Below are 70,616 nucleotides of genomic sequence, written 5' to 3'. Positions count from 1 at the left end.
CAAAAGAAAATTAATATTAGAAAATACATTACCGATACATGGTAATACGAAAGAAAATTAGCATTGCAAAACGTATCACCTTTTTGCGAGTATATAGATAGATAGATAGGTAGAAAAGAACGCAATACAAAAGAAAATTAACTCTAGCACTGTAAAATATGTTATCGATATAACGTGATACAAAATTTCTTTTTATCGAATATATATTCTATGATAGATACAAACAAAACGTATCATCTTCTTTTTGCGAATATATAGATAGATAGATAGATAGATACTACTACAAAAGAATGCAATACAAAAGAAAATTAACTCTAGCACTGTAAAATATATTATCGATATAACGTGATACAAAAATTTCTCTCCTCTTTTTATCGAGTATATACTCTACGATAGATAGATAGATACTTTACAAAAAAAAATTAGCATTGCAAAATGTACCTTCTTTTTTTCGAGTTGTATACGATAGATACTTCAGAAAAGAACGCAATACAAAAGAAAATTAACTCTAGCACTGTAAAATGTATTATCAATATAACGTAATAGCAAATTTTCCCTCTTTTTTTTATCAACTATATATACTACGATAAATAGATATTTTACAAAAGAAAATTAGCATTGCAAAATGTATTACCTTCTTTTTATCGAATATATATTCTATGATAGATACTTCACGAAAGGAAAAAAAGAAAATTAGTTATACTGCAAAATGTACTACTTTCTTTTTTTCGAATTATATATATTCTATGATAGATATTTTAAAAAAAAAAAATTAGCAAAACGTATTACCTCCTTTTTATCGAATATATATTCTACGATAGATATTTTACAAAAGGAAACGTATTATCTTCTTTTTGTCAAGTTATATTCTATTTCTACGATAAATACTTTCCAAAAGAAAATTAGCACTGCAAAATGTACTACTTTCTTTTTTTTTGAGTTATATATATTCTACGATAGATACTTTACAGAAGAAAATTAGCAAAACGCATTATCTTCTTTTTATCGAATATATATTCTACTATAGATACTTTACAGAAAAAAATTAGCACTGCAAAATATATTACTTACTTTTTTTCGATTTATATTCTACGATAGTTATATTCTACGATAATTTACAAAAGAAAATTAGCACTGCAAAATGTATTATTTTCTTTTTTCGAGTTATATTCTACGATAGATAATTTACAAAAGAAAATTAACAAAACGTATTCTTTTTGTCGAGTATATATCCTACGATAGATACTTTCCAAAAGAACCTAAAATAAAATTAACCCTGCAAAATATATATATATATATATATATATATAAATGTATTCTTTTTATCGAGTATATATCCCACGATAGATATTTCACAAAAGAATGCAATACAAAATTAACTAGAAAATTAACTCTAGCATTATAAAATATATTATCGATATAGCATAATAACAAATTTTCCCCTCTTTTTATCGAATATATATTTTACAATAGATAAGCAAAACGTATTACTTCTTTTTGTTAAGTATATATCTTAAGGTAAATACTTTCCAAAAGAACCTAAAAGAAAATTAGCCCTGCAAAATATATATATATATATACATATAAAACTTTGTCTTTCCAAAAAAATTTCCATAAAAAATATATATATATATACTAAATATATAAATATATATTAATATATACTATATACTATAATATATACTATATAAAATTTTGTCTTTCCAAAAAATTTCCATAAAATATATATATATACATATAAAACTTTGTCTTTCCAAAAACTTTTCATAAAATATATATATATATATATATATATATATATACTAAATATATAAATATATATTAATATATACTATATACTATAATATATACTATATAAAATTTTGTCTTTCCAAAAAATTTCCATAAAATATATATATATACATATAAAACTTTGTCTTTCCAAACAATTTCCATAAAATATATATATATATATACTAAATATATAAATATATACTAATATATACTATATAAATATATACTATATAAAATTTTGTCTTTCCAAAAAATTTCCATAAAAAATATATATATATATATATATATAAAACTTTGTCTTTCCAAAAAAATTTCCATAAAAAATATATATATATACTAAATATATAAATATATATTAATATATATACTATATAATACTATAATACTAATATAATACTATATACTATAATATATAATATATAATATATAATACTATATACTATAATATATACTATATAAAATTTTGTCTTTCCAAAAAATTTCCATAAAATATATATATATACATATAAAACTTTGTCTTTCCAAAAAAATTCCATAAAATATATATATATATATATACTAAATATATAAATATATATTAATATATACTATATAATTATATACTATATAAAATTTTGTCTTTCCAAAAAATTTCCATAAAATATATATATATATATATATACATATAAAACTTTGTCTTTCCAAAAAACTTTCCATAAAATATATATATATATATATATACATATAAAATTTTGTTTTTCCAAAAAATTTCCATAAAATATATATATATACAAACTTTGTCTTTCCAAAAAACTTTCCATAAAATATATATATATATATATATATATATATATATACATATAAAACTTTGTTTTTTCAAAAAAACTTTCCACAAAAAAAAAAAGAAACTTAAACAATGAATCAGAAAATTCCTCCGCTCCTTTCCGAACCCGAAAATCGAAATCGAATCTATATATCGAAATTTCACTCTCGAGAGCGTCCGCACGCTCGTCGCTCCACACTTCAGATCCTTCTTCTCCCTTCTCCTTCCCCCTCCCTCCCTCTCCCTCTCCCTCTCAAGCGCGCATTATCCGCTCGTGGCCGGTTGGCGCACCGCGTGTTCACAAGGAACGCACGCACCCCTGGAGGAGAAGGGCGGGAAGGGCGCGCGTGGATCAGCCGGCCTAGATGAAGCGGAGCCGGGCCGAGATAAAACACAGTGTGTAAACGGGCGACCGGTCGGTCGGATATTTGGTTACAGGGAGGCGGCGGCACGTGCGCCGGAGCTGCGGGCCAGGTGGTGGAGCTCGTGCCGCTGTTGAGGGGACAGCGGCGGGGGTGGGAGGCTGCGCGGCGGGCGGAGGGGCGGGCGAGGGCAGGAGGAAGAGGAAGGGAGGATGCGAGGAGGCGGGAGGGGGGGCGAGCGCGGCCGAGGAGGTTAGTCGCTCGCCGGTGGCGGATGGCGACGAGGCCTGCCGCGGCGACAGCGCCACCATCGACTGCCGCCACCGCCGTCCTCACCTCCACCGCGCGCACCACCGTCGCATGCACGCCCACCGTCAACAACACCGGGAACAACAGGGATCGCCGGATCGATGGGAGGAGGAGGAGGAGGAGGAGCGGAGGGACGAGGCGGGTAGCGGGAGCGAGGAGCGGCAGCTCGTCGCCGACGAGGAAGCCGTCGCCTCCCCCCCTCGCCGCCGGGAGATCCATCGCCACCATTGCCACCGCTTGCGCCACCACTGCTACCACCACCACCATCACAACAACAACAACAACAACAACAACAATCATCGTCGCCGCCGTCGCCAACACCACCATCTTCGCCACCATCACCGTTGCCGCCACCACCACCACCACCACCACCACTACCACCACCATCACCACCATCACCACCACCACCATCACCATCCCCATCTCCACCACCGGCCCCGGGACGACAGACCCCCCTGCGAACGGGACCAGCGGTGCGTGGACCGAGCACTGGCCCCTGCGCCCAGGGACGAGCGCAATAAAGCCGATGCCACCGACGAAAAATACCCTGCCACCGTCACTGCCATGACGAGGGGATGCAGGATCCCGCCCTACCTCGCCACGCTACTCATCCTGTCTTACACTCTCTTCGGTATAGCAGGTTAGTGTTCTTATTCTTGTAAAAGTTTATTGTTTATTTTGTGATTTTATCAACCTTCGATTCGAATTCGAATTTCTATCTTCGACGTTCTTTGCTCGAATTCTCGAGGGCGATTGATCAATTTTAAAATTAATCTTATCCTTCCCCTTTCTCCGTTTAAGTAACGTTTCGACGCACAGGTATTTAAAAAACGGAGGGGAGAGGGGGGGAGGGAGGGATCATCTGGCGTGGTCGGCTGGCCGGTTGCAAAAATTATAACAGGTGACAGATAGCGGGGCGGATGCAACGTGCGGCGCGAGCAAGCTCGTGGCAGCTCCAGGTGAACGCCACGCTGGATATTTCCCGAATTTGTTCCGTGGTATTTGACTCGAGTTCCCCGCGTTCCTTTCAAACCCGATTCATTGGGCAACGAAAATGCGAAAACCGTGGAGAATCCGTTTTTACCTTACCAAATTGAGAAGATCGATACCTTTAATAATTTCTAAGAAGTTTGATTTTAATTTCACTTTCGTGTTCGATTAATTACACCCTGATTACGATGTAGAACGAGTGAAGAAGACTGGGCCAAGAATTGACCCATATCCCCACAACTTATCTAATTTTCCTTGTTATTATTCAACGGTCCGATCAACTCCTCGACCCAAGATCTAATTCTCCTTCATCCGATTAATGTTATCGCGTTAACCCGAGTCAACCGAGGGTGAAAAAAAAACGGCCAAACGTGTCACGTTAAAAAAGAGAGAAAGAACCGTTGCCTCTTTTGATCACGAATTAATAGCATTGGAGTCAAAAACGTCAGAAAAGACGAAGACGAAGACGGGATGGGATAAGAGCGGTTTTTAAAGCGGTTCGAAGAAGGGGGAGAGCGAGAGAGAGCGAGAGAGAGAGAGAGAGAGGATGTACAGGCACGAGCACTTAGGCAAGCCCTAAAATACGGGGCCGCCCTTTGTGTTTGCCAAACCTGGAAGCCTTTGGAATTTCTAAAGCGTCCATTCGACAATTCACCTCTCCCTTGTACCTTGGTAATGGGATAAACGATGCTTGGCCTTTGGTCGTTACACAACTTAATCGAGCCCCGAGCTTTTATCGATCCGCCATAGTGATAGCGGGACAATGGATCCTTTCACAATTCCACGAGTTTTCTTCCACCGGTGAATTTCACTTTGGGGGCCAACGTCCAAATATTTGACCGAAGTGGAAGTGCAAGCAATTTTATTTTTCGATTCTTTCGAAACTTTTATGTATATATATATGACGAAGGAAAAAAGATTTTTTTTAATTTTTTCTTTCACAGTTTTTTACACATATGTATACAAGGAGATTTAAAAAGAAATAATAGATATAAATAAGTTGGCCACGATTATAAAAAAGATGATTATTTTTTAAAATTAAATCGAAGAGCGTAAAGTAATTTTAAGAAATGATTTCTGTTGACAGACGCCTGTTCATCGCGGTCGACGCCGAAACCGCGGCCACCGACGCCGACGCCTCGACCGAATATCACATTCCACATGTACACGTGTCCACCGGATTACGCCGAGTACTACTGCTTGAACGGTGCCACGTGTTTCACTGTCAAAATCGTCGATTCCCTCCTTTACAATTGTTTGTAAGTATAAGTAGCGAGATAATTCTTTCTTTCGCTCCTTTTTCCTTAAACCCTTGCGCCCAGGAAGACGAGAGGAGACTCTTGGCACTCTTGGAAGACGATAGGTGTGCAAGGTATCAGGTGTTTCGCGATACCGGGTTAGTTTATATCACGTTCCTTCAGCTGTATTTACTGTTACCTTTGCTGAATCGAGTTTGAGATATAATTTATCCGTCATCTGTATTGTATTCCAAAATACTCGCTTGAAACGAGTAATAAAATGTAAGAGAAATGATAAACGCAAGATTTTTCTCACTAATTACCAATGGATGATGGATACGCGTGCCTTTTTTTTTTTTCCTTTCCGCGATAGAATCCGCTGCATAACAAAATACCTTTCACTATCAAATCTGCTATTAACCTTTCGTACATTCTACAACATTCCTCGAGACCTTTTCGAGAAAGAATCACACGCGATTTTCACTTCGAAATGTAGTCATGATCGAAGATCACGCGCGCTCATGAGAATGTATCGAGGTTTACACGGTATAAATTTCATGCGGTAAATATCGTTATGCGTATCGTAATTATTTTTATTTTCTATTTGCTTACCTAGTTTGAGGGAAAGAAAAAAAAAAAAAAAAAGAAAGAAAAAAAATAACGACTTTTCATAAAGTCACGCCAATGTAGCGATACAAGTCTATCGCGGTTAAGAAGGAAAAAAATTCAAGGAATTCAAAGAAAGAACGGCAAATTCGAACTTCCGTAGCCTCGTTACATTTTCTCCGGAACACCTCTTAACATATTTTCACCGATAATCATCGATCGTCAACCCCTGTAATCAACCTTTACTCCTTCTCGAGTACCTCTTCTCTACCTACCTGTTCCGAGATTACTCACGTTCGAACCAATTGCACGACCGTAGAGAATGATTTACGACCGTGTAACGCCACTGTCCATTTATTTCCACTTCTCCTCGATTATCCTGCCCCAACCTATTTTCCACGAACGTTTTGCCTTTTCACGGATAACATGGAAATTCACTTTACCAACGCTCGATCAAGATTTCGTCGGCTTATCGATCGATTCGCAAACACGACTCGCCCCACGTGCATAAAAACACAATGTTTCGTACACGAATTTCGTGATCGTTTAGAGAGGACGTGGAACGATATATAGGTTTCCAAGAGGAAGCGAAACTATCTCACGGTGGAAAGGATTGCGACACGGCCGTATCACGCGTGGAATTTCAGCTTTGGAAGACGCTTTGGAATATTACGTAATGAGACACACCCTCGGTAAATAGCAATCGCGTGTGATCGACGAAAATACTCGATTATATCGTTCCCGCGATCGTTCTTCGCTCATTCGATCTTTTCATTTCGGTCCAAAAGTAATAAGTACAGAATTATTTCGTTTAATTTAAAATTATTTTTCTTACATTTTCATCGTAAAATGTATATATATATATATTAAAAGAAGGATTTATTACATTTTTTTATAGACGTCAGGAAATGGGCTCGAACGTGGAAAGTTAACGAGATTTTCTTTAATTACTTTATTACGACGTTTAAATATAATAATAGAAAAAAATAATTGAAAAAGTTTGTTCAAGATCATCTTAATGATCTTTTAGAAATAATAAAAGAAAATTAGTTTACGCTAGACTAAACGCGATTGTTGTTGGCTTTAAGAGTTTTTTTTCAAGGTCATTGGAGTCTAATTACAATTTTATATTCCTTTACGTTTTTCCCGTTACACGTAACACAATTAAATCGAAATTCTAATTTATTTACCACAGACAAACACGATGTACATGTATATACACATAAATTTACGCGTACACTTTTACTTTTACACCTGCATTTTACACACCGAGCCAATTTCGAGCCAATTTTCCGTCAAATTTTCCGTTTTCCTCGAAACGAATTCCAGAACGAATTTTCCCAGAATCTCGAAATATTCCTCTGACGAATGCCCGACCACGTTGTACACCGTGAATGAAAGGTGTTCCCTGTGAACATTACACGGGAGCCGACTTTTTTCTCCACTCACGCACACTTTCCACGGTTGAGAATCGCGTTGACATTGGAACTGGAACAATCGAAATGAATTCGAGGCGAGAAAAAGGATCGTCTATCCTTTCGCCACGCTAATCCTAGGTTACGTGCCGATGACACGTACCTAGGAAATTCCTACGAGAATCCCATGGAAAACCAACTCTGGAGATGGATTGTACGAAAATCTACCTTCCTTTATTTCCTTTTATTGCAACGGTGATCATGAACCGACACGTTCCTTCGACACGATCTCTACGCTCTCTACGGTAAGGAGGTTAGGTTAGGTTAAGGCAAGTCTCCATAGTAACCGCGGTAGATTTGAATCGGTTATCGTTCCTTCGACAGATGCGACTCCTAATTGAAAAAAGAAAACGAAGCGAACGGATAGATTTGAAATAAATTTCGGAAAATTATGTTGATAATATATTCCAAAATCGATCATTAAAAATTTCATTCGATATTACGAAACGAAAATAATCACACGATGATTCATAAATCGCAATCATCTTACAAATCATTCGTGTTAATTGTCGATATGTCGGTAACTTTTCGTTCTTTTTTTATTATCTCCATCGCAATTGAATTACCAAATTGATACAAATCGGGAATTAAAAATTACACGATCTCCGGTACAAGGATACAATAATTCCAGTTTCGAAACGAGTTATAAATATTATTACACGCACATTTTTCATAAAACGCGAAACCGTGAAACGATACATCAATTCGTACCCACCCGTCAAACCCGCCATTCTTTATTACACCTCGGATATATCGCCGATTAATTCATCGGTCGTCGTGCAACCGACCGAAAACGAGACGAGAGAACGGACGAATCTCGTTCCCTCCTCTTGCGTGCTACTTTTTCCTCGTTCGCGCTCCTATAATTTCCGCGGAACGGGCGGAGAAAATTCCTGCGGTGGAAAGTGGTGGATAATAAAACATTTCCACTTTCTTGCGTTGTGTGCGGGCCCGTCACGTGGTGGAACGCGGAGGAGGATGACATTTCCTAACAAGATCACTGACCCAACTATCGCTTCCCATAAGTATCCTTACATTTTTTCTTCCTTTTTTTTTTCGAACTCGAGTTCACGAATTAATCCAAATAAATTCGACAGATTCGAAAGAAAATTTGAAAAAATTATTACGCTGTTTAGCGATACTCATCGCTACATCGAATGATCGTGGCGCAACGATTTTTTTACACCGTGGCTTACTTTCTGCGCGCGCAGTTTATCGATTTAATCAAAAGGCCTTCGAGCAGATTTCCCAAGCGATCCGCGCGTTTAATTATAACCGATGTCGAGGATGAAAAGAGATTCGCTCCCGTAAATCTCGTTTTTGACCGTCGTAAATAAAAAAAAGTTACGCAAAATCACAATCGATCGATTTATAACCTGTAAAAAATAAAGTATCACCCTTTGTCATCTGAACGATATTATTATTATTATTATTATTACGATTTGAAAACCGCGTTGGAAATTAAAAGGTGTGTCTACGATATTTTATTCGATCTATAATTTTTCCTCTATCCATTGTTGAAAACTGTCGCCTCGACGTCGATCGATGATAGATACCTTCCGGAACGATTTGCCGGTATCTCGAGCTGAAAATACGGCAAAAAAGAGTTAACGTTTCGTTGCGTGGGAGTAACGGAAGCGTGTTGCTCAAGTGCTCGCGGTACCGCGAAGGAAAAAAGAATTGAGCGGCTCTTGCTGAAACGAGAGCTTGCTGCGCTTATTATACAAAAGTTCGAATCTTTCTTTTATTTATTTATTTTGCATGCATTGAATTTTATTGATTTTTAAATTTTAACAAAAAAAGTATGAATGTAACATCTCGACGATATTTTTCGAAAAAAAAAATATATAATTTATGTTACAATTATAATATCGTTCAATTTTGAAATTTTAGATATGGCAACAGTGTATTATTCGTGCGGATCGTTATCACCGAGCGAACAATCGAGCGTGTCGATCTCGTTAATTCGGCGACCACGGGTTTCAATTAATCTGTGAAATCTTTCCTTTCTTCAATCTCGGCCGTGATTTCGGTTAATTAATTCCGTTCCAAGGGCGAATCATCATCAGTTCACGGAGGAATACCGTTCGATCAAATCGACCGTGAGAATCTTTTTAATTATTAGAATCGATGATACGTTTCAAATCTACGATCTATCTTTCGTTTTTATCTCTCTTATTATTTTCCCTGTAATTTTTCCTTCCCCCTATCTCTCTCTCTTTTTTTTTTTTTTTTTTTTTTGATAATAATTAAGCGTACTAATTGGGTGGCCGTGGAACGATCGCGTATCCATCTGATTAATGCCCGATACTAAAAGCGTTTCGTGCCTAAAGAGTAGGTTTTATAGCTTCCTGGATTTCTTGCCGCGTTTTACGGAAGTGCCACGTTCGAACAATAAAGCCCCGCCATATGCATTCCACTACACGCTTCTATCCGGTTGATACACCTGCGCATTGTACACTCTTTAATTTAACGCACGAGCTTTCGATAAAATTCGTTAAAAGCGATACGTCGATGTCCATTATCCAACTGACGTATCCATTCGTAAACGTCTATCCGATGCACTGTCTAAAATATACTAGTATAATAGTATAGTGTGTACCCGTATAACATATACTATACTGTACAACAAATTCATCGATCGATTCATCCAACGTTTATCCCAATATACGTTCGTTACCACCATTGTATATACCCGCTATCGCAATTAATAAATTCAATTAAATTCACCCAACATATCTGTTATACCATCACCTATATGAACACCTTATACGTGCCTTCTAATGGAACACTTTTGTTTGCAGATGCGCCAACGGTTATATCGGGCAGAGATGCGAGTTTAAGGATTTAGATGGTTCCTATTTACGTAAGTATCCAATTCTTCATTCTCTCATTGTATTCCCGCACGCTCGTCGTCCGTATCGTCTTATTCCATTCTAGAAGCCTCGTTTCTATATAGCGTGTATAGGCGGTGTCTATACACCCATTAAATGTCGAGTGTGTATAACGCGCTCGGTTACAATGTGAATTCGAAACGAACCTTCTCCTGTCTCTCTTTCTCTTTCTCTCTTTCTTTCTTTCTTTCTCTCTCTTTCTTCCCCCTCCTTTCTTCCTTTTAACGTCCATTTTCTTGAAACGCGTGCGCGAGCGGAGCGGTAAGCATAAGCGAAGGGGCAACGAGGTTGCTGCTTGTGTGGTTAAGAAAGTGACAATAAGTTTTTCTTTTTTCGTTACAGCATCCCGGCAACGTGTAATGTTGGAGACGGCAAGCATCGCCGGCGGTGCCACGATAGCAGTATTCCTGGTCGTTATCATTTGCATAGCGGCTTACATCCACTGTAAGCGAAAGCAAAAGGAATTGCGGTCGAGGTGTGTAATCTGGAAAAATTATACGATCTATCGAAATATAAACTCGAAAGTATAATTGGTTGTATAATTGTGGGTGAAAAGTGATTTGTTGTGTGTCATTTTCGCGCTCGAAGAAACGCGATTATTTTCTTTTTTATTTGGTTTTAGACAGAAATTCGAAAGGAAGGATTCAATATGACAAAATTTATTAGAATTTATTTTAATTCTTTAATGTTAATGTTAATGTTAGTATCAGAAGTTAAATAATTCTATCTTAGAATTAAGTTAATTAGGTTAGGAAAAATAAATGGATGATGCCGATAGAAGTTGACCAATTCTATCTTGAATTAGGTTAGGAAAAATAAATGGACGATGTCGATAATACTTTCATCGTTAACGATTTTCATTCAAGTGCAAATGATATTGTATATTAGTCGGAACAAATGGACGGAATTTCACATTCGTTATTTCTATGCCAACAGTAACTGCGTCGACACGGTGGATGGTCCTGGCCGAGATCCGGAGTTGAGGCCGTTTAGCAACCGTAGCCGCTCCCTCATGATCTTCATGACCAAGAATCCCAACAGCTCGGTAAATGAAATATATCAATATATTCTAATCGCACCGAAAAATCTGAAGAATCATCTTGTCCAAAAATGTACTTTGATGATAATAATGGCCGTGTCACTCAAAGTACCCAACAATCTCTCATTTCCTAATCTCTGTTTTAATAAAACAATGCATACAAAGAAACATATGGGGAGAATGATCTTTAATAACATCTCTTTTCTCAAATTCTCTCTCACCGTTCTAAATAAATTTTTAGAAAGATTTGTGGGAAGCGTCACAGTGACCACAGATCTTTGGTGCATCTGTATAAATTTCAAACCTTGAGTAAGCTTAAATACTATTGTCCTGTGAGAAGGACATAATATATTAGTATATAGTATATACTAATATAGTATAGTATATAGTATAGTATTTAAGGAAATAGAAATAGAAGTAGTTAGTAGTATTTATTGTTCTTGATAACAATAATAATCGTGCAATTTCTTCACAGGCGGCTATAGAGCAAACGAGAATGCCCGGATGGAACTGCCCTGAAGCGGAGTCAATGAGAATGGCGTCGATCAGCGAAGGGAAGCGTTCCAATCAATGATAAAAAAGGATGATCCCGGTAGGTGTGTGCCTGATAATTCCACGACACGGGCCCGTACGAGGCGTCCACCTCGCGTGTGGAAGCGTTGTGGAGCATCAGCGAAACCGACGGAAGGGAAAAGAAATCAGCTTTTCTTCACCTTCAAACCTCTGCTATCTGTCTCCGTCCATGGACCAATTCTCGCGATTAGGCGAGCGTTAGAGAGGAAATGCAGGCAGAGAAAGAAAAGGAGGGGAAAGAATTTTTCTCTTTCTTATTTACACGAGCCTTTGTCACGTCGACGTTTCATTTTCCCCGCATGAATTTATCCGTTTCTGCCGAGAGAAGGAAAAGAAGGAGGAAAGGGGAGGAAAAGGAGAGAGAAAGAGAGAAGAAGAAGAAGAGAAAGAAAAGGAGGAGGAGGAGGAGGAGGACCTCTTCTCCTCCTCCTCCTCCTCCTCCACGTGTTCGTTCACAATCGGACAAGATATATTAAAAAGCAAAAAAACAAAAAAAAAAAGAAGATCTCGTCGTACTCGCTGTATAAATCGATACGTGGATCGGGATCCTCGGGATCGATGATCAGGGGCAAGATAGATCTAGAAGAGATCGTTAGGATTAATCGAGAAAAAGAAGTAACGTAGCTGGTAACTTTAAATAGCTGGACCTGAACAGCTGGAAGAACAAAGGACAAGAAAGTAGAAAAGAAGGGAAGCTTAAAAATAAAGCCTTCTAACTACTGAATAGGTGACTCTCTTAATAGAAAGGGGAAAAAAAGGAAGAGGTGTGAAGAGGGAGAGACAGAGAGAGAGTAAAGAAACATTTAGCGAGAACTAGAGTAGTAAGAAGGAGAAGAGGTATAAAGTAATTTGTTCCTATCGGAGTTACGAGATATATATATAATAGTTTAGAACAGACAATAATAACCGGAGAATAATTACGTAACGTTATGTATTAGCATCGGTTTAAGATAATAACGTATTCAGTTAAGTTTTTCGAACGAGATAATCCATTTTGCTAAGTAGAAACAGTTGCCACTTTGTTTCGTAGAAACATTCTTCTTTTTTCTTTTTCTTTCTTTCTTTTTCCTCGACCGAGGAGGAAACGCGCGGAAATAAGCTTTCCTCCTTGGCACTGGGGGGAGGGGAGGAGAGAGGGAAGGGAGTTAGTTTTCACTTTTGCTTCTTACCTTTTTTTTTTCCCTTTCATTTTCTTCTTTTTTCCCCTCCCACGCCCTGTTTTCTGTTTCGTCCGATTTCGTTCGTTTCTTTTTCACATGGTAACTCCTCGTGTTTCGTTACCGACCGACGCCGAGATCGATCCGAGTTCCAAATTCAACGCATACACACACACACACACACACAAGTCAAATCTCTTCCATCGAGACATGGAAAATAGAACGAGAATCATTTATATCGTATATCGATTTAACATAATGCAAATTACGTTGAGCGTATAATTCCTCCTTCGTCCAAGACGAGAAGAAATTAAAAATCTTTGTATCGTTCGTTTTTCGTTCGATGAAACGATATATGTGTGTATATATATATGGACAATTGATCCGCGTGATCAAGACGAGAAAAAAAACTAAACTTGAAAATGTTCTTCTCATTGTAAAATGTTCGTTTAAATGTACGTACGTAATTATTTATTTGAAAATCTAATTTAAGTATATATATATATATATATATATATATATATGTATGTATACATACATGTATTATTTTCGTCCGCACAACTGTGTAACTTAATTTAAATTGGCGTGTGAAAAAGAGATGGAAAAGGGACTCGTGAGTGGTGTCTCTGCGCGGTGGCGTGTTCAGACCTAAGCGAGAAAGGAGCTAAGCCTCGGTATAGCGTTCGATTAGAAAGAAAGGTCGATCGAATCCTAATAATTGCACGAGATGGCGTGGATGGTATGGTGGATCTTTGTCGAGAGCCACGTCGATGCGTATCCCTGTTTCTTGCCTCTCCTCTTGTAAATAGTAAATTATCCTGAATAATATATATGTATATATATATGTATATACATACATGTATATATATACGTATATATGTATAAAGGCCAGCCGACTCGTCCCCCGTGTCAAATTTATTTAAAACGCGAGCGATTGGCATCCATTGTAGCGGACAAACTACAATTATGACGACGCTAACCGGATTTCCAATTCCTCCTCCATCATGACCTCCATTGACGAATAAATATTTCATCGGGAGACGAGTCTGACAGGGATTCATCGTTGTGGCGTGTGCTCTCCTCTTCGAGAAGAATATTAATATTACGAACGAATAATTATTACGAAGAAACTTCACCATCGAAAGATATCTCGAGAGGTATCGAGGAATCGAAAAATGCCATCCGTGACGCCATCTCGGGAGATTCTGGGGGAAGTAACTGGGATATATCGATTGGGATGGTCGAACCTGATATTCGATTTGTACATTTGTAGATAATGTGCCGTGGTGGAGTGGACAAGCTTCCAAACGCTTCGAAGATAACGAAAAAGGTGAAATCGTTCGATGTACTTCTTCTTCTTTTTTTTTTTTTTTTTTTTTTCCCTCTCTTCTTCTTCTTCGCGTGTAAGAAAACGCGAGAGTAAAACGTGTGCCGCGCTAGATTCATGACCCTCCCGGTTTCTTTCGTCTCCCGTGTTTCTCTCTTTCGTATAACCTCCAAATCGAGGTTTTTCTATATCGAGGAAGGTAATCGAACGAACGGAGGAAACGAGAAAAGAGCTAAAACGATAGAGAGCCGTATAATCGATAATTACGATATTTACGTAGAATTTAGGAAAAAATAAAAAATAAAAAAAATAAAAAAAGGGCAGAATCCGAGACGGGAAACGCGTGAAGCTAGGTGGCCTAAAGTGTATTTTATTTTATTTTTATTATTATTATTATTATTATTGATTATTATTATTATTATTATTTTGTCACGGTTTACGAGGCCGTTTAATTCGTAATTCGTACGGTGTAATTTATTATAAATAGTCCTAATTAACGTGAAGAAATCGTAGCGTGAAAAAAGAAAAAAGGAAAAAAACTCTTAATTTAATTATCCCCCCAATCTTACTTCTCTCGTAACTTTGTACTTGGTTCCTAATTTATTCTTACATTATTATTACTATTACCATTATTATTACCACCACTACTACTACTATTACTATTATTACTGCTACTACTACTATTATTATTATTATTATTATTATTCTATGTCCCCCTTTAATTATTTGTCACGGTTATTATTATCATTAACTTAACTAATTTACGATCCATTAAGTTACGATCATTTAATTATTCTCCTTTTATTATTATTATTATTATTATCGTCGGATCACGGATTAATCAGTTTATTCCTTAATAATCGCTATTCGCGTTATTATTTGGTTAACACGGTTATCTTTTTAAGGATTACGCACTTATTATTATTTATAGAAAAAAAGAAAAAAAAAGAAAAAAAAAAAGAACGAACGAACGAACGAACGAACAAAAGAGGAAGAAAAAAGAAAAGAGAGAACGATATAGTATATATAAATAAATATATATATATATATATTATATTTAGAAAAAAAAAAAAAAGAAAAAAACGAAGAAAAGCACGCAATTTCCGACGCCAGTTTACCTGTGAGAACGCTCGCCGTTCCTCTTATCCGTGCGTATCTCGACGAAGAAGATTCCTTTCGATTTGTTCTTTAATTTAGGAGTCATATTTTTCTTTTCCTTTCTCTCTTTTTAGAGATTCGCCTTTATCAAGATCAACAGAGACAAATATCCCCGTGCAATTCAATTCCCGCGCGAAAAAAAATGTAATAATAATTCGAGAGAATGAAATTCGAGTAATTGCTTTTGAACGATTGAGTTAACTGTTCCTCTTTAATCAATTGCGATTTTCGTTCGTCGCGCATCGAGACGACAACACGAGCTATTACTCGAAACTGCCACCAATTGGCCGATTGAAGGAGGGCAAATGGGAGGGAATCTTCTTAAAATGGTTACGTGATCGTCGAGGAAGGAAATAGGTTCATAGGTAGATTACGAGTGTCTCAGCTTCTAGAAACTTGAAAAAAATTAATCACTCCGTCACGTCCGAGTGATTGCTCCGCGACACCGATCGTCTTCGTATTATTTTTTTTTTCTTTATTATTATTATTATTATTATTAACATTATTAATATTATTTTTATTAATTATTAATTATTAATTATTATTATTATTATTGAATTTCTTTTAATTTAAATGCAACCGATCGATCGAGGGTTTTTTTTTTTTTTTTTTTTGATTTTTTGATTTTTTTTCTCAATTTTCGATCTTGTCAATAGAGATTAAAAAAATGAAGACGAGGGAAAGAAAAAGAAAAAGAAAAAAAAAAGAAAAGAAAAGGAATCGGTCGCGGTCGAGAGCGATGACTCGGGCCTGGTTACTTTATTAGCGACCGTTTAAGCGTAGACAGTGGTGGCATTTTAGTACATCAGACAGCGCCGTGGCCGTGTATCGCGAAGATCGAGACGAAGAGTGGGGGAAAAGGGTGGGTAGGGTGGGAGAGAGGCTGGATGGGTGGGTGGGTGGGTGGGGAGGGGGAAGGAAGGAAAAAAGCAGACGCGAGAAGGATACGTTGTATTCGGTCGAGGGAGGGGGGGGGAGGCAAAAAAAAGGAAAACAAAAGAGAAAGAGAAAGAGAAAAAGAGAAGGAGAAAGAGAAACAGCTGAAAGACTCGGAAGAAATTTCCATTTCCGTTTTCACGGGTGACCAACGGTCCCGAGGTCTCGTCCTAGAAGAGAGATCCTCCCGGGAGTTTGTTCGAGATTTTTGATTGGCCGGGTCGATCGGAATCGATCTCGTGAAACACTGGAACCGCGAAATTCTCAGTGGAGAGAGAGAGGACGATTATTCCGATCGACAATTTGGCTGTCTCTTCGCTTCTTGGCCGCTGTAACCCGTTTTCAACGATTTCTGTTCTTACCTTTGTTTTTTTTTTTCTCTCTCGTTTGCGCTTGTCTCGCTTTTCTTCTTAATTTTCTGTTTTTCCTTTCTTTTTTTCTTTACGTTTTTTTTTTTTTTCCCCCCCTAGTTTCTCTCCTTTTTGTTTTAATTTCCGGACGGAAATCTTCGCGCTCCGAGGACAGCGCGAAAGATCTCTCCAAGTGAAATTTTCGATTTCATTATTAATTCCTTTTTTTTTTTTTTTTTTTTTTTCTCGTGAATTGCGTGCGCTTTTTTTATATGACGGCGGATGGTAGGTACCCCGTCCGACATACCAAATCCGTACTTTCTGTCGCGATATAACGCTGTTCGTTGTAAATGTACCAAAGACAATTGTCGATTAACTGACAAAATAAAGGTAGTTTATTTATAAAGATGAATAGGAGGAAAGAGAATAGAGAGATAGGGATAGAGAGGGGAAGGGTAGGAGAAAGGTAGAAAGATTGGCAGGAGATAAGGTGTGGCCCGTACGCGGAAAAACGCGTGTGCGTGTGTCCTCTTTATAAAAAAAGAAGGGAAAAAAAAAAAAATTTCGAACGGTGAGAATGATGAACAAGAATGATAAAAAGGGGATTAATACATGAGAGTTGTCTATCCAAAGGAAAAAAAAAAAAATTAAAAATAAAAAAAAATAAAAATGTTGCTAAAGTGTCATTTAGCTAGAAAGATTGATCACTGGATCCGCAATGTTGCATCGAAACATTGTTATTATTTTTGTAAAGAAACCATGTACATGTATTATCTTAGCGTGTTCTGCGTATGGAAGCTTACGATATGTTGATTATTACTATTATTATTATTATTATTATTATTATTATTGCTATTATTATTTCTATTATTATTATTTCTATTATTATTATTGCTATTATTATCTATTTTTATTATTATCTATTATTATTATGATTATTATTATATTGAAAGAGGAATAAAAACTTGTAATCTTGTTTCCCGAAATGGTTAAATAGTATAAATTAAGCGAAATCATCAACGTTCAACGTTGCTCTTATCATCCTTTTTGAACACTTTCCCGCCATTCTTGATCGATGTCCCATAGATCGCGCCACATGTTCTCCGCGTTCCTTTCCCTTACGATTAGATGACAATACGTGAGGAAAATAAGTATCTAAATATAGTTTTATAAAACTTTAAAACATTTATTATATTAAAAGATAAATAAAAAAAAAATTGAAAGAAAAAAAAGAGACGTTAAAATATAACATAGTTGAAAGTTTGATCGAAGAAAATATAATATATATTTAAAAATTATTTTTGAAATTTAACTGCATATTACTACTTCCGGTACCATAGATTCGATTGCTACGAATTAGTAATTTGTGCACGTCAAAAAATATATTTAAATTCGTGTTTAAATTAGTGTATTAATGATAACTTATTCAAAAAATTAATCTTAAGTGACACTATGCAATTTTTAAATTTAAAAAGTTTTCGTGAAAAGTAAGTAGTTTAATGTTGATCGCATTCTTCCAATGCAATATATTTAAATGATGAAAATTAGCTATCATCCTATAAGTTAAAATAATAAAAATTCATATTTGAATTCAAGATTCATTTAGAATTGACAAAATGAATCTTTTAAAAAGTTTAAAATTTCATTAAAAAAATAATTGCGAATAAACTATATAAATTATTACTTAATACATATAAATAAATTCTAAATTGATGTTTGATAGCTTGCTATTTTATAAATATTCAAATTAAATATTTAATATTTCATTTTATTTTATTTTTTATTTAATTTTTCTTCTTTGTTTAAAAAACACGATATTATATTAATGTTATATAAATGAAATTTATTCTATTTAAAATTTTTATTTAAAGGATATAAGGAAACTATTATTCAAAAGATAAAACATAGAAAATCAATCTTTTATTTTATGATATAACAAAACGATCTTTTCTTTTTGTTTCTAATTTTTTTTTTTTTTTTTTTTTTTTTTGAGAATTCAAAATAAAAACATTTACACAAAAGCTTAAATATAGATGAAATGCTTCACAAATGATATTGCGGAAGCTTGCTTATTTCACGTATGAAATTGCTTCTTTGGTTTATCAAAATTATATTATTAATTTGAGCCTAATGCTCTTCTATTTGACGTTTGTGATATATACATACATAGTACAATAATATTTTAAAAAAAAAATTACGCATATAGTGTACTATACACTTTAGAAAATAAAAAGGAAGGAACTACTATTAAAATTAAAGTCAATTTGTTACGATAAAATTTAAATTAAATAAATAGAAATAACAAGAAAAAGATTGTTTTTGCATTATTTTTAAATTAATATAACAAAAAAAACAATAAGAGAAAATTAATGATTATTGCCACGATTAATATTAAGTTTTGATTAACGAACAAAAATCCAAAGATATATTCAAAATTAACATAATATAAATATTAAAGGAAAATTTTTAACGTATTAAAAAATAACAAAAAAAAAAAAAAAACAAAATTTTAATTAATATAAACTATCTTACAATGAATATCACACGATTTCCATTATTCATTAAAAAACTATGCTTTAAATTTTTCTCATTTTCTAAGAATTCACTAATAATTTGTTTTTTTTTAAATAAGACTTCCAAAAATCTATATCACGCATATTAAATAATCCTTTGATCTGTTCTATCGTTCGATCATGCAATGGTACAAATGAATTCCATTTTAATGTATTCCGTGTCACTTCTTCAAATTTGTGTCTCACCAAGCTTAATAATGCCGATATAACTCCTTCTTTTTGTTCATCCGATCCTAATTAAATAAATAATAATTTAATATTATATTTTAATCGTAAGTAAAATAGATAATAAAAACAAACCTTCGCCAGAATTAATTAAATCACACAATTGTTCTACGATTTCACCAACTGAATTATCTTTATCTTCTATTGGAAATACACGCATGAGATTGCCTGTAATTATAAATTTTATAATAAAAATTATAATTTAAATATTGAATTATAATTAATTAAATTAATGAAATTGTTAAATTTGATATAGAATATTTACCTAGTAAACAAAATGCTCGATACGTACTGGGAAATTTATTATTAATTATCATTGACAACAATGCACCCTTGATAATATATTTGTACGTCCATGCAGTTCCTTCTCTTTTTGCAAGGAGTATAATTGCGGTTTCTACTTCACCACAACACTTGTCTACAAATCAAATAGTTATTTAAATAACAATAATTAAAAATATTGTAATTGTTACTCACTTTGAAATGCTGTTAGAAGTTCTTTAAGTAGATCTTGAGATAACGTCATTTGATATTTATAAAATACTGATACCAAGTTTTTTAAGGCATTGAGTTTAGGAAAATCTTTGCCTTGTTGTATCAAGATTAGATGTGCTATACATTTTGGCAATAACTCTAATAACAAATTAGAAAATATCGTATAAAAAATTTAATTCTAAAATTATTTAGAAAGTTATACATACCAGTATGTATATCGTTATTCTGTCGAAATACTTCTGGCCAGCAAGTGAATACCGTGTATAAAATAATTATCGCATTAAGTCCTAAACAATACAAAGCATCGCAACAAAATATTCTTATTTTTTCTCGATCTTTCTTAATTCGCGCTAAAACTGTATACATTCTAGCAAGAGATTCTACAGCATATCTCTAAACATAAAAAATTAATTATATAAAATTAATTAATTATATTCTCTAATTTTATATAATTTTAAAATAATAGAAAAAAAAATTAAACCTCTATTGATTGATTAAGTCTGAAAAGTTTATACTCTATTCCAGCCTGAACGAAAGGAAATGCCATGCATTTTGATTTTTCTAAATCAACTAATAATGCTGATATCCTTTGTTGTGATTTTGTCATTAATGGTGCAGGTGGTGTATGGTTTTTATCTAAATTTATATTACATTCTTGTTCTATACTTAAGAAATCTATAATTCCTCTGAAATCACATTATATATATAAATGTATATATATGTTATATATTGATAATTATTCATGTTAAAAATTAATTGTTAATATGATATAATAATACTACTAACTTTGCTATAATACGATCGCTACAAGTAGATTTCAATTTTTCAATTACGTCCCAATGTATGGAATTATGCCAATCACTATCTATAAGCCTTTGCAATTGTTTCCTCACGAATTTATCTAAAATAAATAAAACATATTTTCGATGATTTTATACTTTTTTAATGATCAGTTGATGAAAATAATTTTACCTGTTATTAAAAAAACATGTACAAGTTTTTTATAATCATTTTTACTCTTTTTATTTTTACATTTATTTTCATCAATATATTCTTTCAAATGTGTAAGCGGACCATGTATTTTCACTTTATGTTCTATACTAAAATCTTCTTCTTTTTCAAGGACATTACTAGATATTTCTTTAGTTTTTAAATTTTCATTTACATAATTTATTTCTAAAATTTCAGTGGAAGACTTATTATTAGAATTTAATAATTCTTTTTCATTTATATTATCCATTTTGTTGATTTCTTTTACACTTAAAGAATTATTTTCATATTTATGTTCATTTATATATTTACTTGATTCAGTCTTTATCTCATTCGATTCAATTGTTTCTTTCAAATTATCGTCAATATTGTTGAATACAGTATCAGATTGATCACAATTATTCATATTTGTTTTGAATGAATTCTTATTATCTATATTATTTAATGAATTTTTAATGTCAGAAATTACTATTGTAGGAGCAAGTATAGAACTATCTTCTGTATTTTGTGTATTTTTAGAATGTATACTTGAAATTATTATTTGAGATTTTTCTATCTTATTGCTATCAATTTCTTGTAATTCATTGTTGTCTTCCTTTATTTTATTTGAATTAGTAATGTTTGGTTTATCTTTTATTAATTGTTTTTTAAACTGTAAAGTATCATTTACTTTTTCATGTTCAATTTTAGGTACGTGTGCAATACGAGATTTCTTTTTGGGTATGTAATCATCTTCTTTAATTATCTCGATATTAGAATCTTTTTTTTGAGATATATTAGAATTTTCATAATTATCCAAATCTCGTTCTGAGGTCAATAATTGACATGGATTCGTGACTTTATTGCGCTTCTTTAAATTTCTTAATTTTTTTAACAATTTTTGACGATTACTGATTTTTTTTATTTCACGAAAATTATTTATTTTTCTTTTCCTCGCTAATTGTGTATCAGAATTATTTGTTTCAATTTGAGCTACAAATTCTTCACATTGCGATGTTTTTGATATATTTGTATGTTCAATTTTTTGGATATTTTTATCGAATTGTGACGAGATATTTGAAGTATTAGTTTTTTCAATTGGTTCAATAAATTTTACTACATGCGATACTGTTTTTACTGAAGATTCATTTCCAATAGAATCTGATGCATTTTCTATGGAAGATTTAGTTTCTGTCAGATTTTTCTGTTCTACTAATTCCGAATATAATATTTCAGTATCCGCTTCAAGTTGTATTAATTTACTAGATTCAATAGAATCCGATAATATTCCTGAATCGGTTTCACCTCCTACCGATTTGCTACATTCAACTGTATTTTGTACAGTTTCAACTTCATTTATATCTATATTATTAGAATTCGATAATGAACTAGAACTTTCTATATGTGATATATTTTCACATTCCGAATTAATATTTGTTTTACTATTGTTAGAATCGTTAAATTCACCAAAGTCTGCTTCAGATTCACTGTTTGATTTTTCTAAATCTTTAGTTCTACTTAACGAATTGTCCGATTTATTAAAAAGTGAAGAATATCGATATTTACATTTTTTAGATTTTTTCCGAACGGGACTTTGTTCAATTTTTTTTTCAATTGATTCAACTTTCCAAGAATTGATAGATATACTTTGCAATCTTTTACGTTTTAATTGAGATAATTTGTATTTTTTCAATGTCTTGTGCATACCAATGTTTTTTCTTTTCTTATTTTCAGAAAAATCAATCATTTTTTTCCATAATTCCATGAAATTAAATTGCATGGAATTATTTATATCATACATGGACAGAGTATTTGGATAATGGTTATGGCAACAATTACTACTCTGATCAGATTTTTTTTTACTCAATTTTCTTTTTACTTTCTTTTCTAATGTATCAATCCTCTTTTGTAATGAGGAAATAATCGCCAAAGAAGATTCTGTTGTTATAATATTTGCACAAGAAGTATTATTATTAGTTGTATTTGAATTTGTTAATGATAACGAATTAATCGATTTCGATTCAATATAATGAGCACTTTGATTCATTAAATTCGACGTCGGAGAAAAAGTATTGCAATAATCTGTGCGATTTAATGAAACTGTATGAGGAGATAATAAATTTGTAGAATTTAAATTTATATGACTATTCTGATTTTGTGAATGCGAAGAAGAAGTATCTGACAATATCGGTAAATTTTCTGTTTTACATTGTTCATTATTTAAAAGTTGTTCATTATCTAAAAGTATATAAATATAAAATTATTATAAATCCATCATTGCATACTAAACAATTATCTAAACTAATATCTTACCTATTTCTATAGGAGATACAGATCTTTTTGGTGGAGATGAGATTTTTTCAATCAATTTTGGGCATGAATTACTCATAATTTTACATATTTTCTCAAGGGGAGGTGGTTCTAATAGAATTTCGCAATTACTACAAAATACAGGATATAAATCACTTTTGACATTATAAAATTCATCGGTTAATACAGATTTTTCAATAACTTCTGGTTTTTGTATTATTGTATCTTTAGTCAATGTTGTATTGATTCCAATATCTTTTAATTTTGTTTCTATAACAAGAAATCAGATTGCATCATTTAAAAAATATTATTAATATTATCATTTATCATATTAATTATTAAATTTTTAATTTTATTTAACTTACTATTTTCACATTCTGTAGATAATTTCTTTTCTATTTTCTTCATTTTCATATCATATGATTTTTTAACAGTTTTTAATTCCTGTTCCAATTCTTTGATTCTTACTACAAAAAAAAACAAACTTTTTTTTTTCTAAAAAAATATTTAAATTTACATTATAATATACCTTGAAGTGAAGATTTTTCTAAGTCATATTGCATTATTTTGTCATTCTGATTTTCTTCTATATCTTTTATTTTACAGATTAATTGTTGTATATATTGTTGATCAGCTGATGTTTTTATATTATGATCATTTAATTGTGTACTTAAAGTTTCAATGTTTTTCTTATATTCTGTATTTTGCTGTAAATTAAACATTAATAATTCTAAATAATAACAATACATTATTCAGAAAAAAAAACATTTTAAAAATATATACATATATATATCTTTCTACTTACAAGTTCTAATTTAATAACTTTTGCTAAACTAGAATTATAGTTACATGTTACTTCTTTTGTTTGTTTATTTAATGTATCTACCTCTTGTTTTAATCTATCACATTCTTTTAATTTATCATTATATCTTTTAATTAATTCACTAAAAATAAATAAATTAATTAAAAAGATAGTTGAAATAAGTATTGCACATGAAAGAAAAATTTAAAATGAATAACTTACTGAGTTCCAGATATTCTTTTTTTTAACAATAAATACGATTGTGTTAATTTGTCTAAATCAGATATGCCTTCCTGCAATAAAATAAATATTTATGATTAAAACCTAAAAGATTTGGGAATAGAATAATAATAAATAAAAAATTTCTTTGAAAAATATTTAATTTATAGTTTAGAATTAATTTATAGTTAAAATATAAATGTTAAACTTTCAATTTATATTAAATTTTTTTTAAATAAAACATAATATTAAATTTATAGATCTATATATAACCTTAAACTAACCTAAATACTTAGTATTATTAAATGTTAATTTAAAGAAAAAACTTTTAAGAATAAAATACTCACTTTGGCAGTTTCATTTACTTTTAAATCTGGAAGATTATTATCCATATTAATTAAAATGACAATCAGTATTGTTTTAGATTTTTTTATATTTTTGAATGCCGATCAAAAACACGTTTATCCGGCACGGTTTTAATGTTTACAGTAACGGTTAGAATCCCTAGATTCACTATAAAACTGATATTACAGATAAAGTATAAAATAGACCTAACTTTAAATGACATTTTTATATCATGTTTTGAAATATTCATATAAAAAAATAAAATGTTTAATATATTTTTTATGATTTCAGAATTTATAATTATCATAGATACTACAACCACAACTACAAAGAGAGAATATTGAACTATGATAATCTCAAATTATTTTTGAAAATTTAAATTTTAATTTAAGTTTTTAAAAGTTAAATTTTGCGTAGAAGTTTAGAATTCATAATTTTTTATTTTATGTGACAATTAGTTTAATCTGCTCACCGTTAGATGACAGCACAATGTTCTTTCTGAAAAATTTTCTGAATAAAGTCATTATTTCTAATTAGACATAATTAATCTCAATTTTTTAACTCAAAATCTAAGCTTTAATTTTAATTTTTAAAAGTTAAAAAATCATGAAAATTATATTTTTCTAATGTTATTTTTATGCGTTAATTAATTCTATTTATTCACCATTAGATGGCTATAATATTTCTATATCAGTGTTTTATACAATTTTCGAAAACTGTTGTAGTTATCAAATGAAAAAAATATTAAATCATTATTTTAGATACATGAATAATAAATAATATATACATAATATACATATAAAATTTATATATGTAAAAAAATAGATTCGGTTTATAGTTTTAATAATCATAAATCGAATTTTATAATTTAATAACCAATCATGGGAAGTGAAGGAGTAGAAATGGATCAAACTTTGGCACAAAGACTTTTTTTTGAAGGTGCTACGTTAGTTACATTAAATGTACCCAGTGGCACAGAATTTGGAATAGATTTAAAATCGTGGAACACAGCAGATAAATTTAAAGGTATTAAAATGATTCCACCAGGCTTTCATTATATCCATTACAGGTAAGTTACAGTTTTTTATTTTTTTTTTTCATAGTATTTATCATATCTTATTCATATATTTATTTTTAAAGTGCTATAGATGAATTTGGAGAAGCAAAACCAAAAGTTGGTTTTTTCCATACATTTAAGAAATCTGAATTTTTAGTTAAACATTGGGATACAACAGAAGAAGATTTGAGTTCAGAAAGTACGATGATAGTACTTAATGTAATGTAATCAACATTAAAAAGTATGAAAAAAATAAGATTTTTTTACTAATAAAATTTTATTTTTTATTTAAAGTTGTAGAACAAGAGACAGTTGAAAGATTGAAGAAGAATATGAAAGATTTAGATAAATTTCTAGGATGTTATCCTTATGATATATGGAAGCAGTGGAAAGATTTAACAAATCACATTACTCCTTCTCTTGTAGAACGTTGCTCACCTATATGTGGGTATGTTAATTTCACAAGTTAATTGTAAATATTAATTGTCAATATTATTATTTTTATTTTTTTTGTTAATAAATTTTGTATTTTAGCTTTGTAAGATCAGCTTTAGAATTAGAATATTGTTCTGATGCTACAAGGCCAAGAGGTGGAGAATCAAAACCAAAAAAAAGAAGGAGTGGAATTACTGTAGAAGAAAAAGAAGATGAACTTCTTCCTGATATGAAACCTAAACCTGGTACAGAACTTCGACTTTCTAAAATACCTAACAAACAATATCCAGATGGAGCATCACCAACTGAAATTACAAAATATTCTTTGGATTCAAGTTATGTATTGGATATTATTCTTAATGATTTAACACTGTAAGCAATTGGTTAAATATTTGATTAGATATTTATATTCTATCATATTTAATAATATTTTTCTAGTCCTATAGAGATAATCGGTGAAATACAATTGACATTTGTCTGCTTTCTTGTTGGACAAAGTCTTGATGCCTTTGAACATTGGAAAAAACTTGTCTCTCTCATTTGTGGTGCTGATTGTGCAATTTCGCAACGTCGCGCTATTTACGTTGAATTTATGAAGGCAATAGAGATTCAATTAATGCATGTACCTGAAGATATACTTTGCGATATTGTAGCTAATAATAATTTTATTTATCATAATTTACGTAAACTATTTGCGAATATTGAAATCAATTCTGAATTAGATGGACGTCTGAAATCTTATACAAGAAGATTTAGCGAACGATTATCAACAAAATTCTTATGGGATTTTTCTAATTTGCAAGAAGAAACTGATGATGATGCACCTGTCGTTGTTTTGTTAGAATAAACTTGTATAATGTAATAATTGTAACTTGTATAAAAATACTGTTTGATATAAAAGTAATATATTTATTCTTGTATATACATATATTGATAATTTTTATATACATATGAATAAGGATTGGTAAATACAAAATTTTATAGATTTTATAATAATAAAATCAAATTTATTTTAAAATTAGCATTACATACAATATTTTATAATGAATCGAATAAAAATATTTTATTAAATATTTGATATTTCACGTGCTTCATATTCTTCATAAATTAGATTCGCTAAAAAATAAAATTAAATATATATAAGATTCATAATTTTTAATAGGAAATCAATATAAAATTTGATAAAAAATATTGTCATGTTGAATTTGCAATGTAATTTATATTTAAATATTTATTTAAATTAAAAATTATGATATTTTTAAATTTGTAACAGTTTATATTTAAATATTTACCGGATGAGGTGGTCTTGGTTGTGGAATATATACTGGTCGATTATTGCCGGGTTCAGCTTCCGGTTCAGCTTCACGGCGAAGACGCTATAAATAAAAATTACAAAATTTAATGTTAAAAATTATGATGTTTTTAAATTTATAATAATTATATTTAAATATTTACCGGATGAGGTGGTCTTGGTTGTGGAATATATACTGGTCGATTATTGCCGGGTTCAGCTTCCGGTTTAGCTTCACGGCGAAGACGCTATAAATAAAAATTACAAAATTTAATTTTAAAAATTATGATATTTTTAAATTTATAATAGTTATATTTAAATATTTACCGGATGAGGTGGTCTTGGTTGTGGAATATATACTGGTCGATTATTGCCGGGTTCAGCTTCCGGTTCAGCTTCACGGCGAAGGCGCTATAAATAAAAATTACAAAATTTAATGTTAAAAATTATGATATTTTTAAATTTGTAATAGTTTATATTTAAATATTTACCGGATGAGGTGGTCTTGGTTGTGGAATATATACTGGCCGATTATTACCGGGTTCAGCTTCCGGTTCAGCTTCACGGCGAAGGCGCTATAAATAAAAATTACAAAATTTAATATTAAAAATTATGATATTTTTAAATTTGTAACAGTTTATATTTAAATATTTACCGGATGAGGTGGTCTTGGTTGTGGAATATATACTGGCCGATTATTACCGGGTTCAGCTTCCGGTTCAGCTTCACGGCGAAGGCGCTATAAATAAAAATTACAAAATTTAATATTAAAAATTATGATATTTTTAAATTTGTAACAGTTTATATTTAAATATTTACCGGATGAGGTGGTCTTGGTTGTGGAATATATACTGGCCGATTATTGCCGGGTTCAGCTTCCGGTTTAGCTTCACGGCGAAGGCGCTATATATAAAAATTAATATGAAATTACAGGATGCTATTATATTATTAATTCTTCAATAAAATTCATAAATATTTAAATATTTATCGCCGTATTTCTTAATTCATATGTTGATTATGTTAGAATAAAAAGAATTTTTTATCTTTTAATTAAATCCATTTAAATTATAAATTATATATTTAATAATTATCAAATTATAAATAATTTTTTTTTCAAACATATGTCTTTGATCTTACCGTAGGTCGAGTAGGCGGATCTAGGTTGGTATTCCCAAATACCGCGACTACAAAGGTAACAACAAGAATTGCTAAGGCAAAATTCTTCATGATTATCTGGATAAAAACAAAAGAGAAGAAAATAAATAATGAAATCGTTTCTTAACAATTAATCAATGCAGAATAAGTGATTTTTATTTAAATCATAGATTGTATATTTTTCAATGTTTGTTTCTTAAGAAAATAATTATTTCTTACCAATAGTTATTCAACCCACACCAATTCTATGGATGAAGAGATACTAATACTGAACATAGCGATTTCCACGGTATTTATACATATTTTTTGATGTGTTAATCTTTATTTACATAGAAGTTCAAGGTTTACCAATATTCATTTGGGAATCACCGTTTATCGTAACATTTATATGATATTTTTTATGTTCTTTTTCTTCCTTATTTATCTTTCTGAGTCAATCATATTAATAAATCATCTTTAAGTATGATACTTTTTGTTGTGAGTTGTATTTCTTTCTATTGTTATAGAAATTAAACTATCCATCAGATTCAAAAACTTTTTATAGTATGTATAATTGGTAAATTAATTTTAGTCAAATTATTAATAAAATTGTATATTAAAAAATTAAAAATTGGCAGATAAATAATTAGATATAAGTGTAAATCTTTTTGTTAAATCAGTACATCGAATCATTAATAATTAATAAAAAAATTATTCATGAAAATAATTTTATAAATTTCTTTGTGAAAATATATATATCAAATCGATTGTGGCATTTTTCGCATATAATATATGTTCCGAGCTGTAAAAGAGTTAAAAATTGACAAATCAAATGACAAGTTATCTTCGTTTTTTGCTCGATTAACAGGTTAATTAACGTTTTGTAACGTTTTTTTAAAAGTTAGTCGAATAGAAACTATTATAATCATTTCATAGATTAAACTACATTTTTTAATTGAAATATATCAAACATGTATGTACTTATTGTTAGTTGTCTATCTTTATGAATATTGACCGTCTGGAAATTACCGCGAATTTGCGATAAACATTTGCAAATATAAGATTTTTCTTATTGAATTCTTACATATATTTAGCTCAACGATTCAATTCATGTAAACAACTTATAATATTAATTTATATATTTCATGTATTATTGTTAAGTATTATACAAAATTAATTAGTAAAAAAATTGACTCTGAAAAAAGATATTCTATAATTAATACTTTTTATTTAATTAAATTTTTTTACCAATTTATTCAATAATTGTCATATCAAATTATTTTATTTCTTTTATTTTTATAGAAAAAAATAAATGTTTCCGCCCAGGATCGAACTGAGGACCTTCCGCGTGTTAGGCGGATGTGATAACCACTACACCACGGAAACCGTTGGTAAGTGACGCTAACTTTATACATATTATAATTAAAACAATTTCATTGTAACAAATAATCATTAAAACGTTAAATATTTAGAACTTCGTTCCTTTTTTAAATAAAGAAAAGGTTAAAGGGAATAAGGACACAAATTATCTTTTATCTATTTTTATTAATTTTATACAAATTGTATTAATTACAAAACAATTTAAAACACATTTTTATTTAGAATCTGTTTGCGCGTTAGCCTCAAGCGCCCGTTTCTCTTCCGACAGTAATGAAACCTTTTCCTCGTATTTTTCTCGTAAGTCTCGGAACAGACAAAGTTGCGTCTCGTATTCCTTCTTTAAATCCGCATTCAATTTCACCGCAGCATCCATTTTGCTGATCATCGTGTTGTATCGTTCTCGTTCCTCCGAAATTCGAGCCTCCATGTCGTCCACTTCTGCCTGTATCATTGCACAAAAATTAAATTAATTTTTTCCAAGAATTTTAAACGTTCATATAATCAAAAAAAAATTATCAATTTAAAAATCATTCCTACGTCTCATTACCTGCAAGTGCTTCACTTCCATGTTGCGAATTTGCAACAGACTTCTAGTAAGAGACTCCACTTCCTTCAGCGAAGCCACTTGACTGTTCAACGCGCTAATCTGTTTCTCTTGGTTAGCCACGGTACGGATACGATCCTCCAATTGCAACGAGGTCTGAATAAGTTTGCCTTTCAACTGGTCTACCATCCGACGAAGCATCACCTCGTTGCCCTCACCCTTCATCAGTATATCGTACGACGATTGCAATTCGGTCAATTTTTTCTCCGTGCTTTCCAACTGTTTTTGATAAGAATCCCGTTCGATGGAAATTTTCTGGAAATTAGAAATTTATTACAATTTAATTTAATATCACATTATATTATTAATTTAATATAATTTAATTAAATTATTATTATTATATAATTAATAATTATATAATAATAATTTAAATTAATATCTTTTTTTTATTCGTACCGAAACTTCGTCTTTCAATTTCAATATCGTAATTTCATTCTCGGTCGTCCCCTGCTCATCCTCTAATTTAATCTGTTCGATCTCTGAGACAAACGATATTTTCTCTTCCATCTTCTGAGCATCGTTATTCTCATTTTGTATTGGAGAGAAAACGAAGCAAGTATCTCCGGCGCCTATGGACGTTTGTTGAACATTTGGCTGGGAAATAAATTGAAAATGAAATTAATATATATTGGAAAATAATAAAATTATTTCAATTATTTTTATTTTATTATTCGATATTTTTTGTCTTTACCGATTGCTCATTTTGCTTCGTGATTGTCACGCTGTCCTTCGTTTCTTTTTCCGCGAGCGAGGTTTCATAGGCTACTTCTGCGTCTTCGACAACGACAGTCTGATTTATCTCTTTAATAGGCATATCTGAGATCCCACTTTCCGCGTTGCACAACATAGAACACTCCGTGTCTTGAATCGGTGTGTCTTGTTCTTTCGTTAACGAGACTGAATTTTCTATCTCAGTTCCGCTTTTCGCATTATCCGTTATGGACGTTGCCGATTCGGATAGGCAGGAGTGTTGATCGGTCACTGATTTGAGCGTCTTGTTGTCTGACATTTTTATCTGCAAGAAACGTCACTTTTATACATATGCACACGTAGCGTGTAAAAAACAGAGGAGAAACGAATTCGTTTCTGATATATTTTCACTGTGTTCATTGTTGTCTGAATTTACTGGCCGAACAATTCTTTTTACGCACAAAATAATATTACAAAATATATACGTATATATTTCATTTTTATGTTAGGTTTGATCGTTTAGGGCGATCGGAATTTTTACGTGTAAATTTTTTTTATTTAAATTTAGTTCTAGTATTTGAATCTTCCGTAGTTATGAGGTACGTTAATAATTATCAATTTTTTTTAATTACCAAAAGAGGTAAGATACAATGGATCGAGTATTTAAATTGATGTTTTCTTTGAATAATGAAAGTTTCTGTCACGTAAAAACGACTGGATATCCAGGACTGTATAACAGAAAGTATGATTTATTTTTGGACATTGTCCGCTTGATTCTATTTTAAACTATCATTTAAACGTGTGCCTAGTCTAGTATGCATAACAAACTATAAGCCGTATTATATTTAAATCGAGTACATAAAACTTGTCACTGATCATTATTCGTTCGAATTGTGTTATCGATTATGCGGTTATTTATGACGAAATATATACGTATTAGAATCCGTTCGTACATAATTTTATTTCGAAATATTATTATATATCACGCAATGTGAATCGGAATTAAAACATCGTTACTACAAATGAACTCAAGTATATATCATGAAAAGTGCAAAAACGAAATGATTTTATGAAATAATCATAAAAAACATTTGAATCATTTTTTGAAAAATTATTAATAGTATTAAGTTGTAAAATATCTCTTTTTATATAATTATAAGAAACTTTTATTTGTATGAAAATTCATTAACGTAGTTACATTCACCACAGTGTCGTGCTCGAGGCATTTTCTTCCTCGGTAGCAGAAATTTTGAAACGAATTTTATGGTAAATACGTAAAGAATTTTTATATTTGTAACGAGAATAAAATTTTTAAAGAACGTATACCAATATTTCGAATTGTTATGCACATGTTATTTTAGTGTGCACGAAAATTAATCACATAACCTCATTTATGCCACACATTATTTTGCTTATATTTCTTTCTGTGCTTTATATAGGTACATATAAATACAATATTTTTACGTAACATATTTATATGAACAAAACAAATATGAATAGAGTGTTAAAGAAACATTACTATCAGAATAAAAATTATAATAAACTACGTGGTTAAAGGTTATTTTTAATAAGCATCTTTATTGCACTTTATATCGAATCAAAAAATTTAATATGCATGTAGATTAAATATTTACAGTCACTTTTTATTAATTATTAAATATTTTTTTTTCTAATTATATTTTCGTAATAATATATATATATAATTTATTATATCATAATATCAATCTTATTATATATATTATTATAATAATATATATAAACAATAAAATAATAATAACTTTATTATTATTATTATTGATTATTTTATGATTTTAAATATTAAGAAATATTTCTTTTATAGAGTATCAATTGAGGAATGGAAGAATACGCAAGAGAACCATGCCCATGGCGTATAATAGATGACTGTGGTGGTGCATTTACCATGGGTGCCATTGGGGGAGCAGTATTTCAAACTATTAAAGGTTTTCGTAATGCACCCAGTGGAATAAACAAAAGAGTTTTAGGAAGTCTTACAGCTATTAAGCAAAAGTCTCCTATTATTGCTGGAAACTTTGCACTATGGGGTGGTATGTTTTCCACTATAGACTGCACATTGGTTCATCTTAGAAAAAAAGAAGATCCATGGAATTCCATTATTAGTGGAGCAGCCACAGGTGGAATATTAGCAGCAAGAAATGGTTTACCAGCCATGGCTGGCAGTGCAATTATTGGAGGAGTATTATTGGCTTTAATAGAAGGTGTAGGAATATTTATTACTCGTCTCTCTGCAGAACAATTCAAGCCACCATCATTTACTGAAGATGCAAATCCTTTAAGACAACAAGGTCATCCATCGTAAAGCGTATAAATATTTAGACATTTTAAATTACACACCACTAATTAAGTACAAATGTTTCATATTCTCTGAAACGATAGTAGTTGAAAGCTATCATTGCCAGTACATCAAATTTGTATAGACAATTCTTCAACTCCTTGATTTAAGAAATAATAATAGTTTGGTTTTTATTTAACTCTGTTTTTGTACTTTTATTTAATTGTTAATAAGGTAAAATGTATTAAGACATAGAAATTTATTAATATGAAGTATATTTATAAAATTAATTAATATATTTTTCAGTTGTAAACAAATTTATCAAACTGACAAAATTATTAATAACAATATGTATAAAATGTATAGTTTTTAATATTTTTAAGTTACAAAAATTATTCGTACTAAATATCATCTTCATCTTCAATTTCTTCTTCAAAATGTTTAAAGGCTGATGCTACAGACAAGTCTAATGATTTGTTTGTAGAATCTTGTTGAATATCATTTTCAGGTTCATACGAGGAGGAATTTTCTGTTGTGCCTTTTAATGATTTGTTCATTAAGCCCAATAAATGAAGTTGTTCCACCTAAATATTTTATATTATATATAAAATAGTTTTTATATTAAAACAAATGAAAAAAAAAAACAATATTTACCTGTAATCTGTGTACTTGATCATCAATTTTTGTTAATATCTTTTGAAGAAGTTCTTTCTCCTGTTTTAATTCTCTTTGAAAAGCCAATAACTCATTGGCACTTATTTTTATACTGTCCTCCAAATCGTCGGTTTCTTCCATTTTTTATTAATTACTCGATCATATTCACTTCTGAAAATTTATTTCAGACCTAACTTGAAGGTTATGGCACAAATGAAATACACGACAGATTAAACATGGAACTTTATATATTCTATGTTTCGAAATATCGATTGCGTAAAAGAATGTTTGTTACGCCCTCTATGATTTAGAGTGATAGATGTAAGAATTATATTTAATTCAATTACAAAATTTAGTAAAATTTTAAAAAGATTTTAAAAATAATTTCCTTGAAATTATTCTTTTATAAATATTTCTATGCTTATTTATATTACATATTGGATTGTATTTATAGATTTTTTAATTATTAACTACTATCGAATAATATTGCAGTGTTACCAATCATTTTTAATATTTGAATATATTTAAAATTCAATATATATATTTATAAAGTTGATCAGCCTAGATTTCAAATATGAAAAAAAGCATGCATTATATATATATAAAAGTTCATTATTTTTGTATTGAGAAATTAAATTTAGGCTTGTGAAATAGTGAATTGAAATAGTGAATACATTATAAAAAAATAACATTATAATTAGTTAAATCATTTTATTTTGGAGTGAATTTTATAAGTTTTCTTTTGTAATGTATTAATATTTTATTCTTTCTACAGAATTCTAAATAACACTACAGTATAATCACAATTTATTATATCCAAGTTCATTTTAGGTACAGAATTTTTAATAATCACAATATAATCTATATAACTACGATTATATTAATTCATTAATTTTTAAATGGTCAAATTAAATTAAATAGAATCAATGCAAATCTTGTATTTATTTTAAAATTCATCATACAGTTCATTATTTTTCCATTTATACATTTCGATAAATTTAGAATTCTTACAATGATTTTTTTTCTTATTATATAATTGTTTATTTTAATGTTATCTTACTGTATAGTGATGTTATAGCATTGACATTCGTACAAGATTTGCATTAGATTTTATGTACATATACATACAGAAAATATTCAAATTGGGAGCACAACTATTGTTATCATGTTATCATTACAAATTATAATTTATTATACAATACAATAATAATACGCTTACGAAGATTTTTATTTTTAAAATTCTAATTTTTTCTTTGAAAATATAAATTTTTATAGCAATTCATATTAGTATAAAAATTAATTAATATTAAAATATTTAATAATAGATAAAATAAGAGTAAGTGAATAAAAAATATTTAATATAATTTTAATTTTGATGATAATATCAAACAATAATTGTCCTCATCAAAAAAAAAAAATTATTTTCTAGATGCTATTAATCATAAGCATCTAAGAAAAATATCTTCGTAATTTTTTTTTTTTTTTTTTTTAATATGACATGATCAATATCATTGGTATTTATAATTATATATAAATATTGTTATACCATTTACACAAACTGAGGTATATGGTAACCTTTCGGGAATTCTGTTCACACTGTCTTTACAATATATAACTCAATCAAAAATAAATAATTCACATAAGTAGTACATACATCGTTCAATTTCTAATCTATGTTCGATTAATTTTGATAATTTTCAAGATCGCCAAAAGACTATTATATATTATTATAATGATTTCGTTCTAGTAAAATTGGAAATATTACTATAATTACTATTGCTGCTGCAGCAAGAAAATTCAAGTCAATATAAATTCAAGTCACGCGATTTAAAATAACATTTTTTTTATTCTTTTAGTTTTCACCAATCATCGTTAAGTCGTAGGCCATATAGACGTTCGTTGCTGCAGCAAGGAACGCGTCAATCTTTCGAGGAAGAAGGTGGTGATTCCCGACTGTTATCGCTTGTAAAACTAGATAAACCGAGTCCACTGGTTTCATGACTCGAAGAACTAGTTGGCGAATTACTTGAACTTCTAGCGCCACTGAGTGAGCTTATAGTCGTACTCTCAGCTGGTATCAAGCCTTCCTTCATTCTCTTCTTCTGTTTCATCCTTCTGTTTTGGAACCAAATTTTCACTTGTGTTTCGTTTAGTTGCAACGCTGACGCGATTTCAATACGTCTCGCTCTAGTCAGGTACTTGTTGAAATGGAATTCTTTTTCGAGTTCTGTAAGTTGCTTGTTTGTAAAGTTGGTTCGGCCGGTATTGTTGAAGCTACCTGCGATACCGGCCATAGGTCCACCGGTAAGGCAGTTCACTGGACCGTTCGCCGTGGTGGCGTACGGAGACGCGTTCCCACCAGTGCTGCCGCCATATTCTCCGACATTTGGATTTGTCTTTGCTGCTGCAACAAATTTAAATTTTTCTTTTTATTTGAAAAACTTTTTTACAAGGTACATTCAAAGTATATTTTTCATATTTAATAAAAATAATTCCTTTTATATTTTATATTTGTAAGAATTTTTCCCTTTTAAACTAGCCATAATACGAGAAAACAATTTGTAATAAAAATTGCTAGCAAAAACAAGTTTTGTCGTAAATATTAATATAAGTTATAAAATTCTAACAATTAGGTAGATGTTTCATCATTAATTTGTATGACTTGTAAGAATTAATGTATCTAACTTAAATTCATCTTAATTACAGATGTCAATGCCCTTCGTACGTGTCAAACGTGTACAAGAAAGAGGTTAAAAGTAATCTATACAGGATGAAACTCAACTTTGGTCCACCAATCGACAGCCGTTTGTTGTCCAACACAGCTGGTCAGTGTTCTAAGGAGTGAACCTGTCCACCCTCTATCGAAGACCGATAGGGTTAAGCCCTAAATCTGGATCAAATTGCATCAGCTGTTGTCAAAAGTAAGTTGTTACGTCATTTTATTTAGCCCATATTTATCAACTGACCACTATGCTCATTTTGAAATCATTCTCTATTTACGTATACGTAAATTGATATTATTACGTATTTTCTTCTACACATTTGTTATCGATTGGATCATAAATTCGAACAAAGTTAAAATTTGATACGAATTTTCTCAAATTGTTTACACGTGTGTTCATTGAATATAAAACGCTTCATAACGAAATCCAACGAAATAAAGTGTAGCGAGGAATGCGTTCCGATAAAAAAAAGGTGGCGTCACTTACGCATTATGGAAATTAGATTGTTATTTAGTCTACCGGTATGTGGAAGTCAATTTACTTAATGGCACAGGGTGGACGAAACTGTCAAGCCACCGCCTTAGAGCCACATCTTCTTTTTCACTCGTGTTTGCCTGTATTGCTTCATTCCTTCCTTTCATCATCTTTTTTTCATATTTTATCCGATATTACAACTATTTAATCTATACTCAAACATAATCTAAATCCAAATTTAATCTAACTAAAGTCAATCAATTTATCACGAGGGAATAGAACGAATAGATCTTATCTCACGTATTTTTTCGTATAATTCCGAAAACATCAGTCACTTAAAAACTGTGCCCGGAACTTGGCCGCCGGCCATTAAGCTCACGCATCTTCAAGTCGAATAATCGAGTTGGACAAGTTCTATTAGTCCACGGGCCGATGTGGTACAATGAAATGTATTTCGTTTTCGCGACTCATTCATCAATTTAGCACTTTAACGGGAGGACAGAGCTACCGTTGATTTTCCGTACGTCAGATCGACCAAAGTCTCTATACACATCAGTGATCATTAATCTCGCATTAAAGTTCCTTTCGAATCTTGGATATTACATTTTCAGAAAACATTCTATCCGTTAATAATAAATCAAATTATGCGTTTTCGACGAAAGTTATTGCTTAACCTAAAACATATTTACACGAGATAAAATTGTTTATCGATTATTTATACTTTTAATATGAAATATCTGTCAAAAAAGAACATGTTAATTTGTATTAGATATTCGAGAATTCTTGTCAATCGTGCGTGCTCAAAGCATAACCTATAAAATATTAGTTCGGGATATCGCGTTGTGTTTTGCTACGGTAGCCATGTTTGATTTCATTTCTCGAAAAGATAAATCCTAGACTCGGATGAAAACACGCTTTAGACGTGAATGAATGAATCACTTTCGATTAAGCATTATCACGATATGGTAGTAATTATGACGTTCTCTCGCAACGGACGTTAATAGCATCGATTAAAATTATTAGCATACTTAACGACACTTAAATTTTATGGCACGATCGTATTGCCTTTTAAGTAAGTAATGTTGACAATAGTTAAACTGAGGTATATATAGGATTAAATTACAAATAAGATTACTTTTATTTATTTTTTTTTTTTTTTACTAATCTTCACAAATGAACAATATCCGCAATCTAATTATAATTTTTTTTTTCTTTTCATTATAATCGTACAAGAACATTAAACGAATTAAATCTCATTTTTAAATATTTTCTTGAATCTTTATGTTTGACTAAAGTATTCAAACGATATTCGATTATATTATAACGATACGAAAATTATTGATTTTCCAAATAATCTGTACATCATTTTTGTTATAATTAATTCGCATTCACAGTAGGTGTCGAGTTTGAATTTTAATCGAAATTTCACGCTTACGAAATACGAAATATTGACGCTTTCGAAAAGAAGTTAATTCGAATCGTGGCTCACAACCGACAGAAGCGGAGCGCGCTTAAAGCTCGAACACGGATGTAATTCCCCCGTAACGCACACGTTCCTGCTCACGCTTAACGTGCATAATATACCTGGTGAAACACATGCGGCCGCGGTTTCGAGGCATGCATGCCAGCCTTCGTTCAAAGGCCCCCCCTCGATTAAATCTCACCTGGCTTAATATTATTATTTTACTCGTGGCACGTCTGTGCACGAGTGAAAACGAGCGAGAGAGGGTGGGGCGAAAATTAGAGCGAGCGAGAAAGATAGAGAGAGGCGGTTGGATAATGCGGGTGGATAAAAGCAAATGGAAAACACCGGCCGAATATTGTTCGCGATCTCTGCGACCGTCTACGGAACCGTAATTCCAGTTATTTAACCCTTTCCTTCGTGTGTAGAAACTGTTCTTGCAATCGAGTTTCCAGTTTCTCTCGAGGAAACGAACGAAACGTACGATTTATACTCTTTAATATCAGACTGGATTATTCGATTCGTATTCATCCAATGTGTCTCTCGTTATCGAGCAGTTTCGATCTTTAACCAATTCGATTAGATTTGAGGTTAAGGCGCGAGTACAGGTTAGGTTCGTTTAACATGAAACAAATTTTATATACGCGTTAATTATCCCTCGATTAATTGGTTTTACATTTTATTCGCGATCATTTTGATTTAATTCAATGAAGGAAAGCGAAGCAAGATCGAGTTGTGTACTGAAACCCATTCTCGATCCGGTTCTTCGAGGAAGCGTTTATTAATCGCATGGTGAAAAATTTTATTGCGCAATGGAAAACTCGTTCTCTCGATCCGTCGTAATAACGTGTCAAACGTCTGGAAATCATCTTGAAACTTCGTATTTCAATAATCAGAATATAATAATAATAATAACTGAATTTGTAAAATTCGATTGTATAAAAAAAAAAAGTATGGAACTTTATCATTTGAAATTTTATCTTGGAGAAAATCGAATTTTGGTAGCAATTTGGAAGGTACATCGATTTCAATCATTCTTCGATCCGGATAAGAGAGAGTGATAATCGGTTGATCAGGCGGGACGATCATCTGGCCTCGAAACGTGCCCCTGTTAGGCGAGCATTACGCAATTCAAATATTATTCAAAGGCTAAAAGCTAGGGGGGAGGGCGCAGATGACGTGGAAGGGGGAGCCGGAGGGGTGAAATGTGTACGCGCGAGCAGCCACAGGGGTATTATGTTACCGGAAAGATGGGCCTGGATAAGGATACTACCAGTTTCCTTCCTCTTCGGATTTTCCTCATCACAATGGATTTCCAATCCATTTTTTCCCAAAATTTTATATGTACAAGATTTTTAAAGACACGTGTATTAATTTCTTACGCATCGATCGTTTCTTCTTCCTCTTCTTCATTTAAATATCTTTTGATGGCATGCGAAATTTTAACGAGCTACCTGAACAGAAGAGTAAAAAAAAAAGTATATCCAGATCAGGATCCAGCTGTATTTGAACTTGTCTGATTTCCACATCCGATTACACGGTAGAACGCCATCTCTCGAGCAAACATTCGTCTCCTCCTCCGTATGTGTATATATAATTGAATCCTCGCAAACACGGAGGTCTCCACTCTGCTTAATAACAATTTTCCTATAACCGAGCTTCGAGGCGAATGGGTAAAAAAAAAGAAAAACGCTTTTAAGTGGCTCTAACGAGAATAAAGCCATTGAGACCGGGCTATTATCAAACAAGCGATACATTCCAGTAGCCATTAACCCATGCATGGTCACCCATCCTCATCTCGTTCCTATGCTATGTAATAACTTGTCTAATTTACTATCCTTTAAATATCCCGCGCTCATACGCGCCGCCTTATTCAGCCTATCCTACGTAATGGCCTCCATAAAACGTCGTCGCCCATTTTTGCACTGTTGCCGAACGGAAAAAAGCGTTATTTCCCAGAGTTATATCGCGTTTTGCCGATAAATATCGGCCTCTTGTCGCGCGAAAGAAACTTTTTCTTTTCCTCCTCCGTAAACGAGGCTCGACTCTCGTTGAACGGCAATAAGAGGTATATCGAGACGTTTAACGAGCGTCGTAAAGTCGTTATTGTTGCTTGAACGGCGTCAATAGCGCGATCATCGTGTTTCACCATTGGGCGCGTGCTTCGGTAACGAAGCTTATGCTCGATACGATGCTACATTCTTGAGTTAAAGGCTGGTTCACAAGGCTCGAGAGATATCGTTTGTGAAACGATACGATCGCAGCGCATCGACCGTATATGTGACGTAGAGTGAAATTTTATTCGAAGGTTAGTTTACATTGTTCGATTGTACGAAGATTATAAAAGAGTTAAGTAAGAGATGAAAATAGAAATGAGAATGAATTTACATTCGGGAGACGTACACACAATATCGTGTGTATTACAAGAGAGATAAAATAGGAAATCACTACAAATAGGTAGTGATTTTATTTGTATCAGATATGAACAGATACGATCCATGTGCATCATCCGATGGTATTGAGCGTAAAGTAAACTGTCTACAATGTGTTTATCAGTGCGTATATCGGTCTTCTCGAGGTGTTAATAAATACATGAAATTCGTGTAAATATTTTCTCACGGTTGTACGATTCGGGACGATAAAAAGGAAGTCTCGAATCTAAAATCTAGATCACGAATTAATTGTAGCTTTTCCTCTCCCTTTCCTTTAATTTCTGACAGCTTTTATATCGTTAGATATTGCGGAGTGGTTAGATGGTGCGATAAGGGTCGAATGCAGGGTGACTTGGAACTCGAACGAGAAATTTTAATTAAAGGAGGGCACGTTGTGTGCACAGATGGAACATTTTTTTTTTTAAATGGTTTCTTTTTTTTTTTCTTTTTTTGGAAATATCAATTTTTGAAGATATTTTGTAATCTTATGTTGGATCGATTTTTCTCGATATCTTTGCGTTGGTTCGATATCTTATCGATCGATTCGATACGGCTGGTGTCCGTAAGAAGCGACAAAACGATTTTACCGACACAATTTTCTTTTCTCCTTGTCATCGTGATTTAAATATCGCGATAGCCAATATATCCCAAGTCACCAGTGTAAACGACTGGTTTTTTTTTACAAACCAAGATACAAATTAATCCTTATCAGAGCGATCGATTAAACAATTCGGAATAAACAATTTGTTTTGCTCTTCGATGAGGCAAAAAATCTGAATTTCTTAGCACGGTTGCCGAACGAACGAATTGCGTGCAGTCAGTTTTATTTATGGCTCCGAGGTCAGTCGATTTGGCGTATTAAGAGTCACATTTTTATTGGCCTTGTTTTATCGCCTAAGTCTCTCTTATTATTCTTCTCGATCCGTTCGATCCATTCCAATTCCCCTTATCGCCCTCATCGAAACACTCGATTCCTCGCAATTACACGCAATTTCGTCTCTCATCCCGGCTTTTAAGATTACTCTTAATCCCCGCTTCGCGACTGATTCTATATTTCACAAATTTTATCTCCGATAGACGGAACGAGTTCAACGTTTGAGATACGTATCTCGATACGATCTTATCGTCGTATACTAATAACAAGTTTTATAAAAAAAAAACTACCAGATTTATCTTCCTCCCCTAGAAAATCGATGCCTGCAAAATTTCTTTTCGAACGTATATTTCAATTACTTGCGTTCTCTCCTCATCAAATCGTTCCAACTCGAACTTCTCTCGATCCAAAAAAATTCCTCCCTCCCCCCTCTTCCTCCCAATACTCGACGACGACTTTTTTCACCAAGTAGCTTTCATTTTCGCTTTGCTGCGATGCATATCCTTCCTACTGAAGTGCCGCGGAAATGAAAATCACCGTTGCGCGAGACACGTGGACAGGGAGGAGGGGAGGGGGGGGGAGAGAGAAGGTGGCCGTTGATCGCGCTGCGGCGCGAGCGAGGGGAGGAGGAGGGGGAGGAGGAGGAAGGAGTGGGGGGTGGGGAGAGTCGTCAGTTACTTAGGCAGCGTTGTTGCGGGATCGGGGGAGGGTTGCCAGGTTCGGCGGGTGGCAGCCCGGGTGGAAACACGCGAACGATCCTCTGAGATCCCCTCGCGAGATATCGGCCACTCACTCACGCGTCCACCGACGGCCCTAGGCCCGAGTCGTAACACTCTTGCTTGCTGCCTGCCTGGCTGACTGCTTGCTTGCTTGCCTGCTTGCTTGCTTGCTTGCTTGCTTGCTTGCTTGGCCGGCTAGCGCTGCCTACGCTCGACGGCTACTACTCTACTGTTCTTTCCTTCTGCTCCTTGTTTTTCCTACCGCTCGAACATTTTCCAAAGGTTTTTTTTTCGCTCGATTTACCGCGAATTACGATGAAATAATACGGAAGGGGGGAGAATTGAATTTTTCAAGTTTTTCTTTTTTTGGTTTCTTCTCATCTTCCTGTATCTTTCTCGTATCGCTCGAGTTCGATCTACTATTTTTTCTTTTTTCTTTTAGCAGTAAACTCGTCAGATATCCGCGTTCATCTCCTCTTTTCAATCTTGTTGTAATCTTATCCACTTGTACATGTATATTTTTCTTATCGTTTCTTCTTCCTCTCCAATCTCTTGGCTCTCTTATTTTTTAATTGGCAAGTAATAGTAGTAGAATCGTTATCAGGCTGGAGGAAAGAGACGTTCAACGTCCACCAATTATCTTCGGTATCGATCAAAAATTTGATTTCTGATTTTTTTTTTAACGTGTTTCAGATTCAACGAGTATTCGAAAAATTCTTGAAAAAGAAAGAGAGAGAGTATATGGAATGAAATGATATGACGAAAAGCAGAGCGCAACATAATCGGTTCCAAGAAGAAGGAGGCTAAAGTGGAAAGCGATCGACGAAGTCGATTCGAAGGTTGCCTCGATACGTGACGCGACGTCGTAAAACGGGAGTCGGTGCAAGAAGGCGCGTGGATATCGCGAGTATCGTAAGATTGAAATGTTAAAAACGAAAAACACAGGTAAGATTGATTTTTTCTTCTGTTCCTTAAAATAATTTATTATATTTTTCTCAGTGTTACTCGTTTCGAGACTATGATGGAACCAACGATTTCTTCGATTTTATTATATTCGAAGTCTATCGTAGATTATTCTTTCCAAGCTTACGTATTTAATTCTCCACGAAGAAGGTAATCAAAGATTCTCCAATTTTCGAAATAAATCGAATATACCATAAATTAATTATCTCTCTCTCTTTCTTAAAAAGGAAAAATGAATTTGAAAAATTATCGATCAAAACGAAGGATGGAAAGCTCCAAAGCCATCGTTGGAGAAGAGGCGAAGGAAGAGAGAAGTGTAACGAGATGGGCGGAGCAGGAGTGGAGCAGAAGGGGAGGGAGGGAGAGTTTTCGGGCAGATTTTGGCCGTGGAGAAGTTTTTTGGTTGGCCGGGGGACGCACAATAGCATCCCGTACCATTTTTTCCCTCGTTGCCTCCATAATGCACGCCCCATGCGGGGGGTGCAGGAGGGCGTCTGCGGGACGACGCGTGTTGCGTGGACCACCCTTCTTCCCGTCGAGAAGGAAGGGGAGAGGGGAGCGGAGGGCGTCGCACGAGGCGCACGCTGTCAGCCCCTTCCCGATTTATCATTATATATACCGTTCCATTTCTTCTCTCTGTCTGCCACTGTCTCTGTCTCTCTCTCTCTGTGATTGGGATTGGTGGAAGAGAAAGAGGAGCGACCCTCTTGCATTTAAGAGAGACGTTTCCCGATTCCCGTTTCGATCGTCTTCTCGAAAAGAGAAGATTGGAAGAGGGGGATATTGGTGGATATTATTTTTTTGAAGGTTTTTAGAGAGAATTTGGAGAGGTAGGAGGTGAGAAATTTTAGAATTATAGCTTCGTAGAGATACAATTCATTTTGTTTCATTTTATTTCAGTTGTTTCTTTCAAAGGGGAGAATCTGGAATGAGAATTATAAAGGGAGGAAGGTTGAGGAAAAGGAGGATATTTTCTCAAGAAATGATTGATTGATTGTTTAAAATAATCAATAAGGAGACAATTTTTTCACGATTGGAAGAGAATCTTGTTTGAATTATTAAGAAATTTTTTTTAACGTAAGAATTGTAATTAATTCATTTCTTATTTCAGAGTGCTTTTGGATGTACTTGTCTTAACAAAATGAACTTCATTACTTTTGTTTAAGTAGAAGAATCAATTCTAATTTTCAATCACAACATCTTGTTGCAAATATAAAATCAACAAAAAATGATAGCTAATTAATTATATTCAAAATTTAATTCTCATTTCTAATTTCAGAGTATTTTTGAATCCTAACAAAGAGAAAATAAACTTCACTACTTTTGCTCAAGAAGAGTCAATTCTAATTTTCAATCACAACATCTTGTGAAACCAATAACTTACTCAAGTGAATGTATATTCAAATAAGAATTCTATTTAATTATATTCAAAATTTAATTCATTTCTTATTTCAGAGTGCTTTTGGGTGTACTTGTCTTAACAAAGAGAAAATGAACTTTACTATTTTTGTTCAAGTAGAAGAGTCAATTCTAATTTTCAATCACAACATCTTGTCAAACCAATAACTTACAAAAAATGATAGCTAATTAATTATATTCAAAATTATTAATTCATTTCTTATTTCAGAATACTTTTGAATCTACATGTCTTAACAAAGAGAAAATAAATTTTGCTATTTTTGCTCAAGTAGAAGAGTCAATTCTAATTTTCAATCACAACATCTTACAAAAAATGATAGCTAATTAATTATATTCAAAATTTAATTCATTTCTTATTTCAGAGTGCTTTTGGATGTACTTGTCTTAACAAAGAGAAAATGAATTTTACTATTTTTGCTCAAGTAGAAGAGTCAATTCTAATTTTCAATCACAACATCTTGTCAAACTTACCAATAACTCATTTAAGTGAATGTATATTCAAATAAGAATTCTATTTAATTATATTCAAAATTTAATTCATTTTTAATTTTCTAATTTCAGAGTTTTTGAGTCTTAACAAAGAGAAAATAAACTTCACTACTTTTGCTCAAGTAAAAGAGTCCAATTCTAATTTTCAATCACAACATCTTGCAATATAAAATCATGTTGCAAATATAAAATCATGTGCAATCATCGATGGAAGATCGTTAAATTCTACTTTCACATGAATAATTTATTGCATATATCGTTGCAAATGTAAGTGAATGTATATTCAAATAAGAATTCTATTTAATTATACTCAAAATTTACTTCATTTCTTCTTTCAATTTCAAAGTACATTTACATATAAATTAATAACTAATTAATTCTAATTTTCAACCACGACATCTTGTGAAACCAATAACTTACTTAAGTGAATGTATATTCAAATAAGAATTCTATTTAATTATACTCAAAATTTAATTCATTTCTAATTTCAGAATATTTTTGAGTCTACATGTCTTAACAAAGAGAAAATAAACTTCATTACTTTTGCTCAAATAGAAGAGTTAATTCTAATTTTCAATCATAACATCTTGTCAAACCAATAACTTACAAAATAGCTAATTAATTACATTCAAAATTTAATTAATTTCTAATTTCAGAGTCTTAACAAAGAGAAAACAAACTTTGTTACTTTTGCTCAAATAGAAGAGTCAATTCTTAATCTTTAATTCTTAATTCAATTTCTAATCACAAAAATCTTGTCAAACTAACAAAAGAAATTAATATAAAAATATACAAATATAAAATCATCTGCAATCATCGATGAAACATAGTTCACACGAATAATTGCACATATTGTTGAAATATATACATATATATAAACGATGAAAATTCACTAAAAATCTATCATCAACGAAAGAGAAAGAGAGAGATCCGTTCGATTCAAATTCCAAAGCGTGGAAACGGTGGATAAAGGAACTCGGTCGGCAAGAGAGTTTCGTTTGCATGTCTCGGTGTAATAAGCGTCACCCTCGGTGACTTCTCGGCTGGTGTTATTAATTCGATTATAATGAGCTATTAAGGGAAACGCTGGTAATCCTGACAAGCTCCATTTGAACGATACCAGGCTTAGCCGCCGATTCCCTCCAACCCCTGCCTCGCTGTTAAGCAAATTAGCTCCCCGAGTGGGGGGGAGCCCTTGCTTGAACCGACATCCTCTTATCGCGTTACCACCACGTTGATTTCAATTTTTTCCAACAATTTTTCCAAAACTCACTCAACTTTTCCCTGTATCGTGTAATATTATTTATTTTCTTGTGGAAAAATTTGTTGAAATTTCTCAAGGAAATTCCATTATCGACTCGATCGATTTCTTTATCGACTTCAAATCGATTCGAATTATTCCTGTTCCTCGAGAAATTTTTCCAAAACTTATTCAATATTTCTGTCCTTTCCCTGCATCGTATGATATTAGTTATTTTCTCGTGGAAAAATTTTAAAATTTCTCAAGGAAATTCTATTATCGACTCGATCGATTTCTTTATCGACTTCAAATCGATTCGAACTATTCCTGTTCCTCGACAAATTTTTCCAAAACTTACTCAATATTTCCGTCCTTTTCCTGCATCGTGTGATATAATTTATTTTCTCGTGGAAAAATTTTAAAATTTCTCAAGGAAATTCCATTATCGACTCGATCGATTTCTTTATCGACATCAAATCGATTCGAATTATTCCTGTTTCTCGACAAATTTTTCCAAAACTTATAATATATATATAATATAATATATATATATATAATAATAATATAATATATATATAATATATATAATATAATTAACTACTCAATGTTTCTCTCCTTTCCCTGCATCGTGTGATATTATTTATTTTCCCGTGGAAAAATTTTAAAATTTCTCAAGGAAATTCCATTATCGACTCGATCGATTTCTTTATCGACATCAAAACGATTCGAATTATTCCTGTTCCTCGACAAATTGGAAAAACGTACGAATCAGGGCACGGAGAATTCCTTTTTCCAGACTGGTCGAGCGAGAAAAAATTCCTATTCGATCCGTATTCGAACGAGTTATTACCACGCTCGACAACTGGACTTTTATGATAATAATTAGACGCATTTATGCATAAATCGCTTTCAACGATCACTTTCGAAACGATAAATTGTTCCTCCTCCTCCTCCTCCTCGTTACAATCTTTGCGTAACGCATTATCGTGTGTTTCTAAACTGATCTCTTATTACCTTCTCCAACCCGTTTCGATTAATTTTTCAATTGGACTCGGTCTCTATTCTTCTCCTCCATTTTTAATTTTTCGGGACGATCAGATAGATTGCTTACATACCGACACATGCGCGTCATGAAAATATATCGGCTTTTAATTAAAGCCTCAGGGAGACGAGATATCCGTTATCGGCGTTGTAGTCTCCCTCAGAAATAATCAGATAAACTAAGCGTCGGAGTGCAAGAATTTTCGTTCTTAAGCGCGGATCTTATCACCGCGGCGGGGAAGAGGAGAGGAGGGGGAGGGAGCTTTTCGATATCTCGCGCGGCCATCGTCGAATTCAATGCGCGCGATAACGGCGTGTTTTCCAACGGAAGAATATTTTTTTTTCTTCTTCCTTTCCGCATATTTTTCCTTGTAAATAATCCGATTAAGGGTATCGATACTCTTATCTCCTATATTTAATATCGAGCTTCCAAACTTGGCGAAAAATAATTCGAAAAATCCGCGAAGATTTATTAAAATATCTTCGAACGTTAATTTCGTTAATTTCTTTTATTAAGAAAAAAAAAAGAATGACAGGCAAAATGAAATTTATAAATTATAGGAATTATTATTTCGATAATACACTCAAGAAATACGTAGATGTGTAAGGACTGACTAGCAGGCGCCACGAATGAAAATATCAAAGATCTACGTAAGTGGAATAATCGAGAGTGATTTGTTGGAGAGATAGGCGAGGAGAGAGAGAGAGGTTCGCAACGCTGTTGATTTATGGTTACCGGCCTACGGTATTCTTGTAAAATGGCTCGTATCTGTGCGCCGGTGTGCATAATCTTATCAGCCGCGTTTACGATTGTCGCATAAACGTAAACACCGGCTAAAACAACCTCAACCCGGGATATAAATAAATCCGATAAATAAATCCCTCTTATCGAATTTTGATTTCGAACGTTCTCGAATATCGTTTCTCTTTTTTCTGAAATTAATATCGAGAGAGAGATGAAATTGGCAATCGTCGAGAACGATTGATATTTCTGAGCCTAGATTATTTCCCCTTATCGCTTCTTGATAACAATTAATACAGTTGGAATAAAGCCTAATCTCAATTTTTAAGGAAAAGCTGCAACGATAACAAAGAATGTATTTCTCAAACATTCGAAATTTTAATTTTAAACGCATTAATATTGGCGCCATTTTTCAACGAGGACGAAAAAGAATAAGCGCGTCACTGTAAACAATTTTATTATTTATTCTTTTTAAAGTAATAATCGTTTAATATAAGCAAGGAATAATTTCTTTGTAGATAAACAGTTCTCAGAAGGGGACAATTTGTTTAAACTCTGGTTGGAGTGTCGCGACACGGCTCAATTGCCGCTCGTTGACGACGCTTTACGCAAGTCGGTGGATCTGGAATGGCGGCGGCCGCCGGCCGACCACGCTTTGCCAAGCGGGAGATTTTCGCCTGGGTGGTGAGCGACGAAATGAAGATTGACGGACAAGTAAAAATGTTGGCGTTACTCATTGGCCGACGACCTACTGCCTTTGAAACGCAAACCAACGCGTAACGAGATTAATAAAACGTGACACGTAATTCCGGTTCATTAATCTTGCTGCACGTGCTTCCCTCGAGTACCGCTTCTCCGCCATTTCCATTCCTATTCGATCTATCGACGTAAGTGAATTTCCAGCAAGAATTTATCCCTTTCCTTTTTTTCATTTTTTGGAATAACAGAAAATTGATTCGTAAGTACTCGTAAGTTACTCTCTCGTGATTTTTATTCCTATTTATCGATATATTTTTCGAAATAATAGAAAATAGATTCGTAAATAAATTCATAACAATTATTCTTATTAACTTTTATCGAGATCGAAATAATTCGAATCGAATAATTTAATTTTCAATCGAGGAAGAATTTATCCCTCTCCTCCTGCGATTTTCTATTTATCGATATATTTTTCGAAATAATAGAAAATAAATTCGTAAGTAAACTTGTAACAATTATTTTTATTAACTTTTATCTTCGATCGAAATAATTCGAATCGAAGGAATTTTTATTTCGAGGAAGAATTTATCCCTCTCCTCTCGTGATTTCTATCCCTATTTATCGATATATTTTTCGAAATAATAGAAAATAAATTCGTAAGTAAACTTGTAACAATTATTTTTATTAACTTTTATCTTCGATCGAAATAATTCGAATCGAAGGAATTTTTATTTCGAGGAAGAATTTATCCCTCTCCTCTCGTGATTTCTATCCCTATTTATCGATATATTTTTCGAAATAATAGAAAATAGATTCGTAAGTAAAATCGTTACAATTAAAAATTATTCTTATTCACTTTATCGAAATAATTCGAATCGAAGTAATTTTTATTTCGAGAAAGAATTTATTTTTCTCCTTCCGCGATTTCCATCTCTATTTATCGATATATTTTTCGTAAATAAACTCGTTACGACTATTTTTATTAATTTTTATCTTCGATCGAAATAATTTTTATTTCGAGGAAAAATTTATCCCTCTTCTCCCGCGATTTACACCTCTATTTATCGATATATTTTTCAAAATAATAGAAAATAAATTCGTAAGTAAATTTGTAACAATTATTTTTATTAACTTTTATCGGGATCGAAATAATTCGAATCGAAGTAATTTTATAAATTTTATTTCGAGAAAGAATTTATCCCTCTCCTCCAGTGATTTCCTATTTATCGATATATTTTTCGAAATAATAGAAAATAGATTCGTAAGTAAACTCGTAATAATTATTTTTATTAACTTTTATCAGGATCGAAATAATTCGAATCGAAGTAATTTTTATTTCGAGGAAGAATTTATTCTTTTCTTCTCGCGATTTCCATCTTCCATCTATTATTTATCGATATATTTTTCGAAATAATAGAAAATAGATTCGTAACAATTCGTAAGTAAACTCGTAACAATTAAAAATTATTCTTATTCACTTTATCGAAATAATTCGAATAGAAAGAATTTTTATTTCGAGGAAAAATTTATCCCTCTCCTCTCGCGATTTCTATCCCTATTTATCGATATATTTTTCATAAGAAAACTCGTAACAATTATTGTTATTAACTTTTATCGGGATCGAAATAATTCGAATCGAAGTAATTTTTATTTCGAGGAAGAATTTATTCCTCTCCTCCCGCGATTTCCATCCCTATTTATCGATATATTTTTCGGAATAATAGAAATAGACTTATTTCGAGGAAGACTTTATCCCTCTCCTCCCACGATTTTTCAAATAGAAAATAGATTCGTAAGTAAACAATTATTCTATTCGAATCGAAGTAATTTTTCATCATTATTCATCATTCATCTTACGATCCCACTAATCGTAAAAGAGGTTCCATTCGTGTACCATTAATTTCCCAGCAGATAAAAATCAAAAAAAGAAAGAACTCTTAGAAACCTTCGAATCGAAAACCGTGTCTACGTACCGACTGGTTTGGGCACGTTTCTCTTCACTTGCATCCACTTGTACGTAGGTACGTGCGGTTGCTGCTGCTGCGATTGAGGATGATGGTGTTGCTGCTGCTGCTGCTGCTGCTGCTGATGATGATGATGATGCTGAAGATGATGCTGGTGGCCGGCTGCTGACGTTTGCTGGAGCGAGATTTGATAACACGAGGGATCCGATTGACTCTCCTCCTTGTAATGCCCCCCCACGTTGTTGTAATCGTTCTGACGTATCTGATAGTGCAACGAATCCTCGGGCGCCGTTTGTATCTGGTGGATCGCGTAATTGGCGGTCGCCGCTCCGGCCACGGGCGGCAACTGTTGATGATACTCGGCCTCGTTGTGATGGTGATGGTGGTGATGACTAGAGGATGACTGGTGGTGGTGGTGGTGGTGGTGCAACTGGTGATTGTTGTTGTTGTGACTCTCGTGCTCGGCCGCCCTCGTCATCATCGAGGTTGTCTGCTGGACGACACCGTTCCCGACCGCCGATTGCTGGGGGTCGTGATGATGATGATGGTGGTGGTGGTGATCCCTGTACCCCGTCTGCTGCAAGTGGTGGTGGTGGTGGTGGTGGTGGTGGTGGTAGCCCTGAGGATCGACCGAGGATCCATTTCCGCCGTACGAGGGAGAGGAGGAGGAGGAGGCGGCGGCCGTGTAATCCAAATTCGTGTAACTGAGCCCGTTCTCGGACGAGATGATCGCGGATCCGTCCTCGTGCAGCGCGCCGGTTGACGTTGAAGGTGTGTAGAAAGTTTGCTGGGGCGGGGTGCCGGACGAAGCGGCCGATTCCGCGGCGAGGAAACTCTCCGAGGAGGAGGAGGAGTAAGGGGAGACGGCCGATTGGGGGAAGTAGTGGGACGGGGCCAGCTCGGGCGAGGCCGGGACGGGCACGTGGTGGCCGGCCGTCGTTTGATGGTGATGGTGATGATGATGATGGTGATGATGATTCCCTTGACCCGTGCAAACGTAGTTGGGATACGAGTCAGGCTTGCCGTAGGTTCCGTACATGCCCATGTCCATCATCATCATCCTCGTCGCGTCCAGGCGAATGCATCAATTGCGCGGTAGCCGCCACCTGCTGGCCCGCGGACAACCGCCGGCCAAACGCCTGTCCTTGACGCGCGCGCGAGCGAGGAGGAGGAGGGAAGAGAGAAGAGAGAGAGAGAGGAGGGATCGGCCAATTAGCTCACATAGCGCGACGCGATATCGCTGTACTATCCGCTAGAGTCCTCCCCCCCCCTCTCGCCGCACTCTCCGTCTCGCTCGTTAAATTCGACGTTTAAATAATCGATCTTCCTTCCTTCTTTTCAACTTTCGATTCACACGGGTAATCTCACACGGCTCCTATTCGCGCACTTGTTGTCGTCGTTGTTTCGTTTTATTCGGGTCGAAGCTTCTCCACGCATCGAAAAGTGTCGTTTAACTCTTTTTTCTCTCTCGTGCGCGAAAGAGCGTTATAGATCCCGAGGCAGATCCATATTTATTACCGTACCGGTGTAGATACGCGTTTGGGAAACTCGTTCGTCGATACTCGAGTCGCGATAAACGCGGTGGAGAAGCGGACGCGTCGTCGATCCGGTCGACGAGGGTCGCTGAAGTGGACTGGCTAGGTGGAGTGGACTGGCGGAAAGGCGGCACGGTCGAAGGCAGCACACGCAGGTGAGCCTGAGGGGGTCTGGCTGTGTGTCCAGTTTATCGTGGATCTCTCTCTCTCTTTCTCTCCTTCTCTCTCTTTCTCGCCACGGACACCATTCTCCTTCTCCGTCCCTATCTCTCTCTCTCTTCCTCGCTCGATTCTCGGGCATACTCGTAGGCTGCCGAGCTATAGATAGGGGCGCTGCCTTCTGGAGAGTGGGCGTGTCCTCGAGCGGGGCCACGTGACCGCGTTTGGGCGGAGCCAGCCAATGGGAACGGAGCCTGCGCGTCCGGCGTCCGTAGCCTCATGATGGATCACCGAGCTAAATTTTATTTTTCCTACGTTCTTTTTATCTGGCACGCTGCAGTTGACACTTATCGCGGCTGGTAGAGGTAGTCGGGTATTATATCTCGCGGTGCCCACCTTCCAGGATAGCCCCAGCCCTCGCCTCCTATTCCCTTCGAAACGTCGTATTCCAGCATCCTTCTTCCCCTCCCTCTTTTTCTCCGTCCACGAGAAAAAGAGAGAGAGAGAGCGAGAGAATTTCTCTTCTCCCTTCCCCACCGTTTTTCGTTTTTCACACCGGCTCGCTCTCTTCTTCTGTGTACACACGCGTGTCTCCCACCTGTCTCTGCCCGGGACACGGGACACACCGGTGCCGTCTCTCCTGCACTTTCATTAACGCCTGACGTCTGATGGGTTAATTACGGATCACGGATAAAAACCACGCTGTGAAAGTCGTGCCCGGTAACCTGTGTCCTCATCAGGTAGATTTTAGAAAAAAAACGGGAAATTTCTTTCGATACTTTTCTTCGACTTTGTATTATTCTTAATTTCGAATCGAAATTAAAAATAGTAAAAAGTTTGAATAATTTCATTCAGTATGTATATATGTATACGTACAAGTAGAGAATCTTTGAATTGAAAGAAAGAAAAAGCAAATAACTCGCGTAAAACGTGGTGGATTGCGTTCGTATTGCGTAACAGTAACGTTTATCTCGAAAAGAAGGAGGAGGAGGAGGAGGAGGAGATCTGGAGGAATGGATGGGGGAGCTTGTGACGGGCCCATGGGACGTCTCGTACCCCATGTGGGTTCAGTGACAGGATGACACATTCCGCCGTGAAAGTTTCAGAAGAAAGAGAAAGAGAGAGAGAGGCTTGGCCCTGTATCACCGGTTCAGTCAGAAGAGCTTATATTGGGGGCGCCACCTGCGGCCACCCGCGACATCCTGTCCCGCGCGGATCAGATCAGGAAATCTTTTTCATCTTGATCGAACTTCTCATAGTTTTGATTCTCTCTCTCTCTCTTTGTCGGCCTCTCTTTCTTTTTCACTCGAACGGATCCGTCGTACGAAGCTACATACGTCGATATTCGTTAACAGACGGACGGATTTTCGCTCTCGTAAATTCATCGTCTCGTTTCGATTCACAATTCAGAGGTAAGTTTCGTTAACTTTGTCCATCTCAGTTTGATTTTATACGCACGCGTATTTGAGTCTTTTTCTTTTTTTTCTTCTAATTAATAAATAAGCGTCGTTCGTGACGCGCATCCAGAGAGGTTAGGATATTTCTCGAGGAGGGGGGGCTCGATGATTCACGCCAATTTCCAGCCACTTTTAATGGAATTTTCCGGGATCAGACGGAGGAGGGGGAGGGGTCTAATGTCGAGGATAAATATCAGCGGCTCCACTCTTTGGACACGCGTAAACTTTACCCCCGGCTAATCCTCTTAAACAATTACAAACCAGTCGATCGGTCTGGTACGTATCTCGACCGTGGCGCCACGCTGCGTTTTGACGTGGGATGAGGCGGCACCTGCATTGTCATGCTAAACCTTGGTCGCCTTTTATCCGCGACCAACAACATCCTTCCCCTCCCCCACCTCCTCCTCGAACTCGCTACTCGCCCAAGTCTGAACTTTTTTGCCAGGAAGAAGGAAGAAAGAAAGCGCGAAAGTTTGCTCTTACGATTATATATTCATATATTTTCTTTCGTTATTTCATTCACATTAAGGAGAAAATTGTAATTTAATTCCTGAAATTGCACGACAATAAATTATTCGTCGTTTTTGATACGATATATTCGTATCTTTTTTCGAAAAAGCGTCATCAAAGTGTAATTTTAACTTTTTTATAGGTTCGCTACTTTCGTTTGGACGAGTTTCCAATGCCGTTAATACGTTCGAACGACACGAGAGATATCGAGGCGAGGTGTTTTCTTCTCTCGAGACGAATAGTTGAACCTGACGTTTCATTTCAAGCGTCACGTTTATAGCGTTTCAAAAGTCGATCCTCTTGTCGCTCAAACATCCACAGTCACAACAATCCGGCGGGTGGTTGCCGATGGACGGACAGCTGTCCATCCGGACAAGAGGGATGCCATGCCAAAGAGGTTTGTCTTCATTCAAAGATATCGGGCCCCATTATTCGCTCGATCGTCTCTATTTTGCTCGAGCGTCGAACAGATAAAGGCCTCGCTCCACGATGGGCGGAATTTGGAGACGAGAAGGTGGCTCCCTCGAGGAACTCGCGCCCGCTTCCTGCTCCACCCCGTTCCTCCACCCAACTACTTTCGCAACCAAGACCCCGTTATTTCCTTTCTATTTCACGCCAATGAATCCTTCTCGTTCGTGGATTACATCGCGACTTTAAATTGAAAGCTTATCGTTTATCGAGGCTGGAAATTTATGTGTATATATACATATATAAAAGTATAATCGTAATAGAAATCTATATTAAAATCACAGATTTTAAACGAAAGAATTTAAATAGTTCCAAAGATTTCTTCTAATAGAATTGAAAAATTGTGAAACAACCTGAAGTAGAATTTAAAGTGTAATTCTCTCAACTTAAACGGTTAACTTAAAACTTCTACGCAACTATTTCATAACTTTATCGATCCGACAAAATTCTCTCTTTCGACTCGTCAAACCTGAATGTAACCTCGAACCACTTTCCACTTTCCAGATTCGCGATTTCCCTCCCCCTCTCCTCCTAACATCTTTCTCCGTCCTTCCCACCTTTTCAACACTGTCCAGATGTTTCTCTTTTCTTTCTTTTTTTTTTACGAAATATTCTCCTCCGCCAAAACTGTCGCCAAGAAGAGAGAGACAGAGAGAGAGAGAGAGCGAAAGAGGTTCGTTCAGATTCACAGGAAAGAGAGAGAGAGAGAGAAATATTGCAAGGGATGAAATCACGGGGGTCGATCGATCTTCCAGGCCCGAATTTTCCATAATTCCGGCCATTTTCGAAATGGCGGCCGGCTTTTTGTATGCCGCTCGCACGGAATCGTGGCAAGGGACATGGGAAAGGGCGCACAATGGAGTCATCGATCATTCGGTATGAGAGTTGCTCGATTGCCGCTATAACCGTGGCCCTCCCTCCCCCCTCTCTCCCTCTATCTCTCTTTCTCTCTCTCTTTCTCCACGAATGCGAGCGCAATCGAGCGTGTATTTTTGCCGAATGCACGCGAATCCCCGCGTTACTTTTTTGTTTCCATCGAAGTGGTCGAAGTAGCCACGGAAATGAAAGCTTCGTAATGGCCAATATATGTGTGTGTGTGTGTGTACTTTTTTCGAATTCTCTCGAATTCGCCAAGAATTTTTTTTTTTAAAAGAAACGAGAATTTAAATGCTTCGGTCAAGATTTTTCCATTTCATTCCCCTCGAATTTAAAAATTTCGAATTTTACAAAGAAAAATTTTTTCGAATTTCGAAAAAGAGGCGAATTCTCTCGCGAAGAATTTTTTTTTTAAAGAAACGAGAATTTAAGTGCTTCGGTCAAGATTTTTCCATTTCATTCTCCTCGAATTTAAAAATTTCGAATTTTACGAAGAAAAATTTTTTCGAATTTCGAAAAAGAGGCGAATTTTCTCGCGAAGAATTTTTTTTTTAAAGAAACGAGAATTTAAATGCTTCGGTCAAGATTTTTCCATTTCATTCCCCTCGAATTTAAAAATTTCGAATTTTACGAAGAAAAATTTTTTCGAATTTCGAAAAAGAGGCGAATTCTCTCGCGAAGAATTTTTTTTTAAAAGAAACGAGAATTTAAATGCTTCGATCAAGATTTTTCCATTTCATTCCCCTCGGACTTAAAAATTTCGAGTTTTATGAAGAAAAATTTTTTCGAATTCGGTCGGAAAAAGAGGCGAAGAATTTTTTTTTAAAAGAAACGAATCCTCTTCTTTCCTCGAGAAGCATTTAAGAATTTAAATTTCATTCCCCTCGAACTTAAAAATTTCGAGTTTTACGAAGAAAAATTTTTTCGAATTCGATCGGAAAAAAGAGGCACACTCGTTTTTCGTCCAACCTAAAATATCTGTAATAACATTATTAATCTAAAAACTAAAAAGAATAAATTAATTTGAAAAATGAAATTATAGTTGATACTAATCGTATAAAATTGCATAATTACAATTTGAAATTCATCCAGCAAATAATACTGGATAAATTCTTAATCCTAAAACTAATAATGTAAATAAAATATCAAATCAACTTTAATCATGGATACAAAATTCATATTACTAATGATAAAAAGAATATTATTATTGGTCTTGGTAAATAAATAAATTTGAATAATTAAAAAAAGAATCACTCTTTAAATAATAACTTTAATGCATCACTGAATGATTGAAATATCCCAAATAATATAATTTTATTAGATTCTTTTCGATTTTCGATATAACCTAAAATTTTTCGTTCCAATAAAATTAAAAATGCAATCCTAATTAAAACTAATCACCAAGATTATTAAATTAATCAATACTCAAATTATTATTTATCAACTTAATTAATAATTATTATTATTTCATTACATTTTATTATTATTATATTAACTTAAAAATTAATATAATTAAATCCTAAATTTAATGCACTTTTGTGCTAAAATAATACTATATATATATATTTATCTATTAATTTTATTATAAGTAATTTACAAATTAAACTACAATTAATTTCTTTTTTATTATAGATAGAAACCAATCTCACTTACGTCGATTTCAACTCAAATCATGTAAGATTTTAAAATTTCAAACAGACTTAAAAACTTAAACTACAACATCGAGGTCGAAAATATCTAATATGAATAAATGTAATCAGTTAAGAGAGAGAGAAATCTTTTCACAGATTGAGAATACCCTTCTTTTCTTTCTCATCGATTTCGATTTCTCTCTATTCAAAATTCCCTCTCCCCTCCACTCTATAAATATAAATCTTCTTATTCTCGTTCGAGAATTTTATTTTAAAACATCCTTTCCCACATTGTCAGATTGACGATGAATCTCTGATGAAAGGAGAGGTTAAAAGGAGACTACCACCCGCCTCGCAATTAATCAACCCCCGCGCAAACTAATTATTTCCTCGTACGTTGAAAATTATCATCATACCCTTGGTGAAATTAAAAGTAACAGGTTATCTCGCTTTTTCATCACCCTTATTCCTTTCCCTTTATTCCCTTTAATAAAACAATTTATTCGTCGTTTCATTCTTTCTCTCTCTCTCTCTCTCTATTACCCGATCTTATTTATAACAGAGCGTGTCCGCGTTCCAAATTCATCGAAACGCGTTTCCTCCGTCGGTAACTGAAGCGAGGGAAGGCGGAGTGGGGAGGGTTTGCTCGCTCGATTTGCCCTATGACGCACGAGTATCATAGCCCGGGCAAGGAGAGCGTGTATCCCGCAGTAATAAAGTTAGCGCGGTAATTATGACAGGCTCGTTACCAGCCACGTCGCAACGGGATATGAAGTGTTAATGAATGGACGCGTCGAACCAAGGGGTGGCTGGTACCACGTCGTCGTGTAATTTTCATTCGCCCGTAAACAAGCAGCTCGAACACATATATATATTTATGTATATATATATCTTCGTTCAATTTTCGCTATCGTTGTTGCTTTCTCTTTCCCTCTCGCTCGTCAATTTTTCTCGTGTTTCGTTCCGAGTAATTCTTTTTCTAAATTTCGATGGATTAGAGATTATTTTCTGAAATTGAAATATCGCGTTATCGGACGAGATAAGGGAAATATTCTTACTTCTTTCTTTTCTTTAATTTCAAATGTAAACTCTGAGCTTTTTCTTTAACGTAATCCGATCGATAACGGATGCTGACCAGATTCCAGAAGAGATAAGAGATAAATTGGTTGATTATCGTCTTGTTGTAATCTCGTTATAATCTTGTTTCTTTCCTCTCCAATTTTATCCGTTAATTAAATCATATATTGCGGTTTTTGAATTAATTGTATTAATTGATTGTACATAAAGTGTAAAGATTTATTAGAGATTTAAGTAAAATTATATATTGATAGAGAATTCTGAAACGATAAATGAAAGTTTTGTTCGGAAATTAATTTAAGTAAAGTAATAAATGTAATTCTCTGAATTTAAATTGTTTATTTATGATTAAATTTAACAATTTTTTTAGGCGAAATTTAGAATTAATCGATAATAATTATTAACAATTTTTTTTGTTTATTAAAAAATTTATCTAGGATTAGATTATGAAAAGGTAATTTATATATTAAATGTCGAATCGTTAAAACTAAATGATAATTTTTATATCTAATTAGAGACGCTTGTCGATTAATTTTAAAACGCTTCTACGATTTTATTTTATCCGAATTCACAATCCTAAAATTCCTTAAATCCTAAAAAACTTACAATCTTCGAAAGATAAAGAAAATTTATCTAAATCCATTCCAAAAAAAAAAAAAAATTGGCGCGAAAAATTCAAGGATATCCTCCCCCCTCCCCTCCCCCTCCTCGGTCGAGTTTCGCAGGATCGAAGAGGGAGGGGGGTGGGTGGGCGAAGTTAGATTTCCGCGTCATTAAACAGGCGTTGGGGCTGGTCACCGAGTTAATTGAATGCAGCGTGTGTTGACAGGTAGGCATATTGGCAGGCGGACGGGAGAGGAAAAAAGGAGGGAGGGGAGGGGAGCCGGTCGACCGAAGGTTTGTGTCAGATGCGGTCGCGATATCGGCGGCCCCCGCCGTCCCCCCGCCTCGAAGCCCCGTGTACCTGTCATTTTCGGTGACCGTGTCATTCAGAGACTGTATTCCCTTCCACGAGGGATTCCTCGTGCGGAGGAACGAAGAGAGATAGCCGAGGCGAAGCTAGGAGATAAGGATAGCCTGGGATACCTGACGAGAGGCCATCGATGCGAGCGACGAGCCAATAACGATGCGTCGTATTCTCTGCCGCTGGAAATGTAAAAGTTTTTACGTTGAACGGATGAGAAAAATCGATTCGTCGATTCTCTCTTACGTTTGATTTTTAGGAGGAAGGAAAAGGATGGTTTTGGGAGCGAGAGAGAGAGAGAGAGAAAATTGAAGAGGAAGGTAAATTGATGGTAGCGAGTATTGTTGTTGCGACGAGATGAGAAAGAGGAGATCGTCGAAACTGACCTCGGTTTCCTTTTCCAGATACGTATCCCCATCGAGGAGATGTTAATTAATGCGCGCCAGAAGAAAGCAGTCCTCCGAGATAGATAATGATCCGGTTTTCGAGCTATGGGCCCGTGATGATGATGAGGATGATGAGGATGACGACGATTCGGAAAGTCATCGTCGCGTCCGTCGCGCCCTTCTTTACCTACAGAGTTCGTCGAATCTTATCAAATTTCGACGAGCCAGTTTGTTGTGAAACCGATACGCGATCCGTATGAAATTTTTAATGCGTGGAAAATTGTCGAAAGTGTCAGCGATCAAAAGTAAGTAAATGCTTTCTTTAGATTAGTATTCGAGATGTTTGGTTATCTATTATTTCTGTTGTTATCGAAAGTAAGTGGTTAAAAATAGTAAATGATTTGTTTTTTAGATTATTGTTATTCGAGAAGATGTTTCATTGTTTCTATCGTTATCGAAAGTGAGTAGTTAAAAATTAATGCTTTTTTTTAGATTCAGTATTCGACAAGTTTTGTTATCTCATATTTGGTTTCAAATGCTTTCCTTTTTTTAGATTATTGTTATTTCATATTTGTGATTAAAAATAAGTGCTTTCTTTTTTAAATTTTTGTCATTTCTTCGAGAAATTTTCTTATCTCATATTTCTATTATTATCCAAAAAAAAAGATAATAAATGTTTCCTTTAAAAATAAAAAATAATAAAATAATAAGTTAAAAATAAATGCTTTTCTTTTTTTTAAATTATTATTTCTTCGAGAAATTTTCTTATCTCATATTTTTATTATTATCGAAAATAAAAATAATAAATGCTTCCTTTAAGTAAAAAGTAATAAAATAAAATAAAAAATAATAAGTTAAAAATAAATGTTTTCCTTTTTTTAGATTATTGTTATTTGAGAAGTTATTTCATATTTCTATTATTATTATCAAAAAAAAAATAATAATAATAAATGCTTCCTTTAAATAAAAAATAATAAAATAATAAGTTAAAAATAAATGCTTTGTTTTTTAGATTATTATTATTTCTTTGAGAAATTTTCTTATCTCATATTTCTATTTTTATTATCGAAAGTAAAAATTTTTTTAAGTAAAAAGTAATAAAATAATAAAATAAAAAATAATAAGTTAAAAATAATAAATGTTTTGTTTTTTAAATTATTGTTATTCCTTCGAGAAGTTTTGTCATCTCAAATTTATATTTTAAATGCTTTCCTTTTTTCAGATTATTATTATTTCTTCAAAAAATTTTCTTATCTCCTATTTGCTTTTAAATGTTCTTCTTTTTTTAGATTACTGTTATTTCATATTTCCATTATTATCGAGAAAATGAGATAAATCTGTTTCTCAGAGACCTCATTAATTTTTCATTATTTTCATTATTTTTAATTATGGAAGAAACGACAAATATGTTTAAAATTTCATCGATTGTTCAATTTATTTTTCTTCCTATTATTATTAAATCGAATTAAAAGCTGAACCGATTAACATTTTCCATATCCTTATTTTTTTCCTTGCCCAGATCACAAATTTAACAAATAATAATCATCGCTTCTACCTATCCATTATTCCAATCCCCAAGTTTTCACGGAAGAAAAGTTGGAGGAGGGAAGAAGTTTGCGGTCGGAGATTCGGAGGAGAGAGAGAAATATGGACGGCCGTCTTGGAAATATCTTGTGCGAGTTCGGTCGGGCATGGTACACGCCGGGCCAGGTACACGGAGAGAGAACTCTCTGGAGAGATCTCGGCCGTATCTACATGATCCTACACTTTGTGCGATCTCTTGCCACGTCTCCCCAAGGATTCGTATTCCTGGTCACGCGTTTAATCCCTCGAAACATGCAACCGACTCGCAGCCGTTTCCACGCTCCTGGGACCAAAATTCAGCAAAATTCGAGAAGAGGAGTAGGGTGAAGAGGAACAGCGCCAGGTAGTTTGAAAACTTTTCCTTTCCTTACTTTATCCAATCATTCCTCTTCGCCCACTTATTCCGTCCAAATAATTCTTTATAAATAATTTCCCTTGAAAAATCCAAATCCAAATTCAAATCTGAACCCAAACCCGCGTCACGGAGCATCGCTCTCTCCAATAACCAGCCACCGATAAAACTCAACCTGTACGACTCAACCCTTCTCAAAAAAAAAAAAGAAAAAAAGAAAAAAGAAGGATCGTCAAAAACTCTGCCGGCCCTCCCTCTTCGTCCTTGAATATCGTGGACGGTGGACTCCCAGGAAGTCCTCGAGCGAGGGGTATCGGTTCCAGGGAACACTTTGTGGCCGTGGACACGTCGTGGAACGAGAAGGAGCGGAGGTGAACAGGTTGTCAATGGGAATTTTGTGAACCGTTGGACGGTTCCCGGCCCGTCGCTGGATGGACGCGGTCAAGGGGTGTGCGCATCCTTGGGGACAGATGCGTCACCGGTGCTCGTCCAGTGTCGCCGTCGCGTCTGCCTCCGTCGCACGGCCGTCCCCTCCTTTCCCCCTCCCTTCCGTTCCGATCCTGTTCCTTCGACGAGCGACCACGACGTCTCGTTTCCTTTGCCCAATTAGCATCTAACCGTTTCCTCTCCGTATCTACGTATCGAGAGCTCGAGAGAATCGAGGCCTCTTATTATTTGCTTCTTATTTACTTGTTCACGCTTCGCTTCGCTTGACGGTGATCGTGATGGTGATGGAGGTGGAAGGAGGTGGACCGGGTCGTTGTTGTCTCGATAAACGAAATTTTCTTCTCCCTTTGTCATTTTGTTTGCGCGATATAATAAATTGGGAAGTTGCAAGTTCACGTTTCTATTAGTTTTTTATCGGTGTCTCGTATGATTGTATCGTTGTACGATTTATAACCTAATTGTTACATCTGTTTTAACAGAGAATTTGACTCTGGTTTGTAGAAATGTGGGTAAATAATATCTTGGATTAGGGAATAAGGAATTTGAAAATTATAGGTGAGAATGTATTCAAGAGATTTAACGTTGTTGTGCAAGTATTTATTGCAGTGTACCACACGATTCAGTTTTATATGCAATGAAATTATTAAACTCTAAGATTTTATAGAAAATTTAACTTTAGTTTGTATATAAAAATATACATGGGACAATTCTTGGAATGGATTGGATAATCTGAAAATTGTCAAGTTGTAGAGTTACTGTATTCAAAATATATTCAAGAGATTGAATTATTTATTATTATACCATATGATTCATTTATGTTCAATCAAATTATAAATCACTATGTTCAAAATAATATTCAAAAGATTGGGTGCTGTACCACTATTTATTATTGCACAATTCATTTATGTGTAATGTTTAAAGTTTTACAAAGAATTGAACTTTAGTTTGTAAAAATATACAACATCTTGGAACAAACTGAAACAGATTCAAGAGACTGAGTGCTATGCAACTATTGCATCATATGATTCATTTATGTGTAATCTCTAAGATTTTACAGAAAATTTAACTTTAGTTTGTTAAAACATACAACATTTTGGAACATTTTGGAATATTCAAGAGATTGAATGCTGTGCCACTATTTACTATTGCATCATATGATTCATTTATGTGTAATGTCTAAAGTTTTACAAAGAATTGAACTTTAGTTTGTAAAAATATATAACATCTTGAAACAGACTGAAACAGATTCAAGAAACTGAATGCTGTGCCTATTACTATTTACTATTGCATCATATGATTCATTTATGTGTAATCTCTAAGGTTTTATAGAGAATTTAACTTTAGTTTGTAAAAATCTTGGAATATATTCAAGAATTGGAATTTAAAAATTATTAAATTATAGATGAAAATATATTCAAGAGATTGGGTGCTATGCAAATTTCTAAAGTTTTACAGAGAATTTAACTTTAGTTTGTAAAAATCTTGAAATAGATTGGAATCTGAAAATTATTAAATTATAGATGAAAATATATTCAAGAAATTGAGTGCTGTGCAATCTCTAAGAGAGAATTCTTTTACAGAGAATTTAACTTTAGTTTGTAAAAATATATAACATCTTGGAACAATTTGGAATATTCAAGAAATTGAATGCTGTGCCACTATTTACTATTGCATCATATGATTCATTTATGTGTAATTTCTAAGGTATTATAGAAAACTTTAGTTTATCTATTATCTATTATCTATTGCATCATATGATTCATTTATGTGTAATCTCTAAGATTTTACAAAGAATTTATAGAGAACTTTAGTTTATAAAAATATACATTTTGGAAGGAATTGGAATCTGAAAATTATTAAATTATGGATCAAAATATGTTCAAGAGACTGAGTACTGTGCCACTATTCACTATTGCATCACAATTCATTTATATTTAATCTTATTTACAGAGAATTTAACTTTAGTTTGTAAAAATCTTGGAACAGATTGGAATCTGAAAATTATCAAATTATATTATGAAAATATAACACAATTTATTTATGTACAATCAAGTTATAAATGAATATTCTATTCAAAATATATTCAAGAATACTATACCACCATTTACTATTGCATCACAATTCATTTATGTATAACCTCCAAGAGAAATTTTACAGAGAATTCAACTTTAATTTGTAAAAATTATACAACATCTTGGCACGAATTGGAATTTATTGAAAATTATCAAATTGCAGACCACAATATATCAAAATATATTCATTTAACGATTCGTTTTCTTAATTCTTCGCGAAAGCGAATCATCCCATTTTCACGAATCTTCTCCCAACAACTCCCCCCTCCCCTTTTTCCTCCTCAAAACTCATAGATGGCGCCTATACAACGTCGTACCTTTTACATCTTAATCCGAAGGAAGATGGCAGAAGAGAAGAAGGAGGAGGAGGTGGCGGCCTCCCGCGGAGAGGCGAATTTTTTCCTTGCGAGCAAAGTAGGCGAGGAAAGTACGGTGGAAGCCCGGGAGCATCGAGGGCCCAGGATCCAGGGGGTGTAGTGGCAAGCAACGGTACTCGATGCTGTGCCGTTGGGAGCGTGCTAATGGCTACTGACACGCAGTTTTGATGGATCGGCCGACCGCTCTTCCTCCTCTCCGTCTCCTCGTCTCGCCGCGAAATATGCGAGGCGAGCGATACCGCGCCACGAAGGAAGGAAGGTCCGCCGATGGGAGGAAATGCACCGACAAACAGGAAGAGGAGTAGGGAAACGTTATTGCGCCTCTCGTGTGAGAAAAGATGATCAATATGTGGGTCGTTGGAACCTTGGAGGACAATTTCTTTTTCGAGAGAAGATAATTTCTCTCGAAAAATTTTTTTTTCTTCTCTTTTCCACGGATTAGAATTTTTTAAACATTTCCTCTCCTTCCTTCCTCTTTCGTCAAAAATTTCCAATTTTTCCTCAAATTCCTTAAATAAGATTTTATTAAATCAGAAGATACTCTACTGTATTTGAAACATCCATCGAATTATTTTTTGCGATCTTAACAAAATTTTTTGACGATATTTTTTAAGTTACCTTTCTAACATTCCGCAGAAAATACGTCTGCCAAGTAATTCGAATTGTTAAAAAAATTACACTCGTTTTTCACTCGTGGTACTCTGTTTAATTTTTCAACGACGAATTAAATTTTTCAATTTCGTTTCTAAAGAATCTAAAGAGTGGACAATTTCAAATTATATAGATTGGAGCGGCGAGTCTGACCCATTTTGCGCGAAACAACGATGAAAGAGAGGAAACGAGAGGACTGGAAATGGAAGCGTTCCGTGGCAGTTTGTTGGAGCACTTGGAGCAACAGAAGCAATAGCAGCAATGGCCATTCCGACGGTGGCGGCGGCGGCGGCGGCGGCAGCAACGGCAGCTTTAGCGGACGGCCGGCGATCATCCATCACGAAGGTGTCAGCCTCCCCCTCCGGCCAGAAACAACTAGCTATGACATTCTTCGCGCTGCCACTGCTTCCTTTTTGCCTTTTACCACTCTCCATCCTCTCCTCTCCTCCTTTCTTTTTCATTTCCCTTTGCTTTGCTGTCCCTCCCCCCCCTCCCTCTCTTTTTTCCTCACCATTTTCCTCGGGACGAGAAGAGAGAATTTCGAGCGAATCGAGTGGAAGAGGAATTTTCTATGAAAGAGGAGAATAATGATGAAAGAGATTCGAATTGAAAAGGAATATTTGATAACAATTTGTAAAAAGATTCTCTTTTTCTAAATTTTATCACTCGTGTAAAATAAACACGGTCGATAAACACACTTTTATCCATTATGGTCGGAAAAATTTTCTGATATTTTTATTTTCAATAGTGGATTATTTGTTTTTAACTTAATCAAGACCAAAATGGGGAATAGGAGGGTGAAAATACCACTGGAGGGGAAAACACGCCACACGGGTTTTCTTCTCGGCCGAGGGTCGCAACGGTAATGTTTTAATTAAGACAAACGCGGTCGTTGGTTAAATATGGTAACGACTTCTGTCCGACAATGGGAATCAATCATGCACGCGTGTGCTGATCGTCAGCCGATAAAAAAGCGCGGCCACGAGCAAGCCGCGTTTCCAACGAAAAAACTCTTGTTAGTTATACGTCCGTTGCGAATTGGAATTTCTGCCGACCGTTTAACGAATAAATATTTTACGACGAAAAACAAATCTTTCCTCTTCGAAGAGATCGATTTGTCCAAGATTTATCCATCCACTCTCGTTTCGATATCTAATTTCAAATATTTCAAGAGATCGAAAGAGATGGAAAGAATAGTTTCTTCGGTGTGGATTGGAGAAATGGAAGGAGTATGTTTTTCTGAGAGAGAGAGAAAGAGAGAGAGAGAGAGAGAGAGAGAGGAAGGATTTGAGTGTAAGTCGGGGAAAAAGGGGCTGTTGACAAGGAACGGCAGTTGTGAAGTTTTTCGGGGGTACGGGTAGGGTAACGTACAATTCTATTTGTTGGATGATTGTACCGCTGCGAAATCAAGTCTGACGAAGATCGATCGGACGGTATTTCGGGCGTCAACACACGGGATCGTCGGTTCCCCTGTTCAATCCAACTAAGGTCGGGGTCCGACGTCACTCTCTCGCAGATGCTGCCAATCCTGGCTAAAGTTTCTATTAAGAAATTCCATTTAATGAAAACGCGTTCCAGGGTTCGGGCGTTTAACGCGAGAAGGCACAATGCTGCCTTGATTTCGGACTTGTATTGAAAAGAAGGAAAGAACGGATATATACGGAATGGACGTTGCAGAATTGGATGCAATGTACTGGTCGATACGTATACAAGTTTGTATAATTGTTTGGTAAAATTGTTTTTAAGATTGTGGAGATTTAGGGAGACGTTTCTAGTAATTAGAAATTATGTTATTTGTTTATATAATAGGAATATCAAATGAATATTAATTATAATTAGCGGAAAATAAATTAATAAAAATATCATCGGTGAATTTGTTACATAAATTCATTTAATAAGGCATGAATTATTGTTCGTTTAATTTTGAAGGTGTTAAGTTATTAATTATGAAATAAAATTATATATATATATATATTTATCAACGATTGATAAAACAGTATTCTACTTGTTCATATAGATGTCGTATCGAGTAGATTTAATATCCTTTTTATTTCTTATTTTTATTATTTTACTATCATTTTTAATATAATCAATTTATTATTATAAAAAATCTACAATGATAATAAAGTTAATAAATTATTACATTCGATCAATTTTTATTGTTAGAAAATATAAAATATTATTTATAAAATTAATAAATATAATAAATTACAAGTTTATAAAAAAATCGTTAAATAGAATTAAAAAAATGTTAATAGAATATATTCGAAAAATATCGTATTTTTTTAATTATTCATTTCCAGACAACATTCTGTTATCGATAGTGTTTGATAATCGGTCTATTGACCGAGTTATAGTTACCAAGTGAGGGAAAGTCAACAGTTACGATCTGACTCTTGAACTCTTTAGACGTATGGAAGCTACATGCGTTTAATGTGTATATATATATATTTCGCGTGTTTTATTTGCAACTGTTTGTGTTTATTCGTAGTATTATATTTATTCGCGAATGAAATAGTTTCGTGCTTTTTATTCGTGAGTGTCGGTACATTTTATCATTTTTATAGAAGATGATAACTGTGTCAATGTGTTATCTATGAATGGTAAGTTGCATTTTTGTCACAGGTAATTGATTTATTTTTTTAAACCTATAATAAATAAATCGAAATTATGAAATTTGAATTAAATTTTAATAATAGAAAATAAATTTTAATAATATTAATTCTAGATTAATATTAAACGTTGTCAAAATTATAAAATTATTAAAATTTCAAAATATAATATAAATATCAATTATTATTAATTCATATATCGAGATATATATTTTTATTATTATAATAAATTGTTCGATGCATAGATTAAAAATTTTTATAACATAGAATATTTTTTGATTATTTATTCTTGTATTTAAATTAGCATTTAATATTATTATTAGATACTATACATTATTTATTCGCTTTACTTTTAATTTTTAATTTGATTTTATTTTAATTTATTTAACTTATTTAATTTTTATTTTATTTTAATTTCTTTTCTTTCTCTCGCATTTTTTATATTGTAATTACAATTTTAATCTATTTAATACCTATCATTAATTTTATAATTTATATTTCTCTAATTTGTTTAAATTAAAAATGTCTTAAAAATTTTTAAATGTCTTGTTTTTTATTTTTTAAATAGTTTTAGATGGGTCTCGATGCGTAGTCACCTCCTCGTTGGTGAGACCCGGTAATTGGCATCGCTTTTCAAACTTTTTTTGTTTAATTTGAAAAATATCTTGCAAACATTTTAAATTTAAATTTTTCGAAAAGCGATGGCAAGCCAAGAACTACGCACATCTGCAATCTAGTCTAACAAATAATACTCTTTATTAATTAATTATTTAATTATCGATTAATCATCGATAGACCAGATTGCAGATATTAATAAACAAGGATATTCTCGCCAAATTCCTTCTCATTTTTATTTCAATTTTTGTTTAAACAAAATTCAAGTAACATCTCTTTTCTTTCCTCTCGAATGAAACGAGAATATCCTTGTCACAGATTAAATTAATTAACGAATTAATAATAATTAATATTCACAATATTATAATATTATAAATAATATTATAAATAATATATAATATTATAAACAACTTGAAGCAAGCTAAAAGCATAAATTTCCAATTCTTTTATTTCCTTCCTTTTCCTTTATTTTTCAATTTCTGTTCCAATCTTCCAATTCTGTTATATATCAACGTTGCAAAAATCCTTCAGATCGATTGGTACCCTTGGAAATCCTTATCCTTCATTCCTTCCAGTGTCGTCAGAACGTAAGTCGTCTCTTCTCTCTGCCAAACCGTTGTCGCAACCCTCGACTGACCACGACTGGCCACTATCACTGGTCTGACGACTTTCGTAAGTCTACTGAGTTAATCTCGTGAAGGTGGGAGCAGTGATTCTCGATTCTCTGTAATTTCTTGTAATTCGTTTCTAATTTCAAGTTTTCGATTTTTTTTTTGTCTGCATTTTGAAATTTTTAAATCTTTTTTTACGGATGCTACGAATAGATCGATTTAAGATTAAGATCTAGAGATTAAATTAATTTAAGATCTGATCGTTGGACGAAGGATAAATTTTATTAAAAAATTTAGGAAGGAAAGATTGTAAAGATTCATTATTTTGTTTTAGTTATTTATAATAAATGTATTTTTTTTTATTTTTAATATTTATATTATTTATTTGTATTGTTTATTTACTGTTTAATTGTATTTATATTTAATATTTTATATTTCATATTTGTTTAATTTTTATAAATGATTAATTAATTGTTATTTTTAATTCGTTTGTTACATTTTTTTAAAT

General features: G+C 33.6%; 8 protein-coding genes, 2 long non-coding RNA genes and 1 other non-coding gene across 27 annotated transcripts in view; 5 read left to right on the top strand and 6 right to left on the bottom strand.

The window, feature by feature from the left end:
- The window catches only part of LOC100577697, a 61,071-nt gene extending 48,644 nt beyond the window's left edge, over positions 1-12,427 (top strand). For both annotated transcript variants that reach the window (XM_016916948.2, XM_016916949.2), the window contains exons 2-7: positions 3,014-3,886; positions 5,324-5,495; positions 10,360-10,421; positions 10,792-10,924; positions 11,386-11,494; positions 11,964-12,427. In XM_016916948.2, coding sequence (XP_016772437.2) covers positions 3,014-3,886; positions 5,324-5,495; positions 10,360-10,421; positions 10,792-10,924; positions 11,386-11,494; positions 11,964-12,062 — 1,448 coding nt within the window. In that variant the 3' untranslated portion in view covers positions 12,063-12,427. The remainder of the gene's footprint in view (positions 1-3,013; positions 3,887-5,323; positions 5,496-10,359; positions 10,422-10,791; positions 10,925-11,385; positions 11,495-11,963) is intronic.
- A 7,149-nt stretch (positions 12,428-19,576) lies between these two features.
- Positions 19,577-25,189, bottom strand: LOC100578237 (uncharacterized protein PF11_0213). The gene is made up of 14 exons (XM_006561407.3): positions 24,930-25,189; positions 24,586-24,656; positions 24,367-24,505; positions 24,091-24,268; positions 23,927-24,028; positions 23,565-23,831; positions 21,255-23,489; positions 21,069-21,183; positions 20,764-20,968; positions 20,489-20,675; positions 20,265-20,420; positions 20,053-20,205; positions 19,863-19,955; positions 19,577-19,795 (listed from the first exon to the last, which is right to left on the bottom strand). Exons 1-14 carry the CDS (start codon positions 24,972-24,974, stop codon positions 19,584-19,586), a joined length of 4,158 nt encoding a protein of 1,385 aa, XP_006561470.2. The 5' UTR covers positions 24,975-25,189; the 3' UTR covers positions 19,577-19,583.
- A 503-nt stretch (positions 25,190-25,692) lies between these two features.
- On the top strand, positions 25,693-27,347 carry LOC724692 (protein AAR2 homolog). The gene is made up of 5 exons (XM_001120583.5): positions 25,693-25,996; positions 26,068-26,183; positions 26,279-26,432; positions 26,519-26,791; positions 26,858-27,347. The coding sequence occupies exons 1-5, from the start codon at positions 25,809-25,811 to the stop codon at positions 27,264-27,266; spliced, it is 1,140 nt and encodes a 379-aa protein (XP_001120583.1). The 5' UTR covers positions 25,693-25,808; the 3' UTR covers positions 27,267-27,347.
- Positions 27,348-27,400: 53 nt separating this feature from the next.
- On the bottom strand, positions 27,401-29,112 carry Apid1 (apidaecin 1; the record flags this gene model as incomplete). Its single annotated transcript, NM_001011613.1, is given in 8 exon segments — positions 27,401-27,535; positions 27,712-27,795; positions 27,875-27,958; positions 28,038-28,121; positions 28,366-28,449; positions 28,530-28,613; positions 28,848-28,943; positions 29,085-29,112. Coding segments are annotated over 7 exon segments (519 nt in total). The 3' UTR covers positions 27,401-27,526.
- A 1,045-nt stretch (positions 29,113-30,157) lies between these two features.
- Positions 30,158-30,230, bottom strand: TRNAV-AAC. The gene has a single exon. It is a non-coding gene; the product is annotated as a tRNA-Val (tRNA).
- A 153-nt stretch (positions 30,231-30,383) lies between these two features.
- On the bottom strand, positions 30,384-32,432 carry LOC551252 (tropomyosin). The gene is made up of 5 exons (XM_623643.6): positions 32,151-32,432; positions 31,520-31,843; positions 31,225-31,422; positions 30,772-31,083; positions 30,384-30,666 (listed from the first exon to the last, which is right to left on the bottom strand). The coding sequence occupies exons 2-5, from the start codon at positions 31,835-31,837 to the stop codon at positions 30,439-30,441; spliced, it is 1,056 nt and encodes a 351-aa protein (XP_623646.2). The 5' UTR covers positions 31,838-31,843; positions 32,151-32,432; the 3' UTR covers positions 30,384-30,438.
- Positions 32,433-32,630: 198 nt separating this feature from the next.
- On the top strand, positions 32,631-34,028 carry LOC413799 (mitochondrial import inner membrane translocase subunit Tim17-A). Of its 2 annotated transcripts, none has more exons than XM_003249450.4 (2): positions 32,631-32,784; positions 33,359-34,028. In XM_003249450.4, the coding sequence occupies exon 2, from the start codon at positions 33,374-33,376 to the stop codon at positions 33,854-33,856; it is 483 nt and encodes a 160-aa protein (XP_003249498.1). In that variant the 5' UTR covers positions 32,631-32,784; positions 33,359-33,373; the 3' UTR covers positions 33,857-34,028. The 2 variants fall into 2 exon arrangements, with proteins under 2 accessions (XP_003249498.1, XP_003249499.1); XM_003249451.4 differs by lacking the exon at positions 32,631-32,784 and adding an exon at positions 32,812-32,957.
- LOC100578921 lies at positions 33,941-34,788 on the bottom strand. The gene is made up of 2 exons (XM_003249455.4): positions 34,484-34,788; positions 33,941-34,413 (listed from the first exon to the last, which is right to left on the bottom strand). The coding sequence occupies exons 1-2, from the start codon at positions 34,622-34,624 to the stop codon at positions 34,231-34,233; spliced, it is 324 nt and encodes a 107-aa protein (XP_003249503.1). The 5' UTR covers positions 34,625-34,788; the 3' UTR covers positions 33,941-34,230.
- Positions 34,789-35,095: 307 nt separating this feature from the next.
- On the top strand, positions 35,096-49,867 carry LOC102653850. Of its 10 annotated transcripts, none has more exons than XR_003306201.1 (8): positions 36,547-36,678; positions 36,758-36,936; positions 37,190-37,404; positions 43,861-44,112; positions 44,167-44,280; positions 44,358-44,960; positions 45,031-46,305; positions 46,530-46,666. It is a non-coding gene; the product is annotated as an uncharacterized LOC102653850 (long non-coding RNA). The 10 variants fall into 10 exon arrangements; XR_003306202.1 differs by having other exon boundaries at positions 43,861-44,280; positions 45,031-45,207; positions 45,410-46,305; XR_003306208.1 differs by having other exon boundaries at positions 43,861-44,280; positions 45,031-45,518; positions 45,586-46,305.
- LOC724422 (homeobox protein Hox-B1a) lies at positions 35,954-53,360 on the bottom strand. Of its 2 annotated transcripts, none has more exons than XM_006559348.3 (2): positions 51,734-53,360; positions 35,954-36,887 (listed from the first exon to the last, which is right to left on the bottom strand). In XM_006559348.3, the coding sequence occupies exons 1-2, from the start codon at positions 52,782-52,784 to the stop codon at positions 36,403-36,405; spliced, it is 1,536 nt and encodes a 511-aa protein (XP_006559411.2). In that variant the 5' UTR covers positions 52,785-53,360; the 3' UTR covers positions 35,954-36,402. The 2 variants fall into 2 exon arrangements, with proteins under 2 accessions (XP_006559411.2, XP_001120278.4); XM_001120278.5 differs by having other exon boundaries at positions 35,954-36,884.
- On the top strand, positions 53,302-68,105 carry LOC102653741. Of its 5 annotated transcripts, XR_003306210.1 has the most exons (6): positions 53,304-53,414; positions 55,528-55,782; positions 60,267-60,721; positions 60,806-61,092; positions 61,200-61,247; positions 66,404-68,105. It is a non-coding gene; the product is annotated as an uncharacterized LOC102653741 (long non-coding RNA). The 5 variants fall into 5 exon arrangements; XR_001705958.2 differs by lacking the exon at positions 61,200-61,247; XR_001705952.2 differs by lacking the exon at positions 66,404-68,105 and having other exon boundaries at positions 61,200-61,391.
- Positions 68,106-70,616: the final 2,511 nt, after the last annotated feature.

This window comes from Apis mellifera, linkage group LG16 (assembly GCF_003254395.2).
Source record: "Apis mellifera strain DH4 linkage group LG16, Amel_HAv3.1, whole genome shotgun sequence".
In the NCBI taxonomy this organism is placed as follows: domain Eukaryota; kingdom Metazoa; phylum Arthropoda; class Insecta; order Hymenoptera; family Apidae; genus Apis; species Apis mellifera.
This window is presented reverse-complemented; position numbering and strand designations above follow the sequence as displayed.

Excerpts from the sequence above, each read along its gene's own strand:
- LOC551252 (XM_623643.6), bottom strand. The coding sequence starts at position 31,837 with ATGTCAGACAACAAGACGCTCAAATCAGTGACCGATCAACACTCCTGC. Across the intron at positions 31,423-31,519 it reads CGAAGCAAAATGAGCAATCG|CCAAATGTTCAACAAACGTC; the intron begins GTAAAGACAAAA and ends TTTATTTCCCAG. Across the intron at positions 31,084-31,224 it reads AATTGAAAGACGAAGTTTCG|AAAATTTCCATCGAACGGGA; the intron begins GTACGAATAAAA and ends TCTAATTTCCAG.
- LOC100578921 (XM_003249455.4), bottom strand. The coding sequence starts at position 34,624 with ATGGAAGAAACCGACGATTTGGAGGACAGTATAAAAATAAGTGCCAAT. Across the intron at positions 34,414-34,483 it reads ATCAAGTACACAGATTACAG|GTGGAACAACTTCATTTATT; the intron begins GTAAATATTGTT and ends TAAAATATTTAG.
- LOC100578237 (XM_006561407.3), bottom strand. The coding sequence starts at position 24,974 with ATGGATAATAATCTTCCAGATTTAAAAGTAAATGAAACTGCCAAA. Across the intron at positions 24,029-24,090 it reads AGAAAAATCTTCACTTCAAG|TAAGAATCAAAGAATTGGAA; the intron begins GTATATTATAAT and ends TTTTTTTTGTAG. Across the intron at positions 20,421-20,488 it reads GAATAACGATATACATACTG|AGTTATTGCCAAAATGTATA; the intron begins GTATGTATAACT and ends ATTTGTTATTAG.
- LOC724422 (XM_006559348.3), bottom strand. The coding sequence starts at position 52,784 with ATGATGATGATGGACATGGGCATGTACGGAACCTACGGCAAGCCTGAC. Across the intron at positions 36,888-51,733 it reads AAACGTGCCCAAACCAGTCG|CAGCAAAGACAAATCCAAAT; the intron begins GTACGTAGACAC and ends AATTTGTTGCAG.
- LOC413799 (XM_003249450.4), top strand. The coding sequence starts at position 33,374 with ATGGAAGAATACGCAAGAGAACCATGCCCATGGCGTATAATAGATGAC.
- LOC724692 (XM_001120583.5), top strand. The coding sequence starts at position 25,809 with ATGGGAAGTGAAGGAGTAGAAATGGATCAAACTTTGGCACAAAGACTT. Across the intron at positions 26,184-26,278 it reads AGAAGATTTGAGTTCAGAAA|TTGTAGAACAAGAGACAGTT; the intron begins GTACGATGATAG and ends TTTTATTTAAAG. Across the intron at positions 26,792-26,857 it reads ATTCTTAATGATTTAACACT|TCCTATAGAGATAATCGGTG; the intron begins GTAAGCAATTGG and ends ATATTTTTCTAG.